Below are 72,089 nucleotides of genomic sequence, written 5' to 3'. Positions count from 1 at the left end.
AGACCCCCACCAAGAAATGAGACCACTCTGATTGTCATCCTTCTGTCCCACTTTGTCACCCTGTCCATCCTTAAACGGCCCCAGCTCCACTTCCTATGCCCCTTTGGACAATGCACCTGTGAGACTAATAGACTGGACTCTGACGTGGACATTCCTCCACCATCACCCCTGACCATTTTACAACCCCCTCCACTATTTAGCATTTAAATAAACACCCTTAAATCACAAAACAATCTGGAGTCAGTCTGTGCTTTCACAAATGTGTATTTGCAATAACTGAGGGAAATAGCAATGTCCATTGTATTGTCAACATACCTATGTCACACAGCTATAGTCCATGAGGAAACATAGCAGAGGTCACACAGTGGGACCCACATCTGTGAAATCGAAAGGGAAAGTGACAAATTAGGGTCCATACACTGGGTGAAAGTGACAGACAGATGAGAGGTAGATAAGTGTATCAGATGTAGGAGGCAGTGATGTCTTCTTACCTGTGTCTCACTGGAAGTATTGATGAATCACGGTGTTTCTGTTGTCGATATCCTCTTCTTCTGCCTCCTCTTCTTCACTGTCCATGGGCTCCACAGCTGCCACAACACCTCCTTCAGGACCATCCTCCTGCAGAAAAGGCACCTGTCGTCGCAAAGCCAAGTTGTGCAGCATACAGCAGGCCAAGATGATCTGGCACACCTTCTTTGGTGAGTAGAATAGGGAACCACCTGTCATTTGGAGGCACCTGAACCTGGCCTTCAGGAGGCCGGCGGTCCTCTCTATAACCCTTCTAGTTCGCCCATGTGCCTCATTGTACCATTCCTCTGTCCTTGTCCTTGGATTCCTCACTGGAGTCAGTAGCCATGACAGGTTGGGGTAGCCAGAGTCACCTAACCCTTAGGGACAATCCCAGACAAATATTCACACTGTATAGGGTCTATGTCCTCACCTAAGAGCCACACACAGTGCCTCTGGAGTTGCCCCATCACATAAGGGATGCTGCTATTACTCAGAATGTAAGCGTGATGCACTGAGCAAGGAAACTTGGCATTGACATGGGAGAAGTACTGGTCGGCCAAACACGCCATCTGCACATACATTGAATGGTAACTCTTCTGGTTTCTGTACACCTGTTCAATCCTGCGGGGGGATCAAGGCCACATGTGTACCATCAATGGCACCTATGATGTTGGGGATATGTCCCACAGCATAGAAGTCACCTTTCACTGTAGGCAAATCCTCCACACAAGGGAAAACGATGTAGCTGCACATGTGTTTCAGCAGGGCAGACAACACTCTGGACAACACGTTGGAGAACATAAGCTGGGACATCCCTGATGCTATGGCCACTGTCATTTGAAAAGACCCACTTGCCAGGAAATGGAGTACTGACAGGACCTGCACTAGAGGGGGGATACCTGTGGGATGGCGGATAGCTGACATCAGGTCTGGATCCAACTGGGCACACAGTTCATGGATTGTGGCACGGTCAAGTCTGTAGGTGACAATTACATGTCGCTCTTCCATTGTGGACAGGTCCACCAGCGGTCAGTACACCGGAGGATGCCGCCATCTCCTGACCTCCCCCAGCGGACGTGCTCAATGGAGGAGAACAGCGGGCAGAGGGTCAGCCAACACTGAGGTACGAAAACATAACTTTATTCCACACATTTATCAATCTGCTATGTGCCTGTCTTAGTGTGTATGCAAGGCCTAGATATGTGTGACGCATTTAAAATTAATGCCATATGGCCCCCTGAAATGGCGGCTGCCTGACCTGTAAGGTGGGACAATGGGATATGAGGTAACTGCGCTGGCGTTGTACACCGTTGCGGTAGGCTGTTGAAGACCACGGCGCAATCCTGCATTGGTTAACATTGGACCCTATGGGTCCCAGGAGCCAATGACGATGTACGGCGGCGGTGACGGTACACACCGCCGCGGACATGACCGCCATTTTATCTCTGTTCACTCACTTGATACCTGATCTTCGACAGAAGAGGACCTACACTGCAAGTGCTGCTGTGACCTCAGTCTGGAAGCGACAATGGCTACAGTGTATGGGGAAAGGGCCCCTGCCTTTACTTCGGGGGAGTGGATGGGGTCCTCCCCCAGTACATGCTACTCTACGGTCCTCCAGACAAACAGGTGAGTATACTGTGAGCATGCTGTATGGGCAATGCCTGTTTGGAGTGGTGTGGATGGGAGAATGGGGGGGAATGAGGCCTGCATGAGCGGACGGTGAGTGTATGTGCATCAGGGCAAGGGTGGGAACGTGGGCCAATGACAGTGACGGTCTGGACGGTTATATATTCTCCTTTTCCCCTGTACTATTCATCTAGGTCAGCGCCCACCAGAAGAAGTATATTTGGCGTGCCATCGCCAAGGAAGTCCGGACCCTGGGGTCCACCACAGACGGAGCACCCACTGCTGTAAAAGATGGGAGGACATTCGCCACTGGAGCAAGAAGACGGCAGAGGCCCAGCTGGGGATGCCCTCCCTACGTGGGAGGGGTGCCCATCGCACCATGACCCCCTGATGTTCCGGATCCTGGCGGTGGTGTATCAGGAGTTGGATGGGCGCTTGAGGGCATCACAGCAGCCACAAGGTGGTGAGTACACTCTCATTCAGCTAATTCAGCATGCATGGGAGGTGTCTGGGTGGGGGAGGTGGGCAGTGGGTTACACTAGGCCAGGGCGAGTTTTGAAGGCAAGGACCCTTTGTGAGGCAGGCTCAGTGGCAACCCATCCCGACCTGTGGTAAGAGCCATCTACCCCTAGTCAGGCTCCTGTGACTTCCATGTGTGCAGCAATCGGGCATAGGCCTTGTACCCCATGGCCCTGTGATTAATTAGGGAACTCTTAGTGCATGGGGTAGTGCAAAGGGCTGCTGTGTCTGTAGTGTACGCCAACGGTAGCGGTATTGCATGCACTGAACATGTCTTTCTACTTTCTCCCCCCCCTTTTTGTGGTCTCCTTGTTCTTGTGTGCATTAGCATCATCACGCGGAGGTGCAGTGCCATTGGAGCAGGAGGGAGCTGTATCCCACATGGACCTGGAGGGTGAGACTACGGACTCCAAAATCACCAGTGGGACGGAGGGCGAGGGGAGCTCCACGGCAGGGACAGGAGCTGAGACCAGCGATACTGACTCCTCCTCTGATGAGAGCTCCCTTGCGGTGGCGGGCCCCTCTGTGCCCACTGCATCTACAGGTACAGCCGCCACCCCTCTACCATCACCCACCTCCCAGCAGCCCCTCAGCGTGTATCCCGTGGCCTCTCACCCAGGAGGGTGGGCATCTCCTTTGCCCCAAGCATTTCATCCCCTGCCCCTGTCAGCCCTGCTGCCCTCAGTGAGGAGGCCATTGTCCTCCTCAGATCCCTCACTGTTGGGCAGTCTACCATTCTGAATTCCATCCAAGGTGTAGAGAGGCAGTTGCAACAGACCAATGCAGACCTGGAGGGCAATCATTCTGGTCAGGCAGCCCAACAGCAAGCTTTTCAGACTCTGGCCTCAGCACTGATGGCAGCCATTGTCCCTGTGTCCAGCCTCCCCACTCCATCTTCCTCCACCCAGACCCAACCCCCAGGACCTCAGCCTATCCCAAGCACACCATCAGACCAGCATGCACACACCTCAACACACAAGGGTAGCTTTGGCAAACATAAACACCACACATCCCACAGGCACTCACACAAGCATCATACCCATGCAGACATGCCAACATCCACTGTCTCCACTGTGTCCCCCACCTTCAGCCACCGCGTCCATCACAAGCACGCCCATCACCACAGACCGCTAACGTGAACTCACCACCCCCACTACCATTCACACATTCCCTGTGTCCTCTCTCAGTGTGTCTGTGAGCCCTCCTCCCAAACTACACAAAACTCAGTCACACACCCACCCAACAGCCATCCACCTCACAACAGCCTCCAGTCCATGCACCTTCCCCCAGCAAATGTACAATCCCTTCAACCACTACCTCTTCCTCCACTCCCAAACCACCTCCATCTACCCATCCCAGTGTGTTTAAAAAACTTTTCCTGTCAAACCTTGACCTCTTCCCTACACCTCCCCCACCCCTTCCGTCCCCTAGGGCCCGCCTATCCAGGTCCCAAACCAGCACCTCAGCCACCACATCACCGGGATCAGGGGTGCCAGCAGTAACCGGCTTCTGGAGTGCGCCAAGCAGCAGGGCAGCCAGTGTGCCAATAAGCCAGCATAAAGACATTCCCCCACCTCAAAAAGTAAAGAAGTTGGCCACAGCCCAGAGGGAGAAGTACAAAACACCTGCCACCAAGGGCTCTCCCAGGACCACAGTTGTGAGTGGCAAGACAGCTGCACCACCATCCAAGGTGGGGAAGGGCCAGAGGAAGAAAGGGAAGTCGCCGCCAACCTGCATGGTAGACAAGACCGGCACCGCCACATGCACCGCCACCACAGGCACCGCTGCTCAGGACACTGCCGCCAGCAGCATGCTCATAGAGCCAGCCACCAGCACTGCCGCCCAGGACACTACCACCAGCAGCACGCTCACTGAGCCAGCCACCAGCACCACCGCCCAGGACACCACCGCCAGCAGCACTTTCACAGAGCCAGCCACCAGCACAGCTGCACAGGACACCGCCGCCAGCAGCACGCTCACAGAGCCAGCCACCAGCACCGCCGCCCAGGACACTGCCACCAGCAGCACGCTCACTGAGCCACCCACCAACACCGCTGCCCAATGAGCGCCGCAAGCACCACCGCCACTGAGGCCTCTGCCAGCACCGCCAGCGGCCACATCACATCCTGTGCCAGTGGCACCACCGCAGACATGGCTGCCATCCCAAGTGGTCAGTCGTACGTGGCTGGTGGTCCGTTCCAGGGGCCTGGACAGCTTCCATGTTGGCCCACCGTCAGTGGAGAATGACATCCACTACCTATGTCCTTGGCAGGATGAAGCACTCTGGGCACAAACCCCCCGCCAGAACAAGTGGAGAATGCCATCCTCTACCTGTGTCCTTGACAGGATGAAGCACTCTGGGAACAAAGCCCCCTCCAGAACCAGTGGAGAATAACATCCACTACCTCTGTCCTTGGCAGGATGAAGCACTCTGGGCACAAAGCCCCCTCCAGAACCAGTGGAGAATGATATCCACTACCTCTGTCCTTGGCAGGATGAAGCACTCTGGCCACAAAGTCCCCTCCAGAACCAGTGGAGAATGACATCCACTTGAGAGACTGCGGCTTTGCACTCCCCAGGATGCAGCAGTGGGCAAAACACCCACTGGAGAGACTTGTGAGACTGTGGTTTTGCACATCCCAGGATAATGCAGTGGGCAAACCACCCACTTGAGACACTTGAGAGACTGTGGCTTTGCACTCCCCAGGATAATGCAGTGGGCAAACCACCCACTTGAGACACTTGAGAGACTGTGGCTTGCACTCCCCAGGATTGAACAGTGGGCAAACTACCCACTGTAGTCCCCCAATCAGGGTCAAAAGGTTCATTGGCCTAAAACGAGTCCCCGTATAAGTAAAATTAGCTAGGTCGGGACGCGTTATCAGTTCTGGTAGCAGAGGACGGTTTCGGCCCTTTGGGGCCCTAAGACGAGTGACCATTGTTTTAGAATTGTTTTCCAGATAATGAAAATTGGAAGGATGATGTGCCCATAAGTCCCAAATGACTTTCCCAGAACCTCGGAGCCTGCTGAAGTGAGTTGGGTATGTTCTCGGCGTTCTAGTGATAGAGTGAGTGACGTAGGGTTTGCGCTTGCACAGCTTATGCATATCGCAGGTGAATTGTGAGGTTTTCAAGAATTTTAGGCCGGGTGATGTAAAATTTGCGGGTCAAATTTTGCTTGCGAGTGCGGGATCTGAGAAGGAGAGAGTAGCGGCCGAGGCTTAAAGTGAAATCTCTAAAGTTCTGAAGCGATTGTGTTACCCTTCCTGAAGTAAACCGGCAAATTTGAGTTTTATTAGCACTCGCAATATATTGCATTAGTTTTGTGCGAATTAGAAGTGAGGAAGACAAGCCGCAAGACTTTGTCAGCCGCAGGGTGTGTGAGTGTGATCTCATTGGAGCCGCGCTGGGATAGGTCAGTTGGTGAGAAGGGTCGCGCATGGATTGGCAGCCGTCCATGAGAGGCAATTGGTTGAGAAGGTAGGTGAAGGGTGTTCTGGGAACTAAAGTCACTTCCTGATTCAATTATAAACTAAACAAAAGACGCACAAATTAAGTTCTTCAAAGCTCTAAGGAGCGCTTTGAGGGGAGATGTGTACATTACCACGAGTGTGGGGGAACCTACACCGCCAGAGGATACTCTGGCTTATGCCATAATGGAGGAGAAGGGGGTCGCACCATGTCTTTGGCTAAAGCAATGGTGCAAATTAACAGAAAAGGATGGGAGTTTAGCGTTTCCAGAGAACGGGTCATTCAATATAATGATCTTAGAGAATTTGCGGAAGGCGTTAAATGAACAAAAGCCGCCTCCGAGACCAGCCCAGTTTGAGGCCTTAGCAATTTGAGAACTGATGGCCATACGACAACGGCAACAAAAATTGTAGAGGAGAATGAGGAAAGCAGAAAAGACACTAGCGGAGGCTAGATGGGATAGTGAACACAGAATGTAGAGAAGGGAAATAATAGACGGAGTTAGGATGTTTCCGGCAATAACTCAAGAAGCTGACAAACAAGGAAGAAAGGCCACTTGTAAAACGGATAAGGGTTCTAGCAAGGAAAAGGAGACCAAAAGGTCTTGGGCAGATGCAGATGACTCAGATGATGATGAGTTCCTCAATAAGTTGTTACATGATCGTCCACCGCCATATGCCATGGATGGCAATAGACCAAGTACTAGTGCAGGTCCTGTAAATTCGACACAGGACCAGGGGACAGCAAATGCAGCACAGATAAATACAGTTGCGACACCAGCCCCGGTACAAAATAGTGTCAGTGTGTCTACTGCCCCAGAGATGCAGACACAGTTGCAGCCACCACCGGTTCAAAGACTCTACCCTGATGTCCCGATATTAGAGACAACTACAAGCTTGATGGTGCCACCGGATCAGGCATATATGAGACCCAAGTTAGTACAGATTGAGCCAACTCCACTTTTATTGCCCCAGCCACAGCAACAGATGGTTCCAAGCTACACTTCGGTCACAGGACCGCAGTTAGCTACGGCACAGATAATGAATCAGAATGTGGGAGCCAGTGTTCCACAGGTTGTGGGGAATAAGCCAGCACCAGCCGCTATATCCTTACCCATTACAGTTGGTCCACCAGTACCATTGTATGCGCAGCACAAGCCTAGCATATGTGATCAGGGAGTAATTACCCTAGACATGACAAGAGGAGGGTTTGTAGGGAGCTCTCAAGGGATGACTACAGTGGAACAGATGGTAGAGAGGTCTAGATCCCTGTTAGACTTCAGTCTGATAGGGGTTCCTCCAGATGCCATGAGACTCTCAGGTTTGGGACTGCTGACTCCGCAGATCTCAAGTGCAAACGGGCCGCAAACATCAGTAATGCAGGCTGGGAATCTCTCTTTGCAAGGTTTAACTGCGCAACAATTGAATGAATGGTTAGACAAGTTAAATTCACCACAGACTACCCCTGTGACAGCAGAGCGGTCGGAAAGAGAAGAGTACCTGAATTTTGTGAGGTTGGGCATGGAAGCAGCTGAACTAGTTGAAGGAAGCATGGGAGTGAACAGACTAGAGTCATATACTGAGGCAGAATTGAGGTATTTGTGCCCGAAAATAACTAAAGAAGTGAGCAAAGTGCATCAGAGTTTGGCAAGCCTAGCAGACAAATATGGCATAGACTTAGACAATACTAAGCATCTGAAGAGGAACTACAGGTTAGACTTTGAGCTGAAGGATTTTGATCACATGAGGTCTACTGGGATGAAGGCACACCTCAAAGAGATACTGCGGAGCGCCCAAATTAGGGGAGCATTAGAAAAGTGGGAAGGTAGATGGGCAAAGAAAAGAGATAAAAGGAAAAGCGACTGCTCGGAGCAGCAGCAGGCGAAATCAGTGCCTGACACTGGTACAATGAAGGCGTACCCCAAGAGAGAGACAGCTGGAGGGGTTCTTGTCCACGTACCGTGGTCCAGGGGTGACATTTTGTCATTTACAATGACTTTCCCAGGTTGAGAGAGAAGCCAATAGAGTGGTATCAGCAGACAGATAGGTTTGTAAAGCTTTCGAAGTGTCTTTGGGAAGACCTGAATACCCTGTTTGAGATTATTGTTCCAGCCGATTTGTGGATTAAATGCAAGAGAAGTGTTGATTGGCCGACAGCGGAACCGGCAAGGGAAAGAACCACAGGAGCACCGTCTCTTGATGTAATGATGTACTACTATAAAGTGATTGAGTTTTTAAAGCAGAAGGTGTCACCGCAGAATATTGATAGGAAAAAATTGATCGAATGGCACAGGAAGCTAAACAGTCGATACATGCCTACGATGAGAGGTTGTTGAATGCGTTCAAGCATTACAGCGGTACAGAGGTTATAGAGGCAAAGGACATGAATCACCTTGTGTTCAGGTTCATTGAGGGGCTGAGGCCAGAGATTAGCCAGATGATTAAGAATCATTTGATCTGTTGGCAAGCAAAGCCGATTGATGAGGTGTTACAGTATGCAAAATACTGTAGTGATGAGATTGAGTTGAAGCAGAGAAAGTTGAAGGAGAAAGTGATGGTGATACAAATTAAGGCAGCACAAGCAGAGATGCAGGGAAATGGAGTACAGAAAATGGTGCAACAGCCGCAAGGAAACGGGATGTTTCAGACGCAAGTGAGAGGCAGAGGTCGGGGAGGTGTTGTGAACCGTGGTCCAGACATGAATACCGTAGTGGTTCAAAATGATGTGCAAGGGATGAAGAAGGTGTTACCATGTCATGCGTGTGGGGGCATCGGACACTGGAAGCGGGAATGCCCGATGGTGGTGCAGGAGGGTGTTGTTTAACAAAGCAATGATGTCAATACATTCCAAAATGTTAAATGACAAAGAATGAGGGGTCCAAATCCGAACTTTCAGAATAACATGGTTCAGATGCAGGGTCTTCAACCCATGCAACAAGTGCAGATGCCACATATACAACCAGTACAGATGCCGCAAATGCGACAGCAGATTCCCGTGGTACCTAGACAGCAAATGCAGTTGCCCTTAGCACCAATGGTACAGCAACAGGTGATGCTTCCTCAACAGGTCACAGGTCAAGGACTGAGTCAAAACAATGTAGTACAACAGTTCCCTTTGCGTGGTGAGAATGGAATAAATGATGAATGGTCGGATGACAGTTCAGATAGTGAGGAGTGTAGACTGGCAGCATCCCTAGAAGTAGATCAGAGAGGACCCTACGTGCAAGGTAAAGTGATGGGTCACAAGGTCTCTTTTTTGGTTGACACAGGAGCTACACGCTCTACGGTCAGAAGAGCAGAGGTTCCGAAATTGCCCCTTTCGGGATGTACAATAAAGGTAGTAGGAGTAGCAAACCAGCTCCTGACTAACCCGATCACAGATCCGGTTCAGGTTGAGATTGGTACTTTCCAGGGATTGCACAGATTTGTGGTTTGCGATTCAAGTCCAGTGTCCCAACTGGGAAGAGACTTACTGTGAAAGACGAGGTGTTCTAACACCTGTTCCAATGAAGGGATAGAGGTGCAGCAAACAGTGACTATGAAGGGGATGATGGTCAGAACTCAGAGCCTGAGACGGAGACAACAGATGAGGAGTACCCTCTGATAAGCTTCTTCCCAATGTTCACAGTGGCTGATTTGCCCGCAGATCTGCAGGGGACAGTCACAGAGAAAGTATGGGATTTGACAGAAAAGGAAGTGGGACTGATAAAAGGAGTAGAACCAGTCAAAGTCGAAGTGAAGCCACATGCTGTGTTCCCCCAGGTTCCGCAGTACCACATGGCGCAGGATGTCCTCATACAGGAGACGCAGATAATTGCAGACTTTGTGAAGCAAAGTGATCAGTATAGGGAAAGGTGCGGAAGACATTGTGACGCGAAGGATTAATTAGCTAGAACAGTGTAGATGAGCGTGATGCCTGGTGAAACCTGAACAACGTGGAAAAGTCCACAATGTCGTTTTCAAGTTTGTTTTCCAACATTCCATGGATAAAGTTATTCGCAGCTGCATGTGTAAGAAACAGGATGTGTAGGAGAGAAAGACGGAGGTCGTGTCAACCTTGGGAATGGCAGAGCAGCCAAGGGACACTTGCTGATAACACAGCTAAAATAGAATAGAATCCAAGCTTCAGGTTATTTAAGGACTGAAGTGCGGTGAGGGGATTGAAGCTCGCAGATGGGGTTGTGAAAGCTGCCATTGCCAGCCCACAGCGCTGCCTCCCTGTTTTGCTGTTCAGAGACTGTGATGCTCGAGGGGGAGAGAGGTCCAAGCGGGTGGTAGAGGGCTTCCCAGCATTTCATGGACTAAGTTAAGTTCCACCCAGGGATGAAAGGCCTTTGTTTCTCTGCTCTATTACTGTGATTGATTGTTATGCTTGCACTATGTTTATAATCTGAAGTATTCAGGTAGTTTATATTTTGCTTCCTGAACATTTTAGTATGAGCTTGCTGCAGTAATTGAAATACATGTTTAGTATACAGTTAATCAAAGCTTATATATGTCAATGAATCCTTTGCATATATATATAAACAAATGTCAATTAACTCTCTGCTCATATATGAATAGATGTTCTTTGTCGTGTGCTCATATATAAATGGATGCTCTTTATTGCTATTTTTCATTCTACTACTTTGATGTTCCAAATGCTTACATTTACCTGAAATTCTAGTAAAGCTAAATTGTGTTCATAATTGGCATGTGGTCCTTCATTGAGCGTCCTTATTGACTTATACTGAACAGATCAGGTGTCAATCAGTCACCTGGATAAGACACAAGGGGTCTTGAACGAAGTGATGAGCAGCCCATGTAAGTCATCTATAATGGGACTGAGGAAGCCTTGTGGAAAAGTTCGAATTGTTCAAGACTTGAGAAAGATCAACGACATAGTGGTGAAGTGTTGCCCAGTGGTGCCAAATCCAGCTGTGAATATGTTTCAGGTCCCATGCGATGCAGAGTGGTTTACGGTAGTTGATTTGTCCCAAGCATTCTTTTCTGTGCCTCTTCACGAGGACAGCCAGTTTCTTTTCAGTTTCAAATTCTTGGACAAGGTTTCAGTTGGTGTTGAATCCCCCAAGGGATTTCGGAATCACCTTCCATCTTCAATCAGATATTGAAGAAAGATTTGGAGTCACTGGAATTGCCTTTTCAATTGACTCTAGTGCAGTACATTGACGACTTGTTGATTGCATCTAAAACGAGAGATGATTAAAAGTACAATACTATTGCCTTACTGAACCACTTGGCAAAGAATTGGGCATAAGGTGTCCCCAAAGATGCTGCAATACTGTCAGAAGGAGGTGAAATATTTAGGACATCTGATTGAGAAAGGGTCGAGGAAAATTTCCAAGGAAAGAGTGACCGCAATATTACAAATGAGACTCCCAACGACACAGAGACATGTTAGAATGTTTTTGGGAATGGTGGGCTACTGTCGTCAGTAGATCCCGAATTTCTCAGTCATCTCAAAGCCATTGGTGAGACTGACAGTTAAGGAGGTTGAGGATGGCCCAGATACCATAACTATGTCTGAGAAAGAGATGAAAGCATTCATCGAGCTGAGGGAGTGTATGTGCAGGCCTCCAGCTTTAGGTATGCCTGATTACACGAAGTCTTTTGTCCTATTTTGTCATGAACATGATGCGTGTTCTTTGTCTGTCCTGACACAGGTCCATGGAGGTGCAAACCGACCAGTAGCATATTTTTCAGCTACTTTGGACCCAGTCACATCAGCCTTACCGGGTTGTCTGCGTGCAGTTGCAGCAGTTGGTCAAAGCCTCACACAGTGTGAAGGCATAGTGATGGGACACCCTTTAACAGTTATGGTCCCACATTCAGTCGAGCTTTTATTGACCCGGACCAAAACTCAGCACATGACAAATGCCAGATTGACGAAATATGAAACAATTATATTGGGGTCACCAAATATGTCACTGAAAAGATGTACCATGTTGAACCCGGCAACTTTGCTTCTAAATGAGAATACAGAAGTTGAGGATGCTGATGAGGTAGAACATGATTGTCTTGAGGTAACTGAACTGTGCACCAAACCGAGACCTGACATTCGAGATACCCAATTGGAAGAAAAAGATTACATTATTTTTGTTGATGGCTCATGTTTAAGAGACTCAGTAGGAGTACTGAGAGCCGGATACGCTGTGTGTACAATCACTGGTACCCTAGAAGCATCTTGGCTCGAAAGAGTGTATTCTGCTCAAGTGGCTGAATTGGTTTCTCTCACTAGGGCATGCCATGCCGCTGACAAAATGAAGGTAACTATCTATACTGACAGCAGATACGGATTTGGAATTGGCCATGATTTTGGCCAATTATGGTCATAGAGGGTTTTTCTGACCTCCTCTGGTTCTCCAGTGAAAAATAGTGAAAGAATTAAGGAGTTGTTGCACGCAATTAAGTTACCTCTTGAAATTGCCGTGGTGAAATGCAGTGCTCATGTGAAATCATAAGACTTTGTGTCAATGGGAAACAGATATGCAGATCAAGTCGCAAGGTTTTGTGCATTGAACTGTATATCGTTCAAGGATCAGTGGGAATTGTTACCTGAAACAGAAAATGAGACATGCACAGGTTATGCATTAAGAGTGGTTGACACGTTGGAGAAATTAAAATTGTTGCAGGGTCATGCCAGCAGAGAGAAGTGCTCTTGGCTTAAGATGCAATGTGTACAAAGACCAGATGATTTGTGGGTTTCAGATGAGGGAAACATTGTTTTGCCGAACAGTCTTCTGTCACAGTTTGCAAGGTTTTACCATGGGCAGGCACATATTGGGAGAGATGCCATGATCAGGTTGTTCAAAATTGATTGGTTCAACCCAAAGTTCCGACAAGCCGCAGAAGTGATTTGTCACTGGTGAATCATCTGTCAGCAGATGAATGCAGGGAAAGGGACAGTGGTGAATTTGAGCCATATTGGGAGAGCCGGAGGTCCATTTAGCAGAATGCAATTGGATTTTATTGAGATGCCTGTGTCCGGAGGTTTGAGATACGTGTTGGTGATTATGTGTATCTTTTTATTCACTGGATTGAAGCATACCCCACACGTAGAAATGACAGTCTCACAGTAGCAAAGCTGCTGCTTAGGGAATTGATGCCATGTCTCGGGTTTCCGATCTCTTTAGAATCAGATAGGGGAAGTCACTTCAACAATGAGGTAGTTAAGCTCTTGTGTGCAGCCTTAAACATTGAGCAGAAGTTGCATTGTAGCTACCTCTCTGAAGCATCAGGATTAGTGGAGCAGATGAATGGTACCCTGAAGTCGAGAATGGCAAAAATATGTGCAGCTACAAATTTGAAATGACCCGATGCGTTGCCCTTAGTGCTAATGCCAATGAGTAACACACCCAACAAGAAAACAGGACTGTCTCCTCATGAAATTCTCATGGGCCGAGCTATGAGACTGCCTGCAGTGCCTGCAAATGCTCTTGTGAATATCACGGATGATATGGTGTTGGATTACTGCAAGGGTCTGGCTGATGTGATCCGCTCTTTCTCTCAACAGGTGGAGGCCACCACATTGCCACCGATAAGTGATCCAGGTCACAATCTGAAAGCTGGTGACTGGGTTGTCATCAAGAAACACTTGCGCAAGTCGGGTTTGGAGCCACGTTGGAAGGGGCCATATCAAGTAATACTGACAACTACTACTGCTGTGAAGTGTGCGGGACTTCCAAACTGGATTCAAGCCAGTCACACGAAAAGGGTGACGTGCCCAACTGATGAGGAAATTGAATTGTCGAAAATAAAAGCTACAGAAAAGGAAGTCTCAGGGACGGAGAGTAATCAAAGGGGAACTGAGACGGAAGGAGAGCCCGTTGAGAGCGGCTTGGTCACTTCAGTAAGAGACGAGACCCAGAGGGGTGACGGTGAGCCTATCTCAACTGGGGCGCCAGGAGGACCGACCCAAAGAGAGGTTCTCCCAGAAGCAGACGGATATGGGTTTGACACCGGTCCGGACACCTCCTGAGCCAATTGCAAGTCCATCGAGAAAAAACACCATAGAGTCAGAGGAGGGCCACGAGCTGCCACAAGAAAAATCAAAGACCAAGGAGACGCTGAAAGGAGATAATTGGCCAGAGTCACAAGTGACAAAAGGAAAGGTGGTGTTGATGAAACGATAGAGGACGAAGTTGATACTACAAGGAAAGAAGATCTCAGTGAAGAAGAATTACAGGGCGAGCGTAAATTGAAAAGAAAGAGAGTAGCAAACAGAAAGTGCGCAGGTCCTGAATGGGTGTATGCAACATCAGCTGAGTGGCAACAAGAGTTCTTGGCATTCTGTTTTGATTGAGAAGTCCCAGGTCAATACTATGGTACCTGAGTTTGGCCACAAAGAGAAGAGACTGTGTTAAGTTGAAATTGAGCTAAAGGAAGTTGAGAAAAGAGACAGATAAGTTACCGGATTTGACACTGTTAACCTGAAATGACCTCGGAAAACCAATTTTGAAAAGCTGCTAACCTGACTTGACAAGGATCCTGGGAGTGAATGAAAACCTGTAAATACTTGCTAAAGAGAGACTTTGCTTCGCATTTGCCGAAGGAAAAAAAAAAGAGAAGAGAAAAAAAAAAACAGCTTTAAACCATTCTCAGTTGGTTGTTTACACTTATAAAGCTCTGCTTTCTGATTCTTTAAGGATCATGCCTAGCACGGGAGATGATAATGGGGGAAGTAGGTGTTGTAAATATTTGGGTGTTGCTTTGGGTGTTGTATGTGTAATATTCATTATAGTTTTGTTTGTGGAAATACGATTGGTGGATGAGAATGAAACTAACAATGCTGCAATTCCTAAGACTGATACACTAACACCTTGAGAGGGGTTTGAGCAAGATACGAAGTATTTGCATGAAGGCACTGACACAAAAGGAGAACTGTCTACTAATGTTTTCTATCGCTTGCTGAGTGAGTATGTTGATACCATGGGTGCGAAAGCTTGTTATCTGTGCATGCAGATTGCTGTTTCGGTAAAAGAGGGAGTTACCTATCATTATTTACCTTTAACTTATGGGATAAGCTGTAGTTTGTTACTAACCCGGTTCTATAACCAGGAAGAGATACAATATTTCTATTCTAACCACGACCTTGTGTTCTCTTATGTGCCTATCATAGAAGATTTGAATAGCGTAGCAAAATATTATGCCATAAAGTTAGTCACGGGGTCTTTGAAGCGACGTTAACAATTAGTACATCTTATGCACACCACAATAATTTGACTTGCTTGCTTACACCTGTAGAGAAAAACTTTCTAGATCACACTGAAGATAGAAGGAGGGTTTTGAAGAGGAAACTAGAGAAAGGCTTGCAGCAACGATCCTTTATTAATAGTGGGAGTTATAGTGGGGTTAGGGAACAAGGGAAATTGGCTTTAGATGCACTACATGTCGGTAAGCTTTGCATAACACAACCTAAGTCATATTATGACAATGTGTTTGTGGGAACAAGTGAATGTAACCATGTGTTTTTGTTTCAGAGTAAGTGGACGTTCATGTTAAATGGACAGGATCCAGCGATCCCTGGGGTCTATTATATATGTGTACTTAATGCTTATTACCGTTTTCCAAAGGGATGTTATCGGATGGTATGGAACATGTTATTTGGGGATACTTTTCCCAAAGATATATCAGCTAGAGGACTTCAAAAGTTTTCTACTATTGTGGATAACTTGCTGACAAAATTTACTGGAGCTATACTCCTGATGGATACTGAACTTGCTGCGGAGAGGGCTATGACTCTTCAAAACAGGCTTGCTTTAAACATTCTTTTGGCGAACAATGGCGGAGTCTGTAAGATGCTTAATGAGCGACATGGTTGTGCCTACATTCTGGACAATAGTAATGAGATTAGAAATATGCTTACTAACCTAACAATAGATAGTACTGATTTGAAGGAATTAAAAGAACCAGGTGTATTGGAAAAGGTTGGAAATGGACTTGCTCATGTGGGAAGCTGGTTTAGTAATATTTGCCATGGGATATTGGCAAAAATAATACAGGGAATATTGATTGTTTTAGCTTGATTATTTGGATTATGGTTATCATGCAAAATTAGTAAAAGAATTAGGGCAAAATTGGGAAAACGTAATGCGAGGAGGGAAAAAAAGAAGAGGGAAAAAAAGAAAAGGGAAAAAATGTTCAGAGCAAAATATGAAAAGGCGAAATCAAGGGAAGAAATTGAGATGAAGGAACTCAGAAGATGAATAAATTGTGAAGAAAGGATTTGTGTGATGACAAGAGTCATCAGAGGAGGGATTGTTGGAGTGTGACCTTTATAGTCAATATTAACATGAAAAGCTTGCAATGTAATGTCTAATGAAACCGCATAAATGTAATACAAATGCACACGTTTGAAATGTGCCCACAGGGTGTGGTCACCAATGTATACGACGACTTCTGAAACTGACTAATAATGAATTAATCATGTACTCATGTATGATTTTGTATTAGCACTAGAGTTATGTATTAGCGTTTTGCTAAATTAATGACTAGGTCTTAGTTAGCCAGGGTCTGGGCCTAGCTGTCTGGTCTCATATTAAATGTATTTTTCTAACGTACAGTGTGCTGTCTTCCTGAAGGACATGATGCTGTACTTTTCCAGAAGCTAGAGATGTGTGTGTAATCTTAGTGAATTCTTTCTCATGAGACCCGACTTGCTCAAGGAGACATTCTTGCCGAATGCAACAGTGTAATTCGCAACAGGTACAAGGTCACCTAAACCAAGGGAAGACAATGGAACTACTGACTGGAGTGACTGGTGTAACTTTTCCTACCTGACATTCTACCCATTGAAGACGTCAATCACGGGAGCCAATAAACTGCATGAGAACTGTCTTAGGTGAAAATTCTAGTAAGGTGATCAACGGATTATTGGACATAGATAACGATGCACCAAATATTGCCCAATTGGAAATTAGAGACTTGTCCGGCAACTTTAGTATAACGACGTGACACAAGGAGAAATCAGCCATTCTTATTCTGCCATTACTGAGTCATTATTACTTTGCCATTTTTGAGCCTTTACCCTGTCACTCTTGAAGCCGTTATTCTTCTTAGCTATCCTGAGAGACTTTGGGGGTCATTACAACATTGGCGGTATAAGGCGCTTACCGCCGTGCAGAAGACCGCCAATACACTGCCGCGGCCGCGGTAGACCGCCACAGCTATTATGACACACATCTCGGAATCCGCCGAAATTCAGACACCCACACAACACCGCCACACCAAAGGTCAGCGATAAACATGCGGAAACAAATCCTCCACCTCCACGCCAACAGAAACACGCCCATGCTATTACGACCCACGAATCCACGTGGCGGTCTTTCAACCGCGATATTCCATTGGCAGTACACACCGCCGCGCTCAAAATACACTTCCACAAAACACCGCCACATTGGACAATTCAAAATACACACACCTGACACACATACACACACCACTCCCACACACCCAACACAATATAAAATACACACCCACATCACCCATAAACCCCTACAACCAAAAATTCTGAGAGAAGGCGAGAGATAGAGCACAGCTATTGACAACCCCATCACACCAAGGCACACAACACCATCACCCACACAACATTCACGCACAAAACACCACATACCACTACACTCACCACACTCATCAACACATACACCACCCCACACATCACACACACCACCCCATGTCACGCCAAAGACACCCCCGCTTCTCCGAGGAGGAGCTCAGGGTCATGGTAGGGGAAATCCTATGGGTAGAGCCACAGCTATTTGGCTCACAGGTGCAGCACACCTCCATAGCCAGGAAGATGGAGCTATGGCGAAGAATAGTGGACAGGGTCAACGCCGTGGGACAGCACCCAAGAAATAGGGAGGACATCAGGAAGAGGTTGAACGACCTACGGCGGAAGGTGCGTTCCACGGTCTCCAGGCACAACATTGCGGTACAGCGGACTGGCGGCGGACCCCCATCTCCTCCCCCACAACTAACAACATGGGAGGAGCAAGTCTTGACCATTATGCATCCTGAGGGCCTCGAAGGAGTCGGTGGAGGATGGGACACTGGTAAGTCAAATCTTAACTATCACATCCCCCACCCTACCTGCATGCTATCACACACCCCCACCCTCACACCCTCCCCTATCACCCCAAATCCTCACTAATCTACCCATGACACCAACCACCCATCCCAACACCAAGCCCTGCATGACACAACTAAGCATGTTCACCCCTCACCAAAGCATGCTCACTGCACATACCCAGAACACCCCCCCAACCATCATCACACAAGCCCCCACACAGGAATGCCTGCACTGGGGTTTACGCACACCCACCCATTGCACACCATGAAACACACACATGCAATAATCATGTTCTTATACCCCTGCAGGAACCCGAAGGAACGTCACCACACCAGAGGGTCCAGACAACACCACTCCACCCCCAGAAGAGGCCCACAGTGATGACAGCAGCTCTGCCCCACTGGATCTTGATGACCAGCCCGGACCATCGTGGGCCTCAGGACAGTCGGTTCCCCTTGCCCAGCCACAGCCCAACACCAAGCTTCCACCCAGCGGGCCCAAACCTCCCTACCCAGGGCAGGTCAATCAGCGGTGTGTCCACCACTACAGGGCACCCAGGGTAACCCACCACCCCAACAACAACAGGGACCTGGGGGCAGTGGTAGTGGGCATACGGTCTAGGAGATGGAGGCCCAGGAACATAGGGGAACTGCGAGGGCTGCTGTGCGACAGAGGGAGGACAGGCCAAGGGAACCCACTCTCCACGAGGCCCTATCCTCCATCATGGGAGCATACCACCACTCCCAGGAGACGATGGCAACTTACTGGACAAGTTGCAGGAGACCCTGCGTCTGCAGGAGGAGCAGTATTTGGGGTCCAGGGAGGAGCTCAGGACCATCAGCTCTGCCCTGGGCACCATCGTAGGGGTGCTGACGGACATTCAAAAGACCTTGAGGGACACTGTGGCACTCCAAGGGACCCCTGACACTAGCCACGACGATGAACTGCCCACCACCTCCGCCGGCACTAGTGGACAGGATGCCCCGCCACATGACCAACACACCAGCATCCCACCCCCTGCAGACGGACAACCACCACGCAAGCGGTCTCTGAGATCCAGGAACAGGACAAAGCAACATGGCAAGACCCCCGCCAGGAAATGAGACCACCCTGATTGTCCTCCCACTGTCCCACTTTGTCACCATGTCCATACTTGAACTGCCCAAGCTCCACTTCCAATGCCCAGATGGCCAGTGCACCTGTGAGACTAATAGACTGGACTCTGCCATGGACATTCCTCCACCATCCCCCATCACTAGTTTACAACCCTCCTTCATTTTTTGAGCACTTAAATAAACACCCTTGAAACACAAAAAAATCTGGAGTCAGTCTATGATTTGGAACTTTGCATTATCAATTACAGTGTCATAATGGGTTACCCATTGTAAGGCCAACATACCAATGTCACACATCACAAGCCCTTCAAGGATGCAAGCAGTTGACACGTAGGTTACCACACTTGTGAAATTGAAATGGAAGGGTACAACTGAATTAACAAATAGTGAGTGAAATGTAGGTACAGGATAGAGGTAGAAGTGTGAAAGTTAATGTAATGTTAAACCAGAAAATGTTCTCACCTGTGTGTCACTGGAAATACTGCTGTATGACTGAATCCCTGTTGTCGTTTTCTTCTTCCTCAGCTTCATCCTCATCACTGTCCACAGACTCCACAGGCTCCACAGCAGCCACAACACCGTCACCTGGATCATCCTCCTGCAGAAAAGGCACCTGGCGTCGCAATGCCAAATTATGGAGCATGGAGCAGGCGACGATGATGTCGCACACCTTCTTCGGTGAGTAGAATAGGGATCCACCTGTCATCTGGAGGCACCTGAACCTGGCCTTAAGAAGGCCGAAGGTGCGTTCAATTACCCTCCTAGTCCGCCCATGGGCCTCATTGTACCGTTGCTCTGCCCTGGTCCTGGGATTCCTCACTGGGGTCAATAGCCAGGAAAGGTTGGGGTAACCGGAGTCCCCTAATAGCCATACACGGTGCCTCTGGAGGTGACCCATCATATCAGGGATGATGCTATTCCGCAGGATGTAGGCGTCATGCACAGAGCCAGGGAACATTGCATTAACTTGCGAGATGTACTGGTCTGCCAAACAGACCATCTGGACATTGATGGAATGATAACTCTTCCTGTTCCTGTACACCTGTTCACTCCTGTGGGGGGGGGGACCAGAGCTACATGGGTCCCATCAATGGCACCTATGATGTTGGGGATATATCCAAGGGCATAGAAGTCACCTTTCACTGTAGGCAAATCTTCCACCTAAGGGAATATGATGTATCTCCTTACGTGTTTCAGTAGGGCAGCCAACACTCTGGACAAGACGTTGGAAAGCATAGGCTGGGACATCCCTGATGCCATGGCCACAGATGTCTGAAAAGACCCACTTGCAAGAAAATAGAACACTGACAGCACCTGCACGTCAGGGGGGATTCCAGTCGGATGGCGGATTGGTGACATCAGGTCTGGCTCCAACTGGATACATAGTTGCAGGATTGTGGCACGGTCAAACCTGTAGGTGACGATGACATGTCTTTCTTCCATTGTCAACAGGCCCACCAGCGGTCGGTACACCGGAGGATTCCGCCATCTTCTCATATGTCCCAGCTGACGTTGCCTAAGAAGGACAACAGCGAAGAACCAGTCACTATTCCTCCAGGTATGTACCCACAGTTACACACAAGATTACACCAGACAATAAACCCTTCCTGTATGTGTGTTGAGTATATGCCTAGCTATGTGTGATGCAGTAGTAAATGAAGCCATGTGGGCCCTTGAAATGGCGGCTGCCTGACCTCTAAACTGGGACAATGGGATTGTGGGGTAACTGCGCTGGTGTTGCACACCATCGCGGTAGGCGGTCGTAGACCGCGGCGCACTGCTGCATTGGTTAACATTGGACCCTATGGGTCCCAGGAGCCAATGAACAGGTGCGCCGGCGGTGATGATGCGCCCCGCCGCGGACGTCACCGCCATTTTCTATCTGTTCAATCATTAGATATCTGACCTTCGACAGGAGAGGACCTACACTGCTAGTGCTGGTGTGACCTCGGTCTGGAAGCGACGATGGCTGCTGCGTCTGGGGAAAGGGCACCTGCCTTCACTGCACAGGAGTAGGAGAAACTTGTGGATGGGGTCCTCCCCCAGTACATGCTACTCTACGGTCCTCCAGACCAACAGGTTAGTACACAAGGAGCAGGTTGTATGGGCTAGGCCTGGGTGGAGAGGGCTGGGTGGAAGAGGGAAGGGGCCAGAGTTCATAGAACATCAATGCATGGGAATGAATGGGCCACATGGTCAGAGTAGGGAGGGGGCCACTCACATTGACGGTGCAGTTGGTAATGACTGTTCCTCTTCCCTTGTGCATGTCATGTAGGTCAGCGCCCACCAGAAGAGGGACATTTGGCGTGCCATCGCCAAGGAGGTCCGGACCCTGGGGGCCCACCAGAGACGGGGCACCCACTGCCGGAAGAGATGGGAGGACGTTCGCCGCTGCAGCAAGAAGACGGCGGAGGCTCTGCTGGGGATGGCCTCCCAACGTGGGAGGGGTGCCCGTCGCACCCTGACCCCCCTGATGTTCCGGATCCTGGCGGTTGGATGGGCGCTTGAGGACATCACAGCAGACACAAGGGGGTGAGTACAACCTCATCCTGCGGACTTTGCGTGCAGTGGAGGGGTCTGGGTGGGGGTGGTGGTCTGTGGGTGTCCCTAGGCCAGGCCGAGTTAGGTAGACAAGGACCCTCCGTAATGTAGGCCATGTGGCACTCAACCCCACCTCAGCAGAGTGCCAAGTTGAGGTATAGTTGCCCCTGTGGCATCCATGTGCGCAGATTTCCACCATTGCCATGTAGGGCATATCCCAGAAATTGCATGTGCAGAGGTCAGGAGCACGGCATAATGCATGGGGCTGCTGCGTCTGTCTTGTCCACCAACTGTAGCGGTATGCCATGCACTAAAACTCTCTTTGTTCTGTCTCCCCCCCTTTTCCTGCTCTCCCTGTCCTTTTGTACATTAGCATCATCAGGCGGAGGTACAGTGGCACCGGAGCACAAGGGAGCTGCATCCCACATGGCCATGGAGGGCCACACCACAGACTCTGAATGCACCAGTGGGACGGAGGGCGAGGGGAGCTTCACGTCGGCCACCGGATCACCAACCAGCGACACTTACTCGTCCGCCGATGGGAGCTCCCCTGTGGTGGCGGCACCATTTGTGCACCCCACTTCTACAGGTACAGCCGCCACCTCCCCTACAAGCACCACCCTCCCAGCAGCCCCTCAGCGTTCGCCCCGTGCCCACTCACCCAGGAGGATGGGCATCACCTTCGCCCCAGGCACCTCAGGCCCTGTCCCTGTCACCCCTGCTGCCCTCAGTGAGGAGGCCATTGACCTCCTCAGGTCACTCACTGTTCGGAAGTCTACCATTGTGAATGCCATCCAGGGTGTAGAATGAGAGTTGCAACACAGTAATGCATTCCTGGAGGGCATTCATTCTGGCCAGGCTGCCCTTCAGCGAACCCTGCAATCTCTGGCCTCAGCACTGATGGCAGCCATTGTCCCTGTGTCCAGGCTCCCCCCTCCAACTTCCTCCACCCAGACCCAATCCCCTGTACCCCAGCCCATACCAAGCACACCTACAGACCAGTATGCACACAAGTCAACACACACAAGTAGCTCAAGCAAACATAGGCACCACACACACCACAGGCACTCACGCAAGCCTCACCCACATACAGACACAGCAACATCCACTGTCTCCACTGTGTCCCCCTCCTCCTCCTCTCCCTCCTCCCTCCCAGTCTCGTCTACACACACACCTGCATGCACCACATCTACAGGCACTAGGACTCGCACCAGGACACCCAGCACCACAAGCCGCTCATCTGGACTCACCACCTCCACTGCCATTTACAGGGGACCTGTGTCCTCTCCCAGTGTGTCTGTGACGCCCCCTCCCAAAGTACACAAACGCCGGCAATCACTCACCCAACATCCATCAACCTCACGACAGTCTCCAGTACCTGCACCTGCACCCAAAACACCTAAAGTGGCACCTCCTACAACCACCTCCTCTTCCTCCACTCCCAGACCCCCTCCAGCTACCCATCCCAGTGTCCGTCAGAAACTGTACCTATGTCAAATTGCCCTTTTTGCCCCCACCCCCCCTCCAATTCATCAGTCCCGTCGTAGCGCCTCAGCCAAAAGCCTCCAGTACCAGTGGTGCGTGTTCCAGGTTTTTGGAGTGCACCGTCCACCAGGGCAGGCAGTAGGACCCGGAGCCAAGGCACTGGCAGCCCACCCCCTGTAAAGGCTCTGAAATTGGAGAGTGGACGACGGGGCCGTGTTAAGACTCCTGGTGGGACAACAAGGGGCATATTTATACTCCGTTTGCGCCGAATTTGCGTCGTTTTTTTCGACACAAATTCGACGCAAAACTAACTCCATATTTATACTTTGGCGTTAGATGCGTCTAGCGCCAAAGTTCATGGAGTTAGCGTCATTTTTTGGCGTGAACACCTTCCTTGCGTTAATGATATGCAAGGTAGGCGTTCCCGTCTTAAAAAATGACTGCGATGCATATGTGTCGTATTTATACTCCTGGGCAAAAATGACGCCCGGGAGTGGGCGGGACTAAAAAACCTGCATTTGTGCCGGATTTTAGCGCCTGGGTCAGGGCAGGCGTTAAGGGACCTGTGGGCTCAGAATGAGCCCAGAGGTGCCCTCCCAAGCCCCCAGGGACACCCCCTGCCACCCTTGCCCACCCCAGGAGGACACCCAAGGATGGAGGGACCCATCCCAGGGAAGAAAAGGTAAGTTGTGGTAAGTATTTTTTTTCATTTTTTTTTGTGGCATAGGGGGGGCCTGATTTGTGCCCCCCTACATGCCACTATGCCCAATGACCATGCCCAGGGGACAGAAGTCCCCTGGGCATGGCCATTGGGCAAGGGGGCATGCGAGTCATGTTAATGGCGTCTGGGCGCCCAAAAAAAATTGGCGCAAATCGGGTTAAGACGATTTTTTTGCCTCAGCCTGACTTGCCCCATTTTTGGATGCTCAAACGCCATTTTTCCCTACGCCGGTGCTTACTGGTGTACGTGGTTTTTTTTCACGCACACCAGGCAGCGCCGGTCGGCTAACGGCGGCTAACGCCATTCAATAAATACGGCGCCCGCATGGTGCTTCAGAATGGCGTTAGCCGGCGCTAATTTTTTGGGCGCAAAACTGCGTTAGCGCAGTTTTGCGTCAAAAAGTATAAATATGGCCCCAAGTGTCATGGGATTGAAGCCGATTGGTGAGTCAGCTGTAACTCCAAAAATGGTGGGGAAGGTCCAGAGGAAGTCTGCCCAGCCTGTTGTGAGTGTCACGGCGGAGAAGTGCGCCATCATTTCAGGCGGTCCAGACACAACCGCCAGCACTGTCATCACTGGTCCAGAAACCACCGCCGGAGTCACAGCCCAGGAGGGCCCAAGTATCGTTACTGGTCCAGAAACCACCGCTGGAGTCACAGCCCAGGAGGGCACAAGTATCGTCACTTGTCAGGAGACCACCGCCGGAGTCACAGCCCAGGAGGGCACAAGTATCGTTACTGGTCCAGAAACCACCGCTGGAGTCACAGCCCAGGAGGGCACAAGTATCGTCACTGGTCAGGAGACCACCGCCGGAGTCACAGCCCAGGAGGGGACAAGTATCGTCACTGGTCCAGAAACCACCGCCGGAGTCACAGCCCAGAAGGGCACAAGTATCGTTACAGGTCCAGAAACCACCGCCGGAGTCACAGCCCAGGAGGGCACAAGTATCATCACTGGTCAGGAGACCACCGCCGGAGTCACAGCCCAGGAGGGCACAAGTATCTTCACTGGTCCAGAAACCACCGCCGAAGTCACAGCCCAGGAGGGCCCAAGTATCGTTACTGGTCCAGAAACCACCGCCGGAGTCACAGCCCAGGAGCGCCCAAGTATCGTTACTGGTCCAGAAACCACCGCCGGAGTCACAGCCCAGGAGGGGCCAGGATGCCAAAGCCCCGCTGGGCAATGATGGAACGTCATGCCACACACCAATGCCCATTGTAGGGATCGTCATGCCACACACCAATGTCCAGTGTAGAGATCGTCATGCCACACACCAATGTCCAGTGTAGAGATCGTCATGCCACACACCAACGTCCATATCAGAACTGCCATGTCAAAGCACCTCTAAACAGGGCAAACACCGCCATGTCAAAGCACAGCTGAACAGGGCAAAGACCGCCATGTCAAAGCACAGCTGAACAGGGCAAAGACCGCCATGTCAAAGCACCGCTGAACAGTCCAGAACCGCCATGTCAAAGCACCGCTGAACAGGGCAAAGACCGCCATGGCAAAGCACCGCTGAACAGTCCAGAACCGCCATGTCAAAGCACCGCTGAACAGGGCAAAGATAGCCATGTCAAAGCACCGCTGAACAGTCCAGAACCGCCATGTCAAAGCACCGCTGAACAGGGCAAAGACCGCCATGGCAAAGCACCGCTGAACAGGGCAAAGACCGCCATGGCAAAGCAGCGCTGAACAGGGCAAAGACCGCCATGGCAAAGCACCGCTGAACAGTCCAGAAACGCCATGTCAAAGCACCGCTGAACAGGGCAAAGACCGCCATGTCAAAGCACCGCTGAACAGTCCAGAACCGCCATTTCAAAGCACCGCTGAACAGGGCATGCACCGTGTAGGAATGAATGGACCGCCACATCAGGCATCCTTATCCCATGTACAGCTGGGACAGTCACAGGACAGGAACTTTCACGGGGAGACTCATCCAGTCTGGGCACCATTCCCCCTCCAGAACCAGTGGAGACCTGCATCTACTTGAGAGACTGTGGCTTTGCACTCCCCAGGATGGCACAGTGGGTAAGCCACCCACTGTAGAGACTTGAGAGACTGTGGCTTTGCACTCCCCAGGATGGCACAGTGGGCAAGCCACCCACTGTAGAGACTTGAGAGACTGTGGCTTTGCACTCCCCAGGATGGCACAGTGGGCAAGCCACCCACTGTAGAGACTTGAGAGACTGTGGCTTTGCACTCCCCAGGATACATCAATGGGCATGGAGCCCTGTCGTGGATCTGGCTTCGCATTCATGTGGCTGAGGTGCCCCCCCTTCCCTTCCCCCTGAGGTGCCTGTAGTGTTTCTATCTGATGCCACTGCAGTGTTCTCTCCGATTTTGGTCAGGTATCTATTGTGGGCCTCGCCCATGCATTTTTGGACTGTTGATGCACGGACATTGTTGTGTACATATCTGCACTACTTCTCGGATTGTATGTGTAAATAAGAGTGATTTAGAGATATATATCTGTATATTTTTGTATGACATGTATATTGGCACATTACAATGTTTGCCCGAATTTCGCATTGTCTTTGCATTCTTCCAGGGGGATTGTGGGTTGTTAATGTGATTTTTGTGACTGCATTGGTGTTTATGTTGTATAATGCGAGGGTGGGGGTGGGGGTGTTTGGTGGGCGTCCCCCTGACTTTTGCCTCCCCCCTTCCCGTTTCGTAGATGCAGTACTCACCGGTATCTTCTGCGCCTACGTAGCTGTTGGTCGTAAAGGAGCAGAAAGACAAGGGCAGGGAGTATTTGTAATTCCGGCTCCATGGTGTCCTCGTTCCTCGTGGGATTGGTTCAGGTGAGCATTTTCCCATTGCAGAAACTGTTTCCGCCGTGTTTTTATCCACGGTGAATCCGCCCCGGAAAAGGTGGCGGATTGGCGGGTTGTAATAGTGTGGGCGGTACATTGTCTTCCGCCTGTCTGTTGGTAGTAACCGCTGCGCTGCTTGTCTGTACCGCCGTGGCAGGCGGTGTGTTAAAGTGGCTGTCTTTGTTGGCGGTTTCCGCCAGGGTCGTAATTCCATTTTTTTGTCCGCCGGCCTGTTTGCGGTATTACCGCACCTTTAACACCGTCCGCTAGGGTCCTAATGACCCCCTTTATCTTTAGCTGTTAGATGCCCTAAACCATCCTCGCCTTTCCCCTTGCACTTCTCCTACTTATGAGGGAAAAGCCTTTTGCTATGCCCTGCTGAGCCTTACCTGCTTATCCTGGCTTATGGCAAATCGACTGCTGTCCTGAGGACGAAGACTGTCACTGTATGGTGCCCCATCTGGATGGGTAACTATCTGATGATGAATTGAAATTGTCTGTTTGCCTTTTCTTTCTAGGTACCAACTGCTCTTTTGACAGAGGCCATAGTTAGATGTTTTCTAAATTTATGTTACTAAATTGTTTTGCATGAAGCCCAACATGCTGATGCTAATTAGAGGTTAGTTAAGGAATTCACTAAATCGGGTGCAAATAGACAAATGACTGAATCTTTGCTTTGTCGAATACTGTACTAATGATACTCTGCCAAAGTTGATTCATGCTGATGTCATGCTTTGTTCTGATGTTCCTGATATTTGCTTTTATAAAGTCTTATTCAAGTTGACATATTATAATGCTTTTGATGTGCTTATTGATATTGAGACTAATAAACATGACCTTAGAATTGTAAGGTCATAAAATATCTTAACCTTTACTAGATTTGTGTGATCATTTATTGGTTGGAAGGTCCTGGTCTTTCATCCTTATTGCAAGGTATTGATAAGAAGAATTGATTAGTTACTGTGAATATTGATGAAGTGACTGACCAATTGATTGAAATGCCAAAGGAGTCCCCAATCAGGGTCAAAAGGTTCATTGGCCTAAAACGAGTCCCTTTATAAGTAAAATTAGCTAGGTCGGGATGCTTTATCAGTTCCACTCCATTGGCAGATAGTGGAGAATAAAGGCAACAGCATCAGGTTTCTAGGATATGGCATGGCACCTGAACTGTCAAACTTGGGCTTCTTCTTCAAGTGTACCATGAGTTCTCCAGTGTAACAAAATAACTTGACTATATAAGGTATTACGTCTGAAACAGTGGTCTTTCCACTGGGAATCACTAGAACATTCCAATTGAAGAAGTCTCTTCATCTGAGGTAAGTCCCTGCTTTTAGTCTATAAAAGTCTCTGCTTGGAAAGGACAGATATATTGCAATGTACTTATTTCATGATTATTTATCACGTTCAATGCCACTTTGCTATACAATTTTGTTCCTGATTTTTCTTTGCAGCATTCTATCATTTGTTGTGAGTTTTCCTTTTTTTTCTCTTCTGTTACTATTGTAACTATTGTCAATTTTCCTGTTATTTTCCTCAAGGTAGTTTTGGCTCATCTTCTTAGTGATCATCTGCCTCTGAACCTGCTAGCCTGTTTTTCATTTTTCTTCTACTTTATTTTCAGTGAGAGAGGCCTATTGGGAGTAGTTTCCCTTTCAGCTGGTAGTTTCAAAGGACACTCAACAGACTGGCATCACATCAGTCCTTGACATCAAAGATGCGGCCGGTCTGTTACAGAAAGAGAATAATCTTTAGTGTAATACCTTGCAAAACATGTAGCACTGACAAACGTCAAGATATAGGTCAGTAATCATCTGGTCAATACAGAAAAAAATATTTTCCTGAAGTTCTTACACACAGGATTTTTAAAAGCACAACCAAGTAGAACACTGGGCCAACCTTGTTCAAGTTTTCACTAACAACTGTAAAACCTCGGTAAATTAATTTGTTAAGTATTATGCCAAACTAATAACTTCTCCATTGACAGCAAATAGGAGGTGTTAGACCTGACAACCTGCGGATGGTCTTCCCCCAAACGTTTTACCTACCTTGCCTCACTTCTACTGATCTGTTTTCATTGGCCTTAGGACTCTGGGCACTTTACCACTGCTAGCCACTCCCCTAAAACATGGTAACATTGCTGAATCCACAATTATCATATTTAATTTACTTAAAAGCCCCATGTAAAGTGCACTATATGTGTCCAGGGTCTCTAAGTTAAATGCTACTAGTTGGTCTGCAGCACTGATTGTGCCACTGACTTAGGTAGCCCTTTAAACATATTTCAGTCCTGCCACTAGCCCTTTAAACATATTTCAGTCCTGCCACTGCAGAGCCTGTGTGCGTAGTTTCACTGCATGTTCACTTGGCATTTAAACCACTTGCCAAACCTCAAACTCTTCTTTTGTTACATGTAAGATACCTATAAGGTAGGTCCTAGGTAGCCCATAGGGCAGGGTGCGGTGTAAGTAAAAGGCAGGTCAGGTACTTTATAGTTTTACATTTTCTGGTTGTGAGAAACTCCCACATTTTATTTCTCTATTGTGAGGTCCACCCCTTTCAAAGGATTGCATTGGGAATTCCTTATACAATTACTAAGTGTAATTCCTGATTGAGAAGGAGTAGGACTGTTGAGTGAGTTTGTTACCTATGGACTGGTAATAGTAAAATCCTCTTTAATGGTAAAGTTGGGCTTGTAATTATAACTTTAACAATGCCTCTTTTAGAAAGTTGGAATTTTTTTGCTCTTAAGCCCTGTGTTGGATAGTGGATTAATGATAAGGACAGGTAAGTACTTACACTTAGCAATAGGCCATTAACCCTGACTAGGTTCAGTAAGGTCTCAAAAAATTAACCCCAGCTCAACCCTTGGTAGCTTGGCAATGAGCAACCATTCTTAACTTAGGAAACAAAGGCCCTCATTATGACATTAGCGGTAACTACAGCCTACTGCCACGGCGACGGCCGTCAACATACCTCCACCGTGGCTACCAGCCATCTACGCATATCATTACTGCCGACGGTATACCGCCAGAATTCTGGCGGAACACCGGCGATGATCATGGCAGCAGACGGCGGTAAGGTGGCGCTGCTGACAGCAGCACTGCCATGCCAGCAAAACACCGCCAACCGTATCATGACCAATTATACGGCCTGGCAGAGTTTTCCTGGGGGATGCAGCTGCTGACAGCAGCGTTGCGGACCGTCTCCACCTGGAGGACTCCCTGCAAGCAGGTAAGTTGGGGTCTCCAACAGGAGAGGGGGGTCGAGGGTGTTGTGTGTGTGGGTGTGTGTGTGTAAGCTTTGGAATGCGTGCATGCGGGTGTCAGTCCCTTTGAATGCGTGCGTGGATGAGTGATTGTGAGTGTTGTGTGTTGTGAATGCATGTGTGTGACAAGGTATGTTGGTGTGTGTTGCGGTGTGTTGATATGTATGTATGCATGCGTGGGTGGTGGTGGGTATGTGTGGGTGCATATGTGTATATGGGTGCGTGTGCAGGTGTGTATATGTGCGGGGGAAGGAGAGGCAGGGGGGGTTGCAGGAGGACTCTTGGGAGGTGGAGGGGGCGGGGAAGACCCTATCAGTGCCAGGTAAGAGATTCCCTGGCACTGTTAGTGCCTACCGCCATGATTTTCGTGGTGTTAAATTTGGCGCGAAAACCATGGCGGTAGGCCGGGTCATATTCCAAAGGGTGGGATTGTGACGGCTGCCGGGCTGGAGACCGAAGTCTCTAGCCCAGCGATGTTACCACCCTGATGGTCGACGTGTTAAAGTGGCGGACTTTGATGGTGGTTACCGCCAGGGACAAAATCCCTTTTTTTTTATCACCGGCCTGTTGCCGGTATTAACGCCGCTTTAACATCGACAGCCAGGGTTGTAATGAAGGCCAAAGTGTGTAAAGCAGTCAAGTATCACAAAACAGTGATAAAATAAAACACAGAACACAGTTTAAAAATCCAAAAACAATTTATAAAAATAGGAAATAGTTTACCCTCTACCTACCTCCAGACTTAGAGGATTTTCCAGGACAGTCTTCATCCAGGCCAAAGCTAAATCTTGATCCGATGTCCCTGGAGTCCTCCTCAGATACATTGCTCTGGAAGTCTTGGCCAACTTTTGACGTTCTGACTTTTTTGGAGCTATTTCTCTCCGATGATAGACGATACTCCACAGCAAGCTGATTTTGAGTCAAAGTTGGTAGATCGCCTTTCCAGGAGCCCATTGTGAAATCCTGGAAGTCTGGGGCTCTGTAGCTTTTCATCAGGACAAACTTGCAAGTCAACCTGGGTCGTGGTTGACGTAATCTGGCTGATGTTGGGGACTCTGATTAGCTAGTTTTCACCAGTAGTAAGCAGGGTGTCCCTTCTTGAACCAGTTGAAGTCAGACAAAGTCCCATTTTCTGGTGAAGCCCAAGTGTGCAGCGGGTGCAGTGCTTCAGAGTGCAGTGTACAAGTGCAGTTTATGGGTCCAGCAGGGCAGTCCTTCTTCTTCTGGTGTTGTTTCTTGTAGGGGTCTGAGATTTGGGTGCAGCTCTGCCATATTTATCCTTGCTTCTGGGGTGAAAAGCAATGGGGGGCGACTGTCCAATCACAGGCATTCACCAGCAACATTGGCAAGTTGTTGGATTTATTATAACATTGTTTTGTACCAAACCTGATATATTTAGCTCATCTATATTGGATAAATAAGACTTTATTATTTTAAAATAAAGTATCCAAATGTTAGCCGATTGAGCCCATTGACTACAATGGGGAAAATGAATTTGGCTGTTTTCCCTCACCAAGGCTTATAAAACATATTTTATAAAGTCCCTGGCTATATTACACTGCACCCAACACTTGGGGCACCTAGGGCAGAGCTTGGGGGTGACTTTTATGCACAAATGGGGTAGTTTATGACTTTGGAATTACTTTCAATTGCACAGTTACATTTGGGATTAATTTGAACTTAAAAGCATTCAGCAAGGCATGCCTGCCTTTGCAATGACACTGGACACCACAGCAATGCACCTATGGGTGCGCTAACTATACTGGGTTCCCTAGGCCTACATCCCCTACCATGTACTAGGGACTAGTAGGTAGGCTGTCAGAGCCAATTACAATTAGGCTTAATTTGCATGTACCATTTGAAACAGAGCACTGGCCCTACAACTGGATAGCAGGGCCCATGGCACAGTCAGAGACTGAAAACACCAGTATCAGTTAAACATAGAGGCAAAAAAATGAGGGGGCTTCTGCAATCAGCCCAGTTTTCCTGCACATTGCATATTATCAAAATAGTAGAAGGGTTACAAGTTACAGAAATGTAATTGTTAGACCTGACAGTCTTAGGGTGGTCACCCCTAACTTTTTGCCTGCCTCCCTCTACTTTTTGGACACTGTTTTTGCTAGTTTTTAGACTCTGCACACTTTACCACTGCTAACCAGTGCTAAAGTGCATATGCTCTCTACCTTTAAACATGGTAACATTGGATCATACCCAATTGGACTATTTAATTTACTTACAAATCCCTAGTAGTGTGCATTATACATGCCCAGGGCCTGTAGATTAAATGCTACTAGTGGTCCTGCAGCACTGATTGTGCCACTCACTTAAGTAGCCCCTTAACCTTGTCTCAGGACTGCCATTGCAAGGCCTCTTTGTGCAGTTTCACTTCCAATTCAACTTGGCATTTAAAAGTACTTGCCTAGCCTAAAACACTCTTTTTCTACATATAAGACACCCCTAAGGTATGCCCTAGGTAACCAATAGGGCAGGGTGCTGTGTATGCAAAAGGCAGGACATGTACCTATGTAGTTTACATGACCTGGTAGTGTAAAACTCCCAAATTCATTTTTACACTGCTGTGAGGCCTGCTCCCTTCATAGTCTAACACTGGGGCTGCCCTCATGCATTGTTTGAGTGGTAGCTGCTGATCTGAAAAGAGTAGGAAGGTCATATTTAGTATGGCCAGACTAGTGATATAAAATCCTGCTGACTGGTGAAGTTGGATTTAATATTACTATTTTAGAAATGTCACTTTTAGAAAGTGAGCATTTCTCTGCACTTAAATCTTTCTGTGCCTTACAATTCACGTCTGGCTGGGTTTAGACGACAGCTCCTTGTGCATTCACTCAGACACACCCCAAACACAGGATACTCTGTCTCAATTGCATACATCTGCATTTTGAATGGGTCTTCCTGACCTGGGAGGGTGGAGGGCCTGCTCCCATACAAAGGACTGCCACACCCCCTCCTTGGACCCTGTCAGACAGGATTGAACTGAAAAGGGATCTGGTCCACTTCTAAGCCACTCTTTGAAGTCTCCCCCACTTCAAAGGCACATTTGGGTATATAAACAGGGCCTCTGCCCCTTCCAACTCAGACACTTCCAGGAGAACATACCTGGAACCAGAACCTGCATCCTGCCAAGAAGAATTGCCTGGCTGCCCAAAGGACTCACCTGACTGCTTTCTGTGAAGGACTGCTGCCTTGCTGTTGGCCTGCTGCCTTGCTGCTCTCTAGCTGTGGTGAAGAAGTGCTCTCCAAGGGCTTGGATAGAGCTTGCCTCCTGTTCCCTGAAATCTCAGGACCAAAAAGACTTCTCTCTTGCAACTGGATTCCTTGTGCTGTGAAAACTAGATGCACAGCTTGCTAAAACGGATGCACAGCCTGCACTGCAGTGAGAAATTTAGTGCACGCTGAACTGGGACGACGCAGCGTGACTTCGCAAGGCAAAGGTCGACGCAGCGCCTGTGTTGCGACCAGAACTTCGATGCACGGCCCACTGGATCGACGCCCAGCCGACCTGGGATGACACAGCCCAACTTACAGAGGGGAAATCGGCACAGCGCCTGCCGTGCAGAAGAAAATTCCACGCAATGCCCACGGGATCAACGCAGCGCTTGTGACTTCTCTCCGCAAGCCCAGGATTCCACGCACAGACCCCGGGGCATCTGAAAACCCCGCAAGCCGAAGAGGATCCACGAAAGAGCACCGGAAATCGACACACAGCATTCCCTGCATGAAAACTAAACGACGCATAGCCGTGTGGGGCCCAAGAAATTGATGCACACCCCTTTGTTTCCACGCTACTCCTCCTCGTGGCCCTTTGTGGAGATTTTTCACGTGAACCAGGTACTTTGAGCTTGAAAGAGACTTTGGGGGTCATTCTGACCCCGGCGGTCATGGACCGCCGGGGCCAGGGTTGGCGGGAGCACCGCCAACAGGCTGGCGGTGCCCCGCAGGGCATTCTGACCGCGGCGGTTTGGTCGCGGTCAGATGCGGAAAACCAGCGGTCTCCCGCCGGTTTTCTGCTGCCCAAATGAATCCTCCATGGCGGCGCAGCTCGCTGCGCCGCCATGGAGGATTCTGACACCCCATACCGCCATCCTGTTCCTGGCGGTTCGCCAGCCAGGAACAGGATGGCGGTATGGGGTGTCGTGGGGCCACCATGAATTATTTATTTTCTCTGTTCTTGAGTGAATTTTAATTTAGCTTACATTTATGCTTTTTTGAATATTACTTTTTTTCTTTTATTTAACTGTTGAGGATCCAATGCATCTTTCGCATTGTAAATGGTCTTGTTCCGTTTTCATTGTTTCTTCCCCTTTTTATACTTTTAAAATGTTAAACAGCTTTTACAATTCCTTTTAAAATTATATCATTATCACTATGACAGATATCCTGTATTGTTAGTATGTAACCCATAAGTATTTTCATTTTAATAAAATTGATTTACCTTAAAATAATTATGCCAGAGCTTCTTGCACTCTGGCACTGTTCTTTCAGTTTGCCCTGCACTTTTGATCTTCTTCACTATGGCCTGACAAATGTATTCTATTTTCCATAATGGCAATTTGAAGGTGACAAAGAGCTGATGTTCATGCTTTGTCACCTCTGTTATTAGTATTTAATTCTGCATGTCACTGAAAATATTTTTCCTTTTTTCCTGGGGTTCTGTTTCTACATCCTGGCTGGAGTTGGGGCTGTTGCCCTGACTGCTGCTGCCGCCTGCTGCACGCTCCATCTCTCACTTTTGAAGTGTATGAAACATTTATTTTACCAATGCATCACTTTTTAAGGTTTTTTTTACGCATCACACCCTCCAATGTGATGCAAAGGTGATGTACTGCACGCAAGCATTGGTTTACGACACGCAAAACAGCTTTGCGTTACTTTTCCTTACAGGCATTAGTTTTCACTACAACATCTGTCCCCGGATGCATCAGTTTTTTTGACGCACCTTGTCACCTTACGATCTGGTGCGCCGTGTTGTGAACAAGCCAAACCCATGGCATTGAAAACTGCCATACCACAACACAAACTTTTCTGGTGCATTGCTGCCTTCGTGCAGTGCTGCTCAGTTTTCATGAATATGCCCTCCAGATCCCACAATTCTTCAAAACTTTTTTTTTTTTTACGTCTGTCTCCTATAACTTCAATGTTTGATTAATTGTTGTCTTTCTCTGCACCGAGTTGCCACAGCTCATCTCTCTGCAAACATTACACGCATCACAGATAGCTAGAATTAATTTTAGGACTTCACCTTTCTACTCCTTCCTCGCTACCGTGCTTCTGTTTTATAGTTTTTACTGCTTTTTTGATCGTGTAATCATTTAATTTCAAGTGACCCAACATTAGCCTCATTTTGTACTAGCATTATCAAAACATTTTGTGAAACTAACCAGGGCACTTAAAATTTTAATATAGAAAACTATTAAAAATGTCGTTGATTCCAAGCGTCTAGTTATCTATATGTATTAACATTGCGCGGTCTGTAACAAAGTTTCGTTTCAATTAATTTTTCTCATAATAAATTAATAGTGTCGAATTTCGTAAAACACGAACACATTCTTCAATTCATCCGTATGGCACCTTGTTTGTTTACTAAACTTATGTGTCTCCACCACAGATTTCTGCATGATTACAATGCATGTCCATTGCAGGATAGCTTCAAAATGCCCTGACGTCACTCACCTCTGAAATTATCTGTCTGATGTGACACACAAAACGCGATGAGTTTGCTTAAATGTAGGAGTCCTTATATAACAGAAAGCTCAAAGTAATTTAGTACACCTTTCTTTAGCTTGAAATACATGTCAGTGATCATACTTAGACAACTATGCTCTCTGAATGATAGAAGGTTAGGGTGACACTGGTGTATTAGACAATCATTGCACCATGACTAATTGGCCTCGATTACTATATGAAAAAACAGTCTGCTGTGAAATAGAGATAGAGAGGTTTTAGTCAAAATAACTGAACACAAGCTGGAAGAGAGTACTTGCTTTTACTTCCTCATGTTGAATAAAGAGGGTCTTCCTAGCTCGAAATATGATGTACTCTGGGAATAAATACGTGTTAATGCCAACACTATATCTATGAATACAGTTATATTTGTAGCTTAAATTTACAAGCACTGCATAGTTTTCTGTGAAATTAAATGTGACTTACCCGAACGAAACTCACTACATGGTTACAAACATATATTCAGCAAAGTCTCACAATCTGCAAAAATTGTTAATATAACCATTAACATGAGTCGAATTTGCAAGGAAGTTGCCATGGGTAAAAAGTGCGAATAAAAGGACACAAAGACACAAAAAGCTAAGGTAATTTGAAAAGAAAAGTTTATTTAAACCGAGAGGGGCAGAGACCTGTTTAGCAGGCTGCATTCTTTTCAGAAGTGAATTCACCAGATGCCCAAAGCAAAACCATAACGTATTTTGAAACAATAAATCTGTAGCAGAAGTAAAAAAGGCACCCTTAGTAGTAGATTAATGCAATGCCACGCACTAAATAAAGCTATTGCATTAAAAGCCGAAAGGTTGAAAAATATGTAAGCTCCAGGGTTCTTTACATATATCTAAAACTTGACCAAGGAAGATGGGAATATTTGTAGCGTAGAGAATGTATTCAAGCTGAGATTTCCTCTATGGCACGAGGGACAGAGAGGTGCTAAGGTTATAATGTGCCAACATATATCATTCTTGGCCAAGCCAGGTGTTGTACTTGGCAATTAGTGCAGGGTCATCCCCAAACATTTTGATTCACTCCCCATATCACTGCTTACTTCGTTTTTGCTGGCCTTAGGACTCTGCGCACTTTGCCACCGATAACTAGTGCTAAAGTGCTTGTGCTCGCTTCTTAAAACATGGTAGAATTGGCTTATACCCAATTGGCATATGTAATGTGTAAGTCCTTAGTAAAGTGGCACCACCTGTGTCAGGGTGTGTAAATTAAATGCTACAAGTGGGCCTGCCACATTGATTATATCACCTACTGAAGTAGCACTTTCAAACATGTCTTAGGTCTGCCATTGCAGCCTGTGTGCAGTTTTAATCTACCATTTCGAACTGGCAAAATAATTTATTTGTCAGGCCCAACCCTTCTTTTTTATTACATATGTCAACCCTAGGGTAGGACCTGGACAGCTCCAAGGGCAGGGCGGTGTATATTTAAATCATTGGACATGTAGTTTTTAGTTTTAGATGCCCTGGTAGTGTAAAACTCATACATTTGTTTTTCCCTACTGCAAGCCCTACCCCTCCCTTAGCATAACATTGGGGTTATTTTATTACATTTAATAAGCTGTCAATTTTGACTGGTACGAGGTGGACAGTTTGAGTTTGTTGTCTAAAGAATTGTAATTAAGAGCCCTCTTTAATGGTTTAGTTTGATTTCTAATCAGAATTCTAAAAATGACACTTTTAAAGAGTAATCATTTTCTTGTCTTAATCACTGGGTGCATGCAGCTTGTTCCTGGGTCACATGGCTAGGTTTAGCATGCAGTTGGTCTTTGTATGATAGGTGTTGGTAGGATGGGCCCTCAACCCAATGCATGGAGCGACTCCTGAGTTGGCACGATGGACCCTCAACCCAACGCATGGAGCGACTTCTGGTGGCCAACCACCCTTAGAAACCCGCCCAACCCGCCAGCCAAGCCTGCAACCTTGGAATCATCCTGGACCCTGACCTCAACATGAACCATCAAATCAAGTCAGTCATCTCCACTTACTTCCGCACCCTCTGCCTCCTATGCAAGACCTTCAAACAGATTCCCCTTGAACATAGAAAGACCGTCACACACGCCCTCATCACCAGCAGACTGGACTACGGCAATGCACTCTATACTGGAATCAACAAAAAACTCACCCGCAAATTGCAAACCATCCAAAACGCCGCTGCCAGACTGATCTCTGACCTACCCCGACACTGCCACATCTCGCAACACCTACGTACACTGCACTGGCTCCCATAGAGAAAAGAATCACTTTCAAGATCCTCACCCACGCACACAAAGCCCTACACAACACCAGACCAGCCTACCTGAACCAGCGACTCATCTTCCACGTACCCCACAGGACCCTACGCTCAGTCCAGCTCTCTCTCGCAGAAGTACCCTACATCAGGAAAACCAGAACAGGAGGACGCTCCTTCTCCTACCTCACAGCCACTGCCTGGAACGCCATACCCATCTACATCAGACAAATCACCTCCCTCCTCAGCTTCATGAAGGAACTGAAGACATGACTTTTCTAAACCACTTCACCTGTATACGCTACACCCCCTCCCCCCCAGCGCCTTGAGACCCTAACGGGTGAGTAGTTGCGCTGTAAAAACATTGATTGACTGATTGATTGACGGGACACTCTGAGTCAATGAGAGGGAGGAGCTGTTTCTTACCACACTTGCACATCACAAAGCCCCTGCCTGATCACTCTCACAAAGGGCTTGTCATTAGGCTGTTGTAAAACAGTATCCCAGGGTAGATGCTTGTGACAGATGCCTGGAAGTCATAAATGCTTCGAAATTCTTATGACTGCAGCATTCCAATCATTTTTTGCTCAAGGTCATCTGGTGATTTGTCTTCAGAAGAGGTACCAACCTACGAAACAGATGTCAGCTACTTGAGCGCTGTTTAAATAAAATGCATTTTTATTCCAAATTGCCTGAGCTCCCATTCTGGTAAATAGGAGGTACATGTGTAGTGATTGGGCAAAGTTGTATAGATTTCTACTTTGATATGGCAGAGTTAATGAAATATTTTTCATCCTAAAAAACAATGGGCTTACTCAGGAAAAAGTTGTAAAGTTTCTTTCATGTAACTAAGCTTATGCACAAGTGCATATTTACTACATGTTGCTGGTCGCTAACATTTCCAGTGGTATGTCTTGCAAGATGAGGCAGGGGCTGGTTTCCAGCCATACCACAGGGAAATGTCATGATTCAGCTCACATGGTCTTCTTTTGCCCTGTGCAGTGATGTACATAGAGTCATTTATCTCTATGGCGTATTCCCCATGGGGAAAAATATTTCCCTATACTCCAGAAATTCCGGGGGTAATACGCTCCCTGCCTGTTATGAAAGGGGAGTCAATCTTTCACCATTTTCACTTTAGAAAAGAGTCAGATTAGAGATTACGAATGCCCATAATTAGATGTTTTAGGCATTCCCATACGTCCAAGGGAAAACCCACCATGTAGTATACCCATCCCACTGTTGAGTTTGACTTATGACTGTTGATTTCGGAAAGGTGAACTATAACATTACTGTTAGAAATGGGGTCTTTGGTTGGCAGTCAGATTACCCCCTGTCCAAGCAAGGACCCTCACTCTAGTCAGGGTAAGTCACACACAATCAAAATTATCCTGTGTCCACCCTCTGGTAGCTTGGCACTGAGCAGTCAGGCTTAATTTAGAAGGCAATGTGTAAAGTATTTGTGCAATAAATCATACAATAACACAATATAGCACCACAAAAATATCCCACAGTGTTTAGAAAAAAATATAATATTTATCTGGATATTTGCAGGTCAAAACGATCAAAGATGCAATAAGTAAATGTAGAGATATCACTGAAAAGTGATATAAAGTGTCTTAAGTCTTTTTAAAGCAAACAAAGGGGGTGATTCTCACCCTGGCGGGCGGCGGAGGCCACCCTCCAGAGTTCCCCCCTCCAAAATACCGCTCCGCGGTCGAAAGACCGCTGAGGGTATTTTGGGTTTTGCACTGGGCTGGCGGGCGACCGCCAAAAGGCTGCTCGCCAGCCCAGTGCAAAACACCCTTCCCACGAGGACGCCGGCTCAGAATTGAGCTGGCGGAGTGGGAAGGTGCGACGGGTGCAGTGGCACCCGTCGCGTATTTCAGTGTCTGCAAACCTGGGTCATGGACCGCCGGGGCCAGGGTTGGCGGGAGCACCGCCAACAGGCTGGCGGTGCCCCGCAGGGCATTCTGACCGCGGCGGTTTGGTCGCGGTCAGATGCGGAAAACCGGCGGTCTCCCGCCGGTTTTCCGCTGCCCAAATGAATCCTCCATGGCGGCGCAGCTCGCTGCGCCGCCATGGAGGATTCTGACACCCCATACCGCCATCCTGTTCCTGGCGGTTCGCCAGCCACGAACAGGATGGCGGTATGGGGTGTCGTGGGGCCACCATGAATTATTTATTTTCTCTGTTCTTGAGTGAATTTTAATTTAGCTTACATTTATGCTTTTTTGAATATTACTTTTTTTCTTTTATTTAACTGTTGAGGATCCAATGCATCTTTCGCATTGTAAATGGTCTTGTTCCGTTTTCATTGTTTCTTCCCCTTTTTATACTTTTAAAATGTTAAACAGCTTTTACAATTCCTTTTAAAATTATATCATTATCACTATGACAGATATCCTGTATTGTTAGTATGTAAGTATGTAAGAGGGCCCCACTTTGTATTTCAGTGTCTTAAAATTCTCAGATAATGTACAATTAATAGAATTACAAGCAACAACATTAAGATAATCAGTCAAAGGTAACCAGTACAAATCTCTATTTATGGAAGTGCAGCATAAAGAGGTAAAAGCAATATCTGGTCTATGGTAGTGACAAACACTATTCCACCAAGCTTTATAGGAAATATTGGATGAATTTTTCCAATTGAGAATAATTTGTTGAAAGGCCAAAGCTAACATGAGATCCAACAATCTTAAATTATCATCATCTGAAACAATGTTAGAAGAGAGACTACCTAAAAAAAGCACCAGGGGAGATAATTGGGATGGCAAATGAAAAATGCAGGTAAGCTGACACCAAACTTTTCTCCAAAAAGAGACAGTAGGAGGACATTCAAAAAGGATATGCATAAGATCTCCATTTGGGCTATTGCAGGACCGGCAACTTGAAGTGGAGGATACAGAAAATGTTGCTATAGTAGAAGGGGTAAAGTAAAGCCTATGATAAAGAAAGACAAGTGACTGTGTGGTAGAAGATGCTCTGGATATTTTATAAGATCGATGCCACACCTTATTCCAAAAGTAAACAGTCCAGGTACATCCCAAAGCCAATTCCCATTGAGATTCAATTTTAGATTTAGGACGCATCAAAACAGGAGACTGAAAAAGTTATAGATATTTGATGCCTTTGGATATGAGATAAGAAAGGAGGACAAAGAAAAGGGTAATTCCGAAGAAGAAGAAGGGGAAGGCAAGGAAAAAAGTACATTAAGAATAATATTAATAAGAAGAAGATATTTAGGCATGAATGAATTGGGACAGTGAAATACAAGTTGGAATTGTGAAAAAGAAAGTGGAGTATTATTGGAGAATAAATCCTTGACCCAAACTATATTTCTTTGTCGCCAGGATTTCCAAAATAAGTTTTTTTTTATTAATAGTGATAAGACAATTATGCCTAATAGGGGAATTCAGAAAAATGGAATGAGGAACAGATGGAGGCAAATAGTGAGAACACAGAAGAGAACAAGTATGTTTAAGAAGCAGAGAGGAGATAAGTGAAATATTATAGGAAAAGGATACCACCTCACTAGGGGAAAAAGGCAAAAGAAAAGAACACTCAATATCCAACCATAATGGAGTAAACCTAGAGTCTGACAGGGAGACCCACCTAGAAGCTTGACGCAAACAAAAGGATTAGTGATACAATCTAAAATCAAGAAAAATTGACTCCTCCATCCTCTTTAGAATTGCGAAGATGACTAAGAGAAATTCTAGATTTCTTATTGTTCCAGAGGAAGTTAGACAATCTGCAGTCCAATTGTGTGAAAAAGGTACCAGGTAAAGGAAGCCGAATCATGGATAGGATATATCATATTTTAGGAGAAATCATCATTTTAATGTAGTCAAGACGACCCCACCAAGATAAAAATAAGGGATTCCAAGCCAGAATCAATCTATCAACTTTCTCTAAAGCCTCTGAAATATTTACTTCAATGGACTTTTTAATGGATGAAGTGAACCAAATACCTAAATATTTAATCTTGGAAGAATTCCAGTGAAAACCAGTGATATCAAACAATGCTTTAAAACAAAATTTTGTTAGAGGGAGGATTTCAGTTTTATCTGAATTTATCGTATAACCTCAAATCAAGGAAAAATCCTCAATTTCCCGAAGTAGAGATGGAATCGAGAGCTCAGGTTTTGAGATATATAAAAGTATATCATCTGCATACGCCGTTAATTGTAAATGTTTCTCGCCATACGGGAATCCTTCAATTTTAATGTTATTTCTAATACTGGATAGAAAGGGCTCGAGAGCTAGAATTAATAGGAATAGGAATAGAGAGAGCGGACACCCTTGACATACACCTCGGCATAATACAAAATATCTAGACAATTTCTCATTTACCAATATCGATGCCATTGGAGATTGATTTAGCAAAGAGATAAATGAAATAAAATGAGGCCCTAAACCATGCCAGGCTAAAGCTTTTAATAGAAAAGACCAGTCTAACCGGTTGAACGCTTTTGTAGTGTAGCCATTTTTAATATAGCTTGATGCACGTTAGTTTAACATACTAGGCTGCTGTGCACTTTGCCCTAGATACATTTTATTCAGCTCCACATTGTTATTTTACAAATAACCAGTTTTACGGTCTTGTTTTAATTTCCTTCTTTCACACTGTTTAGCTTAGTTCAGCACTGTTTTCTCAAATAATGCATTCTTGATCGCCCTGTGCTTCAGCCAAGGCTACAGTCTGGTACATTGCCGGTATACGTGGTAGAAGTTTAGTCTCCAGTATTTGTAGAAAATACACATCCATACGTAGGGACATTTTCTTAGAACATCTGCGTGTTAGTTATAAAAACACTTTCCAGTCCTAGTACACGTCAGAGGGAGATTCCGGCCAGGAACCTACAACTAGATGCTGACTGCCCCGTTGCAGATGCTGATGCAGATTACAGGTCTTTGCTCAGGTATGAGGGTTGATGTCTTCCCGGGGGAACCTGAAAGGCAGGCTTAGAGCTTAACATGCTGTGCTCGAAATATAACTTAGAGAGAACATAACCTATCGGCACTATGATAGCTTTATTCTTGTGCTTCACTTTCATCATTACTATTTTAATCCTACTGTGTTGTGTAGTTCTGCTTATTGCAGCTCATGCTTTGCTATCTAAAATGCAGTTGTTTTAATAAACCAATCTTTAAAACTTAAACTGCCTTTGTCATTTCTATGTGAGACCGTACTGTGAATGAGAGAACCGGTTGGAACCTGAGTGACCACGACTTCCCTGGGAAGTGCTAAGATGTCATGCGCCCGGCTGCCCAATTGTCTCTTCCCTTTGGGAGAGATGAGGCACTGCTAGTTAGCTGGAGCAAAACCTGGATTTAGAGTGACAAGGGTCCTTCACCGTGGGTCAGACTTGGTCACCCACACTGTGAACGATCTTACCGCACAAAATCCAGTAGTCTCATTAGAATAATGAGAGCCTACGCGACATGGCGCCGCCAACGTTTGGTAAGGCTCTAATTTTCGGGTCCACCAGCATATCTCGGTCTCATATAATATAATGACTCTTCAGTTCCGTATACGGAGACATCCGTGGTACTGAGAATTTCCACCACCAGCGTATAGGTAACCCTATTTTACAGCGGGTGGTTGTTCAATCTTGAACCTTAAAAGGAAAAAGACCCTGTCTTGGTGTGCCTTCTCTGAACCTTTAGTGCTTTATAATGGCAAACCCCCAGGCTTTACATATAGCCTGGGGGTACAAATAGCTCTTAATATGAGACAACCACTTACGACACATTTATTAGCACATGGACTTACAGCACAGGGAGGTCCAGTCACATTTGTGGTGGATGCTCACGCAGCCTATAGAACAGAACTGTTCTATTCTTGGTCACATTTCCAGCAGTTGACGGGAACACAAATACATTCCATACATATACAGTTGCGAACGCGCCTGCGCAGTACAGGGCATACACATACTTAGAGATACCTCCATCTTATCAAGAACATAATAATTGGCTTGATGGTGCCCTACCCCATACAATATTACCAGTAAGGTTAGGTCCACTAAGTAATGAAGGTCCTATCTGGCCTTTATTGGACACATATACACCTCATCCTGCGGTTGCGAACATGGCGGTGGCTGAGGTTCGACGCTTATATGCTGAATTAACAGCAATATATAGACGGTTGGTACAATTTGTGATGCAGACACTAAATACAAACCCAGCGTGTGCTGCTCCAGCACAACCACATGCAGTAACACCAGGTATAAATCCGGTGACTGTACACTCCATTATGGGTAAGGTCCCAGGAAAACCAGAGGAGACTCCGTTTTGGCTGGCACAAAAAATTAATACGCTGGAGGCGGTATTTCCCCATACTGGACCTCAGGATAAACATAGAATATTAACTATGTGCTTGCCCTTTGGGATGGTTCCTACAGTTTAACACTGCAATACATGGGGCACGGTATTTGCTGCGCTCTATGTGACGGCACATGGTACACCGACACTAGCCAACCTACCGGAAGTGCTTAAACAAATTCAAGATGAATACGGGGCTGCCCCGGCCTTAGATTTAGGAATGCAACTGATGGGCAACTTTGCCACGGTTTCTTCAATTATCCTAAGTAATCTTAGTAGAAACAGCAGATATGTGTGCCTCCGAACCCGATAGGGTGTATAGAGTAACTCTACAATTGGAAGGAGACATTGAACGCACCATACACGCAATCTTCTGGGATCGTGTAGTTAAAATATATTACATTTTGCTTGCCGAACAAGATTGGCCGCCTGATTTTGTCCATACCTGCCCTGCTGGGGAGGAGGTTATTAAACCTTCCTTTTCACCATTGTTCCTGAGGAACTCGCTGAGTCCTATTCTATTGAATGGGCTCTCGCACAGGCACCTGCGTTATATAGAAATCACGTAGGGTGGGACACGGATTCTTCATGCCATGTAATTCCCATTAAGGGTGAACCGCAGCCACAATCGCAGTATCCCATAAAACATGAAGCAAGGGCACCGGTGAGAGAAATACTTACACAATTAGAATATCAGGGAGTGATTGAACCCTGTGTCTCACCGATGAATAATCCCTTATTGCCTGTAGGTAAACCGGACCGTTCATATAGAATAGTCTTAGACTACAGACATTTTAACGGACATACAAGTACATATGCTATACAAAATTTGCATAGCACTGCACTAATGAGCAACATAGTGCGGAAAAAATATAAAACGACTTTGGATATCTCGAATGGATTCTTCTGCCAAAATATAGCACCTGAAAGCAGAGATTTAACAAGCTTTAGCGCACTAGGCTCCCAGAAACAATTCTGTCATTTGCCTCAAAGTTATAAGAACAGCCCAGGACTGTTTTCAGCTCGTGTGACTACTATCTTACACGAGATAGACCCTGAAGCATTGTCATATGTGGACGATAAATATCTCATGGATGACAGGATACTATAGCATTTAAGATGGGTAGCCCGCATCGTTGTAGAGTTTGCCGAACTCGACTACAAATTTTACTTAAAAAAAAAAAAAGAAATTGCCTTCCTCAGCCTCCTGTTCCTGGGATATGAGCTGTCGACGGAAGGGAAGAGCCTAGCGCCACCATTTTTAGAAAAATGTGCACAATTGCAACCACCAAATACAATTAAAAAACTTCAATCATTGTTGGTCTTTCTACATTTTAACAGGACATACATTCCTGATTATGCTACGCGCATAAAACCGTTATATGAATTAATACCTCCTGATTTTTTAAGCAAATTCGGGACATTTGAACATACACATACTCTTCGAGAGTTACAGGCAGATATGCTAGCAGCAAAACATTTACACACAGGGGACAATAAGACGCATTTGGTCATCAGGGTGATAGCTGGGGCCATTGGGTTTACTTATGTCACATTTAATGAAGGTGAGACAGTCCCGATTGCATACCAGTCACACTTGTATTCCGCTGCTGAACAACGCTTTGCACCCACAGAGAAAATTCTCACTGCTGTGCAGATGGCTGTTATTAAGGAAAGACCTCTTGCCCAAGGAAAACGCATCATCGTCGTTTCTCCTATTCGGGCCCTGGAGGCTGTTACAAAAGCTAGCATTCCAAACGCAAAAGCACTTCACCCATGATAGATACAATGGGCTACGTCTTTTACAGCCACTGATGTAGACTACATTTTTGACCCAAAGTTACAAACTCAGGAATTTTTACAATATGAAGTTGAATATCCAGTTCCCGCTGACACATTGCCTATTGACCGATATCAAGTAGTTATGTACACCGATGACTCTGCGTAACCAGCGATTGGAACAAAACATCAATATTCTGCTGCATGTGCGGTTGTGAGCGGCTATATGGAGGGGGAGAAATTCAGTCCCCAACATACCTATACACAGACCTTAGGGGATTGTACAGCACAATTGGCTGAGCTAAAAGCTCCACTAATGGCTCTAGAACATACAGATCCGACACAGTTCACACTGATTGTTTGTGATTCTTATTATTGAGTCCAGTCTTTTAATGAATACCTGCATTACTGGCGCTTGAATGGGTTCAGAGATTCGAAAGGCAACACCATAAAACACAGACTACTGCGGGGGAAGGTAGCAGACCTGAAAGAGACTCTACCCAAAGTCCATGTTGTGCATAAACTTGGACAACAGAGCGTTGGAATATACGTAGCTGGAAACACTTTGGCTGATGAAGCCGCAAAGTCAGCAGTGGCAGTTGCCACTCTAGCTGCAGTGACTCGTTCGAGTTCCAAACCAGACACAGACATTATGGCTGCCATAAAAGCTACGGTTGATGGTTCGCCTTATCCTAAAGGATTTCCTAATAAATATCAATACTTGATGGGAAGTATGCTGAACGCTGAAGTTAAAATTCCAGGCGTAGGCGTACGCGACATCCCCAATAAAGATGTAATACCACAATTGATTAAAGCAGCACAAGAGGGGGTGGCATATGCACATGCTGGTGTGGCTGCTACAATTTCACTCTTGCAGGCCCATTATTGGTGGGCGGGTCTCTATAGAGAGACTAAGCAGTATGTCCTTTGTTGTGACATCTGTCAACAAATTAAGGATTCCACGGCTAAGGGCCCGCCGCAGACGCCCATCTTAATCTCAAACAGACCATTACAGTGTGTGTACCTGGATCATTGCGGTCCATTAACACTGGGTACTGCATACAAATATATACTAGTTGCTGTTGATTCTTGCTCCAGATTTGTATGGGTGTGGCCACAACGGTCGGCTGACGCTCGGACTGTTATTAAAGATTTGCGAGTCTTTGTCGGGACATATGCAGTTGCGCCGTTCCATTCGGACCAGGGGCCTGCTTTTGCCTCAAGGGCATTCAGGGACACCATGGCTTCATTGGGGATCCAGCTCCAGTACTCGTCTCCATTTCATCCTGAGGGAAATTCTGTTGTGGAGCGATTAAACCGTGATTTAAAGCAATCCGTAACAGCCAGAGTCTTAGGTATGGGTCATAGTAGGCTAACCTACCTGTATGGAGTTCAGAGAGCACTAAATAACCTGCCTAGAAGGTCCCTGGGGGTCGTACTTCATATGAGTGCCTGTTCGGAACACAAATGTTTGTTCCGGATCTTGATCGTCCTGGTGTGGAGGCGGCGGAAACACCTTTTGACATAAATGATTGTGTCACTGTTTTACAGGAATTACAGCAGTTCCATGAAGATAACCCTTCTAAAAGTGCTGCCTCCACAGGAATCAAGGATGTGCCAGTAACACCTACCGGCTGGATTCCCAGGGTTGGGGATCTTGTGCATGAAAATGTTGCAGTGAAAAAATAATTTGGCACTTTTTATTGTGCACCAGTCCCTGTGTTGGGGATACACGGAACCAGAACTGTTATTCTACCCCCATTGCCAGGTGCCAAAGAAAATCGCTTTGTTTCTATTGACAATGTCAAGTTGCAACATGTGGCTGGTTCTACACAGCCGACCAAGAGGAACATCCAGTAGTTCCCGAATCCCTCTCACTACTGGAGAAGAAGTTCCGCTTCAAGTTGTCTCTCACTACTGGAGAAGAAGTTCCGCTTCAAATTGTCTATACCAACCCTGTTGCCTCTCCGAGCTTGGGGAGGGTGGATGATGATTTTGCCTTAGTTCCACTAACAACGAGCAACTTAGAAACATTTGATCAAGTCACCATGACTACAAACATGACGGATGGTGCTGTTTACAGTGTACCACCACGGGAAACACTGACTCCTCCATTGACAACGGCAATGCATTTTGCACGAACTGCCTCTGGTTACTTTGCCCACAACAACGATAGTCTATCGGACTCGTTTGCCTCTTCGACTGTTGACCTGTCAGGTCCACGTAAGCTGATAGATTGGCTTAATGATACATATTTTATTTTTCCATGGAACTATCTGTGGCTTGTATTGACTGTCCTAGCATTTTGTCTTTGGATTGGGTTTGCTATTACCTTTTTTCTCTTAATACATGGGCATTTTCTTCTAGAGAGATCAGCGGTTGAACATGTGGAGGATGTATTAAAGCCTAATTTTTCATTACATAAGGTTCGAAGAGAACGTGTCCTTTGTGAACATTTCTGCAGTGCCAAATCCAGATGGGATTGTGTGGGATAAAGTAATGTTTGATATATACAGTCCTATTGAAATAATTCAAATACTGTATGTGCTAAAGTTATCCATGAATGATTAGTCATACTAGGCATTGTATCTGATGATTGGGATGTGAAAACAGTTGACTCAATGATGACAGAATTGCACTATTATACTGTCTATGAAAATGAGGATGTTTACCAGTTTAAGGATAATTATGGTGACATGTTTTGCTATAACTATTATGGGTACCACTTCATACATGATGCGAGCACTCCAAAAATGATATTTGATTATACACAATCGGAACATTGCACAACTCCCCCACAAGGGAGTTCAAAAACTTATTTTGACAAATGTAAGTATTTTTCTGGGCATCATCAAAAAAATGCTGAGTCATATTATTTTCCAACTAGGGATAATCAAATGTTGTTGTCCAACACAAAATGTATATATTTGGACTCCTTTGTTTCCTGGTTATCAATTGAAGGTTATGAATATTGGTAAAAAAATGTTGATTAGAAAAGTGTTTGGGGAACAATAAATTGGCAAACCAAGGGTAGAGAAACATTGTTTAGAGCATGTCTCATCCCTGTTCAAATTATTTATTTAAATGAAACTGTACAACAGACCAGTTTCTTAGGCTTAGCTTCCATCAGAGAATTAAACATGCCCAGCATACCTGCCCCTACTAAATTTAATAACTGGCAAAAGTACACAAATGCAACTTTTAGTGAGCTTAAGGAATGGGTCCAGAATGGTACATTTAACACTTCACTGAAGTATCCAGGCGGGTGGTTTTTGTGGCCAATAGATACAAATGGGTGTCACCAACATTTTGTCACCTCCTCCGGGGGTTTCCGGACGAGTAGGTCAGACCCTCGCTATATATCACCAGAACATGCTGAAATAATTACAACATATAGTGTGGGAAATTTGTGCCAACAGTTGCTAAAATCATCCTCACTAGATGCAGTTAAAACACATCTCACTTGCCTGTCTAATAACACTGACTTACAAGATTTTTTGTTAGGCCCAAAGATACCACGTAGGAAGCATTTCTTGTATGAAGCATACAATGAATTATGGAAACTTTCCCAACAGGAGGCTGCAGCCCGGTTAAGGCAAATAGATCAGGAAAATTTGAAAAATGCATTAGCTGTTGTGGATAATGGGATTCACACCTTGTCCGACCAAATATATACAATTAACAACATTGTTTCTTCTGCTATAGGCATTATACGATCTGATATGTCTTCTTCATATCATGGACAGAGTCAGAACAGGTCCATTATGCAGTTGGGTTGGACGCTTCAGATACTGAAGGTGGGTCGTGTTCCGTGGCAGCACATCAGTGCCAAGGAAATATTTTTTTTCTTTAATTTGACGTGACAACAACAACTAATGGCTAAGAAGGAAGCGACTTATGTCATGCTCAACATTGAAAAGTTAGAAAGATTGCCTTTTACCATGGCTGAGATTCTCTCAGCAGAGTGGTTGATACACAGGGTTATTAATCTGCCTATTTCTACATTACAGTTCACTTCTTGTTTGAAACATGTTCCGGTAGGCAGATATGAAAAGTTGGGCTATAGTTATATCCATAAGGTGAGGGAGCTTCCCTTCTCGTACAAATGCCTCAATGGCATGAAAGAGGTCTTTCTTAGCAGTAGTGGATGTGAGACTTCAGTCTGCCATTCGATGATTGATGATTTGTAAGCAGCTGTCCTTGCATGGGGCGTGTGATGCCTCAGTTGCAAACTTGGCTTGCTATGTGAAGGGAGTTCCAGTTCCCTTGATTAAACGCACATTCCAGGTGCTTTCAACGGCAGCTACGTCCTCCTCAATAGTGAAGACTGTTGTGGCATGCGGGCCGGAATAGTTTACGTTGTTTTGGTCACTAAGGTCGTTACTTGCAGCGGGAACGTGTTGTTTCCCCCCACCAAAATTAGGGAGGTAGCGGATATTTGGCCTCACATTGCTACTTCCAAGGTGAATTTTGACAAGTTAAGTAGACTAAAGGCTTTATTGTTTCAGAAGCATGTGGCGCTTACATCTGCACGCAAGACCTACGCACTTCAGGTGGCAAGGTCATCTGTGGAAATAAAGTCCCTGTTAAATACAAACTTTCTGAGAAACTTGGGTGAACTCGTGGAACGTATATTTAATGCGTCCAGCACAGCTGGATTAGCTCATTTTTTCAAAGCTGTTGGTATTGGTTTTGTTCACACCTTTTCCTCCATATTCTGTTTAATACCTTTGGCTATTCATTCCATTTTCGGAAGCATTTTTGGGGGATTTCTGATAACTTTGGCTTTATTAGCTGGCATTTTGCTGTTGCTGTTGTTCTTCTGCAATGGCTGTCCCGCCGCAACAAGGACGAATGTGGGCACTCCCATCAGCACAGCTGTGTCGTGAACGCATGATGCAGCACTTTGGAGCAACACTCCTGGAACATTTGACTGGTCTCTGTCATTCAGACTGGTTTTGGATTGCGTGCAGCCCTTGTTTCGGTGCCATTGGTGCTCTTTTGAACATGCACTGGACGTTTGTCTCTCACAGCAATGCCCCCCAGTGATTGATTCTGATCTGTTGATGTTCTCGATGAGGGTTCATTACCAGACATGTGCGCTGTGGCTGCGTTTGCTTAGAGCAGCTGGCTACGAGCTAGCCTTCCTGGAGGAAGTTGGTATTAACTCGTTCGTAGGCACTGCACGGGGTGCCGCCATGGTTGATACTGAGGCTCTGGAACACACCTGCTCCTTAGTAGTTTTTGGCATGGATTTACCGGTTTTGTCATCTGTGGAGGTGGAGAATCTCCTGCTTTCCATAACTGATGCTTGATTTGGAACTATCATAAATTTACATTTTCCTTTGATTTCGGCAATTGGCCGCATGCTCAATTTTAAATTTGCAAATTGGTAGGCTTGTTAGTCCTCTTAACTTGTTCAAATTTGAGTAGGGTTTTAAATATATTTTAACTTAAGGGCATTTTAGCTTCGGCTTAAACCACTTTCTACCGACAAGGGGAGGGTGTAAGGTAGCCATTTTTAATATAGCTTCATGCACGTTAGTTTAACATACTAGGCCACTGTGCACTTTGCCCTAGATACATTTTATTCAGCTTCGCACTGTTATTTTACAAATAACCAGTTTTACAGTCTTGTTTTAATTTCCTTCTATCACACTGTTTAGCTTAGTTCAGCACTGTGTTCTCAAATAATGCATTCTTGATCGCCCTGTGCTTCAGTCAAGGCTACAATCTGGTACATTGCCGGTAAACGTGTTAGAAGTTTAGTCTTACGTAGGGACATTTTCTTAGAACATCTACGTGTTAGTTATAAAAACACTTTCTAGTCCTAGTACACGTCAGAGGGAGATTCTGGCCAGGAACCTACAACTAGATGCTAACTGTCCCATTGCTGATGCAGATTACAGGCCTTTGCTCCGGTATGAGGGATGATGTCCTCCCGGGGGAACCTGAAAGGCAGGCTTAGAGTTTAACATGTAGTGCTCGAAATATAACTTAGAGAGAACATAACCTAGCAGCACTATGATAGCTTTATTCTTGTGCTTCACTCTCACTGTTACTATTTTAAGCCTACGGTGTTGGGAAGTTCTGGTTATTGCAGCTCACGCTTTGCTATCTAAAATGCAGTCGTTTTAATAAACCAATCTTTAAAACTTAAACTACCTTTGTCATTTCTATGTGAGACCATACTGTGAATGAGAGAACCGGTTGGGACCTGAGTGACCACGACTTCCCTGGGAAGTGCTAAGATGTCATGCGCTCGGCTGCCCAATTGTCTCTTCCCTTTGGGAGAGATGAGGCACTGCTAGTTAGCCGGAGCAAAACCCGGATTTAGAGTGACAAGGGTCCTTCACCGTGGGTCAGACTTATTCCCCCACAATGTGTGAACGATCTTGCCGCTCAAAATCCAGTAGTCTCATTAGGATAATGAGAGCCTACGAAACACTTTCTCAGCATCTATGGATATTGCCGCTAAAGAATACGACAGAGCGGGAGCTTTGCTGAATACATTAAAGAATGTTCTAGAATTGTCAGAAGCAAGTCTACCTTTGACCAAACCCGTTTGTTCCTTACTTATCAGCGCAGGTAAAAGGGTATCAAGACGTAGGGCTAATAATTTAGCAAAGATTTTATAATCTGTATTGAGAAGAGAGATTGGTCTAACATTTTTACAGAAAGTATGATCCTTACCGTCCTTTGGAATTAGGTAAATCAAAGCTTCCTGAAATGTGCCCCCTGTAAAACCAGAACCCATGAAAAATTGGAAAAGCTGAAAAAGTTTGGGAAGTAACATGTCAGAAAAATGTAAAATAAATTCCACTGTAAATCCATCCGGACCAGGAGTTTTACCTTTTTTTAGAGATTGAAGGGGTTTAAAAATTTCGAACGAAGTAATATCTGCTTCAAGTGAAGTAGTAGCATCAATCAATGTCTTATTAGGGTTTGGAATATTCTTTAAATAATCATCAATCTGTAAGGTGGTCGGGACTGACTCAGGAGTATAAAGTGTCTGGTAATAATTAACAAATTCAGCTAAAATATCTTCATCCTTAAAAAGGGACTCACCAGTATTTGAAACTATAGACTTCACATTATGGCGTTGCTTTCGAACTTTTAAATAATTAGCCAGAAGCTTCCACGCTCTATTTCGACCTCCATAATAACGGGCACTACTACGTAGAAGAAAAGAGGGAGCATTATCCATTGAAATTTTGTTAAATTGCAGTTTTGCCTGAATAAGTTCTGTATATTAAAATTGGAGGAGGAAGAATAATTCTGATGTTCTAAGCGTTTAATTTTGAGAAGCAGTGCTTGATGCTGGGCATTGAAAGTTTTCTTTTTATTAGAGACACAATTTATTATATGACCATGAGCCACAGCCTTAAACGAATCCCATAACAATTGTGGAGAAACGTAAGAATCTTCATTAAATCGAAATAATTTGTACGCAAAGTCAACAAAGCAAGTTAAGTAATAAAGAATTATTAAATCGCCACCTATTGGACTTGGGATGCACCAGGAGCAAGTCAAAATCTGTAATGACTGGGGCATGATCAGATATTACCATAGGTTCAATGGAGGAGTTAATAAGATTTACGGATAATGATTTAGAAACAAAAATATGGTCAAGTCTAGATAAGGAGCCATGTGGTGGAGAATAAAATGAAAAATCCCTATTATCAGGATTACAAGTTCTCCATGAGTCAATTACATTGTGAGAAAAATGCCTTAAATTGTTTATGCATTTTATGGGGAGAAAATGCAATTACAGATTGCCTATCTATAAAGGGATCAAGAATTTGATTGCAATCTCCTCCAATAAGAAGAAAATCCTCATTATAATGCAAACATTGTTTAGTAATATTGGGCCAGAAAAGATAATCTGAATCATTTGGACCATAAATATTACCAATTGTCATTGTAATCCCATTAATACTGAGCCTCACAAAGAGCCACCTACCATCAGAATCCGAGTCTTGCGGAATAACATTAACTGATAATTATTTATGTCAAAGCACAATTACACCATTTTTCTTTGTAGACGAAGGTGAAGTAAAAACATTGCCCACCCAGCCTTTTTTAAGTTTCAGAGCTTCAGAGTCAGTCAAATGGGTCTCCTGTAGAAGAACCAAGTATGGATTATATTTAGATAAGTGGGCTAAAATTCTCTGCCTTTTGATTGGATTAATAAAACCTTTGACATTCCAAGAAACAACTCTGAATTTATATCACATAACCATTTATATACACGAAAGGCCTTGTACCATAAAAAACTGAAAATACATATAAGGGAAAAGAAAACAGAAAAAACAAAAGGAGAGAAGAGTAAAGGGAAAACAGCAGGAAAAAGGATGGAAAATATTCAAGAAAAAAAGAAGAGACAGTACATGTCAAGTAAAGACGACTGCAAAAACATACCTGAGATGAATGAACAATAGGGGAGGGGTGGTGACAGCACAGACTAAAGACCGCACAGCAAGGGAACGGAACGCATCAACGGACAAAGGTTACGAGCAAAAATAATGATTATAGAACACCAGGAACCTGTGAAAAGAAAGCAATACATTAACAAAAAAGGGTCTGTAGTCACGTCAATATAGTATACTGTATAAACTGCATATGAAGGACCAATCAATTATATCGCAGTAATAATGAAAGGGCATAATAAATTAAGAAACGTATATAGTCAACGTGTAGAAGGGCCAGCTGTTTCCATAGAATTTGTAGAGTGTAGTCATAGAAAATCACGAAGAACTGCAGGAGAGGTAAATGAAGCGGTCTTGTTTTGATATGTCACTTTGAACAAACACGGATGGAATAATCCAAAACGAGCTCCCAAGTTACGAAGCTGTGGACGAAGATCCAAAAACTTTTTCCTCCTGTCTGCTGTAGCTTAGGACACATCCTGTGAGATTAAGATTTTACTTCCCTGCCAAGAAATTTGTTTTTTGGCTTTCGCAGCGTTAAGAATTCTCAAAAAGTCAGTAAATTCAAGAAAGAAAATGATCACGCCTCTTGGTTTAGATGTGGAGGAATGTTGAAAACGATGACCAATGCGGTGCGCTCTTTGGATATTCAATACTGTAGAAGATGGTAGACTCACCAACTGTGGAAAGAATGAGGTAAAAAATGAAATTGGGTCACTCCCTTCAAGACCCTCCGGTAATCCATAAAGGCGAAGATTATTGCATCTATTTCTGTTCTCCAAATCCTCCGTAAGAACCTTCAAGGTTGCCACTTCCTTCTCAAAACTAATAATTTTATGTGTTTCATCCTGCACGTCTCTGACTCTTTGTTCCAAAGCAGAGACTCTCACTTCCATTTGAGACCACTTAGAATCAAGATTTTGTATCCGAGAATGTGTTTCTTCGATAAAAGGACACAATGCGTGTATTTCGTCAAGCAAAAGTTCAAGAGTGAACGGTGAGGAAGATTTTACTGGTGAAGGTGGGTCCTGTTTGACCCTTTTATGAGTGGATGTAGAAATATTCTGAGGAACTTTAGGCGAAGAAGAAGATGAGGAAGACATCTTTGATATGGAAGAAGAAGACGCTGCAGCAGAAGTGTCCAATTGTAAAAAGTGCAAAAGTTTGTCAGCTGAGGAGGACTGATGCGACAGAGATTTTATTTTCTTTAGTTTGCCCATATAAAAATAAAAAGCCTTCAATAAGGAAGCAAGTGACTCAGGAACTCCAAAAATATGTTAACGAAACAGCAAAAATAAATAACCAGGCATGCACAAAAAAGAAAGTCAAATATTCAAAAAAGTATAATGTAATGGTGAGCAAAGTTAGTCAAAATGGCCGCACTCATGAGGAGAAGTAAGAAAATGTAATTAAAGAGTCAGGAAATAAGCTGGGCAGCCCAGAAAACTATGAAAATGCTCACCAAAACATCCCATAGTTGTTCTTAGTGAAATGACATTAAAAGGAAGAAAAGAAAATGGCTCCGGAGGTAGAAACTCGCCCGACGATGTGTGCAGCTCCATAATCAGGCAGCCATCTTGGTCGGTGGCTCGCGCTAGGCTCTGGCATCTTTATAACCTGACGGCAGCCATGTGGACTGGAGGAGGACTTGAGCACCTGGTGGATCAGGACCCATTGGAGGAGCAGGTGACATCAGTTGTCGTAGCAGAGTTAGTAGCAGGAGTGGCATGACAGGACAGTGCTGGCTTTGAGGACTAGCAAGACCAACAGGGTAAGTGGCAACAAGGGACAATATGCATGGAAATGTCATGCTGTGCAGTTCAGCAAGCTATGTTCTTGTACTATACTTTCCTGTGAGTAAGGCAAAGGGCAGGAATCACTCACATGTTCTGTCATACATAACAAAAATGTAAGTCACATTGCCCAGTTGCATGTTGTACAGCCCAGTCCAGCTCCATTAACTTTGTCCATTCCATGAGTGATGTGCAGCACCAGGACAGGTTCACCTTTGTATACTGGGACTTTTAGTGGAATGTATAACATGAATGACCAGGGCTACAAGTCGAACAATACAAAGCAAAGATACCTGGACTGGAATAGAACATCATACATGGAAACTTGAACCCTGCCTAACCTGACTTGGACAATGCTGACGCCCTTGCACCATGAGGTTACTGTGTTTATTTCTGGACCCACGCTGTTAAATATGGACTGTAAAGGAATAGATTGGAATGGGGTTGACAGAGGATTAACTCCTCACCTGAGAGCGGCTACAGCTATGAAGCATGTTAAATTTCATCATGTAGGATCATGCTAATAGCTACTTGTACAGTCACTAGCATGAAACTACATTGCATGAAGCTGTTATAATGAGGAGGGTGAGAGCACACAGGTGCTGTCTGACAAGGTTGAGACGACATTACCTCCAATCAACTACAAATTTATACTTGGGGTGGTGGTGAATGCAAGTAAAGCACCTCAGCGGACCATGAGTGTTAGTTAGACAAATAGATGCTGTGTGAGCCTGGTGTGCCCTGGTAAAGTGTAGTGCAATGTAGGTGTGGCTGAGCACATTGAGCTGGCACTGTGTCTGAATGGGGATCCATTGCATTGAAAGGACGTGAGTTGTGATGTGTGTACTGCAAGGTAGCCTGAGTGATACTCACACATTGCTGTGTCTAATAGTGTCACACTTGTGCAGCAGCCGTGAAGGGATGCCATAGAAGAGGGCATGGGTGTCCTACATCCTACATAGAATGTGGACCTAAGTGAGGATGTATCACATGTGGGAGCAAGGCAAATAAATATGTGACTATGGCACATATGTCAAAGCAGGAGAAAAGAAAACAGAGAATAGTGAAGGGTCAAGATGAGATAGGTCCCCATGAAAATGCACAATTTTCTGGGATGTTTGGAAGGTGAACCGTATAGGCCTAGTTGTGTGGGTAATCGAGGAACATATCTGTCAAATAACATCATTACTACTAGCATGTGGGGCACAGATTGAGCCATAGTTTTCAAATATAGGCAGCCAAGCTATTACTTGAATATGGTAATTGTCATTGTTGGTGTTGTGTTCAAATAAGATTCAATGTATGATCAGGGTGGCATCAGTGTGTGACAGTAAGATGAGTCCTTGTGTCTAATGAGGAATGCCAGAAGACTCATGTACAGGTATGAGTGAGCAGGTCTGAATTAAGAGAAGTGTGATACTCTACAGATGATCAACTCTTTCAATGACAAAATGAGGTGAGTGTCAGTGTTTGACATTTTCTTGGATTGACTGGCCATGTCCCTTCAGAGCTGTGACACAGGCCCTCATTACAACCCTGGTGGTCAGTGACAAAGCGGCGGTAATACCGACAACAGACCGTGGTAACAAAAAATTGAATTATGACCACAGTGGAAACCACCCACACAGACAGCCACTTTAACACACTGACCGACACGAAGCACAGCGGCGGTAACCGCCAACAGCCAGGTGGAAGAAAATGTACCGCCCACCCTATTACAACAAGCCAATCCGCCAGCTTTTCCGGGGCGGTACCAATGCCATCAAAAGCACGGCGGAAACAGTACACAGATGGGAAACGACCCACCTCTGGACACTCAAGGAAGAACCATGACACCATGGAGCCGAACTACAGGAGTTACCCATGCTGGTATACCTCCTTCTACACCAGGAACACAAACGGCTGAGAAGATGACCACAGTGAGCACACAAGGGGGGGGTGGGAGGAAAAACAGAGTGACACACACACGCAACACACGCACCCCCACCTCCACCCCCCCAACACCATACACACAAACAGATGCAACAACATTACATATCCACCCCATATCCCTCAGGAATAACGCAAGGACAAAAGGAAGTGAGTAAAGTCAGTATAATAATATAAATTTCGAGAAATACGTCCTCAAATCGCAAAACAGTAACTACAATATATACAAATGGAGGGTACACTGCCCAGTCTAAAATGTCCGTGGCCCACAGGGCCATCTCACTTAGGCCAAGGCCCCACTTGACTCCTGTCTCAATACGGAGAGAACACTGCTGGGGCATCAGGTCAAAAATACACAGGCACCTCAGAGGGAAGGGGAAGGTGGGCACCTCAGCTAGAAGATAGTAATACGCCACTGCTCCTGGAAGGGGCTACATGCCTTCTGCGATGTCCTGGGAGTGCAAAGCCACAGTCTCTCAAGTGGGTGGTTTGCCCACTGCTTGGGCCTGGGGAGTGCAAAGCCAAAGTCTCGCAAGTGGGTGGTTTGCCCACTGCTTGGCCCTGGGGAGTGCAAAGCAACAGTCTCTCAAGTGGGCAATTTGCCCACAGCTTGTTCCTGCGGAGTGCAAGGCTACAGTCTCTCAAGTGGGCGGTTTGCCTTCTGCTTGGTCCTGGGGAGTGCAAATTCACAGTCTCTCAAGTGGGTGGTTTGCCCACTGCTTGGTCCTAGGGAGTGCAAGGCCACAGTCTCTCAAGTGGATGCCTTCTTCCACTGGTCCTGGAGAGGGCCTTGTGCCCAGTATGCTTCATCCTGGCAAGGAGGGGGGTGAGTGGATGTCTTTTTCCACTGGTTCTGGAGGGGGCCTTGTGCCCAATGTGCTTCATCCTGGCAAGGAGGGGGTGAGTGGATGCCTTCTTCCACTGGTTCTGGAGGGGGCATTGTGCCCTGTGATGCAGATCTTGGAGGGTGCAAGCTCACAGTCTCTCACCTGGGTGTCACACCTACAGTTTTTGCAAGGGACCAGGAGACACTACAGCCTATGGAGGCACGACTACACACTACCTGTCGGCAGTGACGGCTGGTCAGTGGTGACAGTGGCGGTGCTGCCTGTGGTGGGGGGAGGCTCCAGCCCTTCCCACACAGCCTCGTATGGCTGCGCACTTGGGCTGCTGGCAGTGGTGGTGGCAGTGGTGCTGGTGGCGGTGCAGGTGGTGGTGCTGACTGCAGTGCTGGCAGCGGTACTACCTGTGGTGGGGGAGGCTCCAGCCCTTCCCCGCAGCCTCAGATGGCTGCCCACTGGGGCGGCTGCTGCTGGCAGTGGTGGTGGCAGTGGTGCTGGTGGCGGTGCAGGTGGCGGTGCTGGTAGTGGTGCTGGCGGCGGTGCTGCCTGTGGTGGGGGGAGGCTCCAGCCCTTCCCCCACAGCCTCGGACGGCTGAAGTGCCATGGCTGGTGTTGTTTGCCCAGATGCTGCTCCAGCACCAGGCTCCATATGCATCCTGCCTGAGACGTTTGTGCCTTTGTCATGGCCCTTGGCAGCTGCTGTTCCCTTCCTGCCCTTGGCAGCTGTTGGTGCCTCCTTGCTTCTGCCAGCTCGTGGTGCCTCCTTGCGTTTGCCAGCTGGTGGTCCCTCCTTGCTTCTGCCAGCTGGTGGTGCCTCCTTGCATTTGCCGGCTGCTGGTGCCTCCTTGCTTCAGCCAGCTGGTGGTGCCTCCTAGCGTTTGCCAGCTGGTGCTCCCTTTTTGCCCTTGGCAGCTGGTGTAGGCACACTGGCTGTGTGGACGGGTGTCTTCATGGTGCCTCTTACAACTGCAGTGGCTGCAGAAACGACAGTGGCCGTGGACTGGGTGGCTGAGGTGCTAGCCTGGGTCCTGACCACCCTTGCCCGAAGTGAAGGACGGGGGAGGGGCAGGGAATAGGTCAAGGGTGGAGAGGAAAAGCTTTTTAGGGACACTGAGGCTGGAAGAGGGTTAAGGTTTGGGAGTGGATGAAGAAGGAGTGGTGGTAGGAGGTGTCTATCTGCTGTGTTTGGGTGCAGGTGCATGGGCTGGATGCTGTCATGAGGTGGATAGCTGTTGGGTGTCTGAGTGCTTGCGTTTGTGTACTTTGGGAGGAGGGGGCACAGACACAGTGGGAGAGGACACAGGAGACGTGTGCATGGATGTGGGAGTGGCTGTCTGTGAAGGGCGTGTAGTGATAGGTGTGATGGTGATGGAGGTTGTGGATGAGGATGTAGTACATGTAGGTGTGAGTGGAGATTCAGCATGGCGGTAAGTAGCACTTACCACCAATGTCATAATGAGGGTGTCGGCCGCGCACCGCGTTGCTAGGACGCGGCGCGCCCCCAGCCTCTCCTGCGCATTTCGAGGCCCCAGACTTGCATGGGGCCTCGTTCTACCTTCTGCTTTCCACTATACTAGGGGTCTATGACCCCTCTTACCTGTTTTTTCGTTTCTTTCCCTTTTTTCTTCTTTTTCTTCTTTTCTGCAGTCTTTTGTTGTGCCTTCCTTTATGTCTTTTCCCCCTTCCCAGATTCCTGTTCTTTCCCAGCATTCCTTGTTCCCTATTCTCTATGATTCCTGTTCTATTCTGTTCTATGTGTTGTTTCCCTGTCTAAGATGGTGTCCTTTTACTACCTGTGGGTCACTTCCTGTTTTTTAGTATATAAGGGCTGTGTTTTCTTCTTTCTTTGCGCTGCAACACTTTCTGCTCAGTTAGTGTCTTCGCTCCTGATTTTCTCACCTTTTGGTTCTGGATTTCAGCTTTCTGAGTTTCCTGACTTTTGCTCCTTTTGGATTCCTGTTTGTTTGTTCTTGTTTTTTCCAGGAATCTTCCTGTTTGGAGGTTTTTCCCCTTTCTCTAAGGGTTTTTTTCCCTCTGGCGCTGTTTTCTGAAGGGCACGGTCTGTTCTTGGCGTCTCCATTGCCTACAGCACCGTGGCTACCAGAAAGAGTCGCCCCTTTTTGGGCCAAAGTCGAACATTGAAGATCCACGCCACCAGATCTGCAAATTCCAGGCGCAAGCAGCACGTGAGTCGTGACAGATTGCAGCGCCTAACCATTCTGACGTCCTCAAGCACCATGGATGACACAGTGGCGGCTGCTGCAGATCCGGAACAATCTCTTTTGACCACGATTCAGCACCAAGCTCAGGAATTGCAACAACTTCACAATGAAAATGCTGCGTTACGACAGGCTTGGGCTCTCCGCACCAGTGATGTTCCAACTATCTCCGCTTCTACCCCTTGTTTCTCTGGTGAACCAACCAAGCTTCGCGAGTTCCTGGATGCATTAACAGTGTACTTCGCCTTCCGACCTACCCAATTCTCCCACGAAAGGACCAAGGTGGGTTATCTTATCAGTGCCTTATCCGGTCCAGCCTTGGCCTGGGCAACCCCGATGGTGTCCTCCAACGACCCTGTATTATCGGACTATTCCACCTTTGTGAGTCGCTTCAAACAGATGTTTAGCCGTCCAGGATTGGAAGCCTCTGCTGAAGAAGCCCTATGTGACATCCAACAAGGCTCGCAAGACGTCCTGCAATATATAACCCGTTTTCGTCAGCTGGCGGCAGAGACCACTTGGGCGGTACGTACTCTGGTAAATTTATTTCGTAGAGGACTCAAAGAAGAAATAAAGGATGAACTAGTACATTCTACCAGAGCGGAAGATCTTCGTAGCCTGATGGATCAAGCACTGTCCATCGAATATCGTCTTCAGGAACGGAGATCGGAAAAGAAAAGGAGTAGAGGGTTTTCCCAGCCAAGTAGCTCACGAGCTTGCCTGCAGCGTTCCGAGGAACCTCGCACTCCTGCTAGAGACATCGAAGGGGAACCCATGCAGGTGGATACTACCCGAGGTCCGCTCTCTGCTAGTGAACGAGAAGACAGACGCAAGAGAGGGTTGTGCCTGTACTGTGGTTCTGCTGGTCACATGCTTCGTACCTGTCCTGTACGTCCGCCCAGGCCTTCGGGAAACGCCGCCTCCCGTCCTCTGTAAGAAGGGAGGGGACGGGATCTACAGCTATACCTTCCATCAGCTCCTTTAATGACAATACAACCGCCTTGTTCATTTTTCCTGTCCTGTTACAACTTCCTGACGGTCGTCAAGAAAAGACTATGGCATTACTAGATTGTGGTGCTAGTGGTATATACATGGACAAGACGTGGGCTGCTGCTCACCAAGTTCCTACACAAGCAAAAGAAGTACCCGAACAGGTACACACCGTGGATGGATCCTTGATATCCTCGGGTCCTGTAGACACCACTACCCTGATGTTAAGTCTACAGGTGGGAAACCATCAAGAACACATTTCCTTCGATCTTATCAAGTCCCCCAACCATACCATCATTCTTGGGATTCCGTGGTTCATCAGACATAACCCGTAAATAAATTGGGTAACCCGGACAGTGTCTTTGTCTTCGCAATTTTGTCATGAGAACTGTTTTACTTCCGACAAGTATTGGTCTCCGAAAAGATTCTTAGATACTGAAGGTGCCACTGGTATGTCCATTAATACGGTCCAAGGGGTCCCAGACCACTATTTGGAGTTTCAGGATGTTTTCCAAAAACCGTCAAAACCTGTGCTACCTCCACATCGAGAATATGATTGTGCTATTCCATTGGAACCCGGCACAATTGTTCCTTTTGGGAGGATGTACTCCCTCACGGAACCCGAAAGGGAAGTTCTAAAAGAGTATCTGGACGAAAATATACAGAGTGGTCTTATTGTCCCATCGTCGTCTCCGGCTGGGGCTCCTCTCTTTTTTGTGCCCAAGAAGACAAAGGATCTTCGTCCTTGCCTGGATTTTCGAGGTCTGAATAAAATAACAATTAAAGATCGTTATCCTTTGCCTCTCATCAGGGACATACTAGAAGCTATCAGAGGGGCTCAACGTTTTACTAAATTAGATTTACGAGGAGCTTACCACCTTTTACGCATAAAAGAAGGCGACGAATGGAAGACAGCTTTTAGGACTCCATTTGGCCATTTTGAATATAGGGTTATGCCGTTTGGTCTCACTAACGCCCCCGCAATCTTTCAGAGATTTATGGACTCAGTGTTTTCAGACCTTCTGAATCAGACAGTCGTGATCTACCTAGATGATATTCTTATTTATTCTAGAAATCCTGAACTCCATTCTTCCCATGTGAAACAAGTTCTTCAAAGACTTCGTGCTCATCAACTATTTTGCAAACCAGAAAAATGTGAGTTCGACATGACGGAAGTCAAATATCTGGGCTATCATTTAAGTCCCACCGGCATAGCTATGGATCAGGAAAAGGTACAAGCTATCCTAGAGTGGCCTTCTCCTTCTTCCATAAAAGAAACACAATGTTTCCTAGGGTTAGCAAACTTCTATCGACAATTCATTCTAGACTTTGCCAGTCTTACTAGCCACATAACTCACACCTTAAAAAAGGAAAATTTAAAGAAAGGGTTTGTCTGGACTGAGGCGGCTGAAGCAGCCTTTCAAGAATTAAAGAGAGCCTTCACCCAAGCCCCCATCTTGAGACATCCAGATACCACCAAACAATTTATAGTCGTAACTGATGCTTCTGAGAGAGCCATAGGAGCTGTCTTACTCCAACGACAAGAGGATGATGGTCTTGAACATCCTGTTTTCTACTTGTCTCATATCCTTTCCACAGCTGAACAACACTATTCTGTACTGGAAAGGGAATTATTGGCTCTGAAAACAGCCTGCCTTGAGTGGAGACAGTTTCTGATGGGTTCCAAGGAACCATTTGAGGTGAGGACAGACCACCGTAACCTACAATGTTTACGAAATTTTGTATGCCAGAATAGTCGTCAGGCCCGCTGGGCCTTTTTCTTCAGTCAGTACGATTTTTTCATCACATATATTCCTGGATCTCAAAACATTCTGGCTGATGCTCTGTCTCGCCGATATCCAGAGTGTACTCCTTCCTCATCTCAGCATCTTCTGGAACCCAGTAAGATCATAGGAGTGGCTCAGTCTTTCCTGGAATACGTACAACTGGAATACGCCAACCTATCGGACCACGACATAGAAGAACTAAGACCAATATTACATAAGAAACAAGGATATTTTTATTATCAAAACCTGATATTCCTCCCTACTAACAAGGTGCAAGAAAAGGCATTACAAATGTGCCATGATTCACCTGTAGCTGGTCATAGAGGCATCAAGGCCACACAAGAACTTCTTTCACAATTTTTCTGGTGGTCTACCTGGAAGCTGGATGTGGAAAGATACGTTCAGGCCTGTCCCATATGTGCCCAAATCAAGATACCCCATACCAGACCGGCAGGATTACTACAGCCTTTGCCTGTTCCACCGGCCCCTTGGCATACCATCTCTACTGATTTTATGTGTTCACTCCCACCATCAGCAGGAAACCGGGTCATCATGGTCACTGTGGATTCTTTCACGAAGATGGCTCATTTCACTGCCCTGAAAAGGCTACCTACTTCTCAAGAACTAAGTCAAATATTCATTGATCATATCTTCCGTCTCCATGGACTTCCACATACCATAATATCTGATAGAGGACCTCAGTACATTTCCCGATTTTGGAGGCATTTTTGCAAAACACTAAGGGGGTCATTCTAAGTCTGGCGGGCGGCAGAGGCCGCCCGCCAGACTTCCCCCTCCGAAATACCGCTCCGCGGTCGAAAGACCGCGGAGGGTATTCTAAGTTTTTCCCTGGGCTGGCGGGCGGTCGCCAAAAGACCGCCCGCCAGCCCAGGGAAAAACTCCCTTCCCACAAGGATGCCGGCTCGTAATCGAGCCGGCGGAGTGGGAAGGTGCGACGGGTGCTGTTGCACCCGTCGCGTATTTCACTGTCTGCCAAGCAGACAGTGAAATACTTGTAGGGGCCCTCTTACGGGGGCCCCTGCAGTGCCCATGCCAGTGGCATGGGCACTGCAGGGGCCCCCGGTTGCCCCGCGACCCCCCCTACCGCCATCCGGTTCCCAGCGGGCGGACCGCCGGGAACTGGATGGCGGTAGGGGGGGTCGGAATCCCCTCGGCGGCGCAGCTAGCTGCGCCGCCTTGGAGGATTCAATAGGGCAGCTGTACACTGGCGGGAGACCGCCAGTGTTGCCGGTCTGACCGCGGCTTTACCGCCGCGGTCAGAATGCCCTGCGGGGCACCGCCGGCCTGTCGGCGGTGCTCCCGCTGACCCTGGCCCCGGCGGTCTAAGACCGCCGGGGTCAGAATCACCCCCTAAATATTAATAGAGCCCTGTCTTCAGGGTTCCATCCTCAGACCAACGGCCAGACCGAGCGTCTGAACCAAGGACTAGAGCAATATCTTCGATGCTTTTGCAATTCTACCCAAAGTAACTGGAACACTTACCTCTCTATAGCTGAATTTTCCTACAATAACTCAGTCCATAGTGCCTCCAAGGTCACTCCCTTTTTCTGTTCTTATGGTTTTCATCCTACCTCTTTTCCTACTTCTCCACAATCCAACTCTCCTCTTCCCGCTATTACCTATTTCTCCAAACGCCTTCTCCAAATCCATAGACTAATTCGATCTAATTTGTTACATACCAAGAGATATATGAAGAAGGCTGCAGACAAGAGACGTGCAACCAATCCAGACTATCATCCGCAAGATAAAGTCTGGCTCTCCTCCAAATTCTTATCCTCACGTCTTTCTCAAAATAAGTTCACACCTCGTTACTATGGGCCTTTCCGTATTCTTCAGTTAGTCAATCCTGTCACTGTCCGTCTTCACTTACCTCATACATGGAAGATTCATCCGGTCTTTCATGTTTCTCAGCTTAAACCGTATGTGCCTGACCCTTACTCACGTCAGTTTCCTTGTCCACCTCCTGTACTCGTGGATGATGTTCCTGAATATGAAGTACAGGAAATTTGTGACTCTCGTCTTTTTCACAAACGCCTTCAGTATCTGATTCATTGGAAGGGTTATCCTCTCAGTGAATGCTCTTGGGAAGATGCATCTTCCGTTCACGCACCTCTCCTGATTCAACGCTTTCACGGTTTATTTCCTCTCAAACCTGGACCTTCGGGAGGGGGACCTACTGTTGCGCCGCGCGGTGCGGCGCGAGCCGAGAGCTCGACTCAAGCCGGGCGTTCGGCTCGGGCCGCGCACCGCATTGCTAGGACGCGGCACGCCCCCAGCCTCTCCTGCGCATTTCGAGGCCCCAGACTTGCATGGGGCCTCGTTCTACCTTCTGCTTTCCACTATATTAGGGGTCTATGACCCCTCTTACCTGTTTTTTCGTTTCTTTCCCTTTTTTCTTCTTTTTCTTCTTTTCTGCAGCCTTTTGTTGTGCCTTCCTTTATGTCTTTTCCCCCTTCCCAGATTCCTGTTCTTTCCCAGCATTCCTTGTTCCCTATTCTCTATGGTTCCTGTTCTATTCTGTTCTATGTGTTGTTTCCCTGTCTAAGATGGTGTCCTTTTACTTCCTGTGGGTCACTTCCTGTTTTTTAGTATATAAGGGCTGTGTTTTCTTCTTTCTTTGCGCTGCAACACTTTCTGCTCAGTTAGTGTCTTCGCTCCTGATTTTCTCACCTTTTGGTTCTGGATTTCAGCATTCTGAGTTTCCTGACTTTTGCTCCTTTTGGATTCCTGTTTGTTTGTTCTTGTTTTTTCCAGGAATCTTCCTGTTTGGAGGTTTTTCCCCTTTCTCTAAGGGTTTTTTTCCCTCTGGCGCTGTTTTCTGAAGGGCACGGTCTGTTCTTGGTGTATCCATTGCCTACAGCACCGTGGCTACCAGAAAGAGTCGCCCCTTTTTGGGCCAAAGTCGAACATTGAAGATCCACGCCACCAGATCTGCAAATTCCAGGCGCAAGCAGCACGTGAGTCGTGACAGAGGGCTACAGTGTCTACTCTTCTGAACTATGGTGACAACTTTGTGTGTAATGATTGTACATGTGTTTACACAATTTGGTGAATCTGTTCTATTTACTTACACCTACACATTCCTTCATTGTAGCCAGGTTGATAGCTGGGTAGAGTTGTGTGGATCTGAGTCAAGTATGAGCCGTTGACCACATGAAAGCACAATTTGAATTTAAGACAGGACAACGTGGCATCCTGACGTGGTCTGCACAGTGTAAGGCAGACTACAGGATAAAATCAAGTACAAGAATAAACCATCAACACTGTCCCCAGAGATGTGGGCTGAGTAGTGGCTAAAGGGATTGCAGGCACCCTGCTGACTTTGTTTAAATTGCACAGTAGTAGTGTCAAGTGGTGAAACAATAAGGAGTATAGCCTACATGTAAGATAAAGATAATCCACAAGGCAGATGTGTGCTGTACCTTAACTCACCCTCAAAGAAAGTACAGGCCAGCAAGCTATGTAATTGTGTTGCTGTGGGTGTTATGGCATGAAAAGTCACCCTTGTCACACAATGGTTGTGTTAACAATGTTAATATGTTTCCTCAGAAAGACAACTACTGTGTAACCTTGCCTTAGTTCCAACAATTTACATTTGTCTTACACATCAATGTTGAAATGAAAGTGAATGAGGATAAAATCTATATGTCAGCATCATTACTCATGTCAACATCTAGCGTAGGTCACCAGTAACATATTGCTATTGCATTGCAGAGGGAGAAACAACAACTCCTTACCAGCAACCCTGTCCTGGATGATCAACCTATTGGGGAAGACATCATGCCCCTGTGGACAAGTACATCTTCCAGCAACTCCTGGACTCCATTGGAACATCTTCTCCAGTCCTGTCAAGGGATGACAGTGTTGATGGGGTCCCAGAGGATCTGCCTACCCCAGGACATGCCTCATCTGCCAGCCCAAACCCAGTTCTGGACTCTGGGGACCCTAAGTTGTCTTCCAAAAGCAAGTGGTAGGAGTCCAGTGGCAGCTGGTAGATGATGTGTGGGTGGGAATGGAGGCCATTTAGGGCATCCTAGAGGGACGCCTCTGAGGCTTTCAAAGGCACCTACCCTTCGCTCCATAGAATTGAACTGTCCTTGGCTGGAATTGCTGATGCCATGACACAGAGGCTACAACGGTCATCTGCAACATCCTTCAATCTATGGAGCACAAGCAGTAATTACCACTAAACTCCAAGAATGATCGTCCTGGCTGGGCTGGCGGGGTCCACTTTCATAGATCCACTAATTCCACTAATCAGCAAACATTTACTTACTAGTACAATGGTGCAAATGGTGCAAGGGTGAGCACATAAATGGTAGACACCAGTGTGTGTCACAACACAGCCATTAATAGGTGCTATGGGGTGACAGACCAATCCCTACTATACATGTAGTGCAACCTACACACACACACACACTGCTACAGTGGGTAACCACCTGTATTGGTCTGTGTATCTATCCACACAAATGGGACCACTTGCAGTGCCCAAAGAATGTTGAATATTCCTTAAAGGACTCCATTGCAATGTTGACTGACTCTTGTCCAAAGTTACACATGTCTACGGACATTGCAGGTAATTCCTACATCATATACTCAAATCAACCTGAGCAATTATGACACCTCTTATGTAGTAAATTATTATGCATTTGTGAAAGTAGAAAAAGATTTTGTACATGAAAATGTTCTAATTATTAAGAAAACTATAAACCCGACACTAACACCATCTAAACTAAGCCTAAACTAACTTAACAAACTTTCCTACACTAATTTACACTATCTAAAATAAACCTAAACTAACTTAACCTACCTACGCTAAATACACTAACTTAACTTAACACTACCTTAACCTACCTAAACCTAGCTTAATCTGTGCTAGACATTGAACACAAAAGACATGTTATGCATCAATTCCCACCCCTCTTATCACACATATTCAAACAATATAAACATAAGCTACACCTAAAAATAACTAACAACACATTAAAATCTAAACAAATCTATATTTTTTTGGTCTTTTTATTTATGTATTTATTTTTGCAAACAAAGGCCCTGATTATGACATTGGCAGTGACTGTTAAAGTGCTGGTAATACCGTCAACAGGCTGGCGGTAATTACCACTAAATTATGACCATGGCGGTGAGAACTCCCATAGACAGCCAATGTACCACACCAACCTCCAGGGCGTTAACACCACTGACCACGGTGGTAGTAGTCAACAGCCTGGCAGAAGACAAAGTACTGCCCACCATAATCATGACACAGGAAACCGCCATGATTTCCAGGGCAGTACTAATGCCATCAAAAGCCTGGCCGAAACACATCACAGAAGACCAAAGACTCACCATCGGAGACACAGAGAAGGACAAAGCCACCATGGAACCGGAACTGCAAGTCTTCTCCATGCTCATCTACGCCGTGCTCCATCTGGAACACCAGCACCGAGGAAGACAATGACAGTGAGTACAGCCATTTAGCACACAAGGGAGTGAGGAAAAGGAGAGTGACACACACAACACACACCAGACACACACACACTCCATACACACAACCAGCTGCAGTCGAAAAACCATGGTACATGACACATGGCATAATAATGCAGGGACAACAAGAAGGCAGTAATAAGAATGTATTGAATATGAACAGCCACCATATTAACCAATTGTATGAGAAACAGAGATGTACAAATGTACACAAAGGGCCAAGCCCCAGTCCAAAGTACTAAGGGCCCACATGGCCACAGGGCACAGTCCAAGGCCCAACTCAACTCCTGACATTATCCAGATAGAACTCTGCAGGGGCATCAGTTTGCAAGTGGGCAGGCACCTCAGAGGCTGGGGGATGGTGGGCACCTCAGCCGAAAATGGAAACATGCCCACTCGGTCTGGAGGGGGCTCCATGCCCATTTCTTTCGGCTGGGGAGTGCAATGTCACAGTCTCTCAGGTGGGGAACTTACCCACTGGTTCTGGAGGGGGCTCCATGCCCATTTCTCTCTGCTGGGAAGTGCAAGGTCACAGTCTCTCAGGTGGGGAACTTGCCCACTGGTTCTGCAGGGGGCTCCATGTCCATTTCTCCTTGCTGGGGAGTGCAAGGTCACAGTCTCTCAGGTCGGGAACTCCCAATTTTTAGACGAAGGTGAAGTAAAAACATTGCCCACCCAGCCTTTTTTAAGTTTCAGAGCTTCAGAGTCAGTCAAATGGGTCTCCTGTAGAAGAACCAAGTATGGATTATATTTAGATAAGTGGGCTAAAATTCTCTGCCTTTTGATTGGATTAATAAAACCTTTGACATTCCAAGAAACAACTCTGAATTTATATCACATAACCATTTATATACACGAAAGGCCTTGTACCATAAAAAACTGAAAATACATATAAGGGAAAAGAAAACAGAAAAAACAAAAGGAGAGAAGAGTAAAGGGAAAACAGCAGGAAAAAGGATGGAAAATATTCAAGAAAAAAAGAAGAGACAGTACATGTCAAGTAAAGACGACTGCAAAAACATACCTGAGATGAATGAACAATAGGGGAGGGGTGGTGACAGCACAGACTAAAGACCGCACAGCAAGGGAACGGAACGCATCAACGGACAAAGGTTACGAGCAAAAATAATGATTATAGAACACCAGGAACCTGTGAAAAGAAAGCAATACATTAACAAAAAAGGGTCTGTAGTCACGTCAATATAGTATACTGTATAAACTGCATATGAAGGACCAATCAATTATATCGCAGTAATAATGAAAGGGCATAATAAATTAAGAAACGTATATAGTCAACGTGTAGAAGGGCCAGCTGTTTCCATAGAATTTGTAGAGTGTAGTCATAGAAAATCACGAAGAACTGCAGGAGAGGTAAATGAAGCGGTCTTGTTTTGATATGTCACTTTGAACAAACACGGATGGAATAATCCAAAACGAGCTCCCAAGTCACGAAGCTGTGGACGAAGATCCAAAAACTTTTTCCTCCTGTCTGCTGTAGCTTAGGACACATCCTGTGAGATTAAGATTTTACTTCCCTGCCAAGAAATTTGTTTTTTGGCTTTCGCAGCGTTAAGAATTCTCAAAAAGTCAGTAAATTCAAGAAAGAAAATGATCACGCCTCTTGGTTTAGATGTGGAGGAATGTTGAAAACGATGACCAATGCGGTGCGCTCTTTGGATATTCAATACTGTAGAAGATGGTAGACTCACCAACTGTGGAAAGAATGAGGTAAAAAATGAAATTGGGTCACTCCCTTCAAGACCCTCCGGTAATCCATAAAGGCAAAACTAATAATTTTATGTGTTTCATCCTGCACGTCTCTGACTCTTTGTTCCAAAGCAGAGACTCTCACTTCCATTTGAGACCACTTAGAATCAAGATTTTGTATCCGAGAATGTGTTTCTTCGATAAAAGGACACAATACGTGTATTTCGTCAAGCACAAGTTCAAGAGTGAACGGTGAGGAAGATTTTACTGGTGAAGGTGGGTCCTGTTTGACCCTTTTATGAGTGGATGTAGAAATATTCTGAGGAACTTTAGGCGAAGAAGAAGATGAGGAAGACATCTTTGATATGGAAGAAGAAGACGCTGCAGCAGAAGTGTCCAATTGTAAAAAGTGCAAAAGTTTGTCAGCTGAGGAGGACTGATGCGACAGAGATTTAATTTTCTTTAGTTTGCCCATATAAAAATAAAAAGCCTTCAATAAGGAAGCAAGTGACACAGGAACTCCAAAAATATGTTAACGAAACAGCAAAAATAAATAACCAGGCATGCACAAAAAAGAAAGTCAAATATTCAAAAAAGTATAATGTAATGGTGAGCAAAGTTAGTCAAAATGGCCGCACTCATGAGGAGAAGTAAGAAAATGTAA

The sequence above is a fragment of the Pleurodeles waltl genome, chromosome 6 (assembly GCF_031143425.1).
Source record: "Pleurodeles waltl isolate 20211129_DDA chromosome 6, aPleWal1.hap1.20221129, whole genome shotgun sequence".
Taxonomy (NCBI): Eukaryota; Metazoa; Chordata; class Amphibia; order Caudata; family Salamandridae; genus Pleurodeles; species Pleurodeles waltl.
This window is presented reverse-complemented; position numbering follows the sequence as displayed.